Raw genomic sequence first — 72,089 nt, forward strand, 5'->3', positions numbered from 1 at the left:
CACCGCTGCGGCCAGATCACTTCGCCGCCACACCCATACAAGCAACGCCATATTCAAGTGGTGTTCCTCTTGACCATCAATTAATTTTGTATTTTAAAAAAGTTAATGTGTTAACAGTGTAAAAAAGTCTTAATGTAGGTCAACAAATAAATGAACAAGGGTACTCATTTCTTCCAAGAGCTGCATATATTAAGTTAATCATACTAATCGGTGCATGATTGGTCCTTTTTTGGGCCTGAAACCATTATGGCAAGAACTAAGTAAATTTTGTTTTGCTAAATAGGATTAAGGCTGCTTGTAGATTAACTCTTTAAAATATTTTAGACAAAATCTGCAGAGTTGATATTGGTCTATAATTGTTGACTTCAGTGAGATTGACACTTTAATGGACTAAGGTTACTCTTGCTTCTTTTTCCCTTAGAATATCAGGAAAGGTTTGGAGTTCAAATGATTTGTTGTAGAGCAGTGAAATGGCTGGAGCTAAATATCTAGAGGTTTCTTTGAAAATTAAGGTTGGTATGTGAACATATGGTATCTGTGCATGGGGTTCATTCATCCACTGCAAATTACCTGATGCTCATCACCACCCAATAAAAATCTATCAGAACAATAAAATTGTCTTCAAACAACACACAGCCTCTCTGTTTAAATCCATGAACATGCTAAATATACACTCGCTCTACACATTCTCTTGTGCTATTTACATGTACAAAACCTTGTTCCTAAATGCTAATCCTGATCTGAAACTCTCCATTGATAGATGTAATAGAACCCACGAGCACCACAACATAAATAAGTATCTGTTTGATATAAATTGAGTCATGCTAATATAATTGTCAGTAAGGTTTACGTAATTCACAATCATCTTAATATAATTGCCAGTTTGGATAATATAATTGACAGAGGATTATACGAATCAGGATAATAATATTGCTAATCAAGCTAATACAACTTTGAATCAGGCTTTTTCACCCACAGGGTTATTGATCGATGGAACTGACTACCCACCAACGCCATAACTGCCAAAATGTGCTGAATTTCAATATATACCTGGAAAAAATCAAGCAAAATGGGGGGGGGGAAGGGAATCTTCAACAAGTTGCCAGCTTCCCGTTTTTATCGAGGCCACTAGGGTTAGTGGCCCTCAGGTAAATCGGGTAAAATATTATTCCAAGACAATTACAGCATAACTGATAAAGTTAGGCTAGAGTAATATAAATTTCTGGTAAATTTAGAGTGATGTAAATTTCTAGAGTAATATATATTTAAATTTCATATCAACATGACTGACAGTTATAAATGCCAATCTGCCTTCAATAAACTCTTCGGTGAAATATTTATAATCAAGAGTATTATTCATAATTATGCCTAAACAAAAAATATAAAATAGACATCAGTTTGCATATGAATCTGATGAGAAAATTCCCTGATTAACCTACATTTCCCTATCAATCAAATGGTCTCATCTTAAGTACGTCTCAGACTGTCTTCTTCACCAGCACCCATGCTAAATAATATTACAACAATAATGTCCATAACTTAGCTACAGAGTATATTACATTTTAAATATATTTTCACAGAGAACAAAAACAGAAAGCACATTATTATTTACATAAATATGAAGAAAAACATTTACAGCTTTGATTTATCTTTGCTAAACTAAAGAGATATTTCTATACATATAAGCAATTTTGAATTTTCCTATAGTGAGAGCTTCTCTAGTTCTTGCTTGGTCATCTAACTTTCATAAAAGAACAATATAATAAAATATCTTGATCTTTACCTTTCATGGTGAAGTGTATTTCTCAAACAAAATAGAATTACCTTTGAAGAACATCCAACTGACATTGTGACAGCACACTGTTAGATTAAAGTTAATATACCTGTATGTGCCTCATTATCCTTCAACATTCTCTTAATTACCTTCCACACTCTTAAGTGTTTAGCCTATTACCTGCATGTATCATTTTGTGCCTCTTCATATCACCAAGACGACTGAATCTCTTCCCACACTCTGGACACTCGTGAGGCTTGTCACCTGAATGCACTAACATGTGAGTCTTCATACTTCCACGTTGACTGAATCTCTTCCCACACTCTGGACATTCATGAGGTTTGTCACCTGAATGCACTAACATGTGCCTTATTATTTTTCCACGTTCTCTAAATTTTTTGCCACACTCAGCACATTGAAAAGGTCTCTCATCCGCATGCACCATCCTGTGAATTTTCATATGTCCACGCTGACTGAATCTCTTCCCACACTCTGGACACTCATGAGGTTTGTCACCTGAATGCACTAACATATGAGTCGTCATACTTCCACGCTCACTGAATCTCTTCCTACACTCTGGACATTCATGAGGTATGTCACCTGAATGCACTAACAAGTGGCTTATTATACTAACATGTACTCTAAATTTTTTGCCACACTCAGCACATTGAAAAGGTCTCTCATCCGCATGCAGCATCCTGTGAATCTTCATATACAGTCATTTACAGTCTCCGTGGTGTAGTGGTAAGACACTCGCCTGGCGTTCCGCGAGCGCTATGTCATGGGTTCGTATCCTGGCCGGGGAGGATTTACTGGGCACAATTCCTTAACTGTAGCCTCTGTTTAACGCAACAGTAAAATGTGTACTTGGATGAAAAAACGATTCTTCGCGGCAGGGGATCGTATTCCAGGAACCATAGGATTAAGGACCTGCCCGAAACGCTACGCGTACTAGTGGCTGTACAAGAATGTAACAACTCTTGTATATATCTCAAAAAAAAAAAAAAAAAAAAAAAAAAATATGTTGAAGATGCCTGAATCTTTTCCCACACTCTGGACATTCATAAAGTTTGTCACCTGAATGCACTAACATGTGACGCTCCATATTTCCACGACGGGTGAATACCTTCGGACACTGTGGACACTGGTGAGGTTTCTCACCTGAATGCACTAACATGTGAGTCTTCACATGTGAAGGACTGGGGAATACCTTCGGACACTGTGGACACTGGTGAGTCTTCATCTTCTTTATGACAGGTGCAGTTTGTGTGGTTTTCTCCCCTGGATGGTGGGAGAAGCGTCAAGGCTTGAGTGTTGTTTCTTAGAGTTAGACTTGACGCGAGCACTTGGCGGTCAATGGTGGTGCTTTTTCTTTATGATAGATGCAGTTTGTGTCAAGGTTTTCCCTTAATGCTCGTGCTGAACATCACCGGCGGGTGCTGCTAAAATGGTGGTGGTTGTTTACCCTCTCATCACCTGAGCGTTCCAATGTTTTTGTCTGGTTCCACATATCATTTTTCCTACTTCTTATTTTTGTTTATAACTGGTCATTTATAATTAACACTTGTATTTATATTCATGTTTTTCAACCAAAGAATGTGCTTGAAATTGTTTCTTTAAACATAAATCCACACGATTATACTTTTTGAAGGAAATAGCTCTTCCACAGTGGATGCACTACATGCGCAGAGTTGAGAAAAGTGAATATAAAGAGTTTTTTTGTTTTTTTTTGAGATATATACAAGAGTTGTTACATTCTTGTACAGCCACTAGTACGCGTAGCGTTTCGGGCAAGTCCTTAATCCTATGGTCCCTGCAATACGATCCCAGCCGCGAAGAATCGTTTTTTCATCCAAGTACACATTTTATTTATTTATTTATTTATTTATTTATTTATTTATTTATTTATTTATTTATGCATATACAAGAATGTACATAAGGAATGTGAGGATACAATTATGGTAATTACAGTCTTGTAAAGCCACTAGCACTCGCAGCGTTTCGGGCAGGTCCTTAATCTAAGAAAATTTTAAGGAGGTAAATACTTGCAAAATTTATAGACAAAAAAATGATAACAGATTACATGGAATGAAAAAAAAAAAGATGAGAGAAAATTATAGGTACAGTATATTAAAGCACATAGGTAGCTATGATTGATTGCAATGACAGCTTAAAATGGTAGTTGACAACAAATTGGTAGGCACAATACAGCAGAAACAATATAAGATTGATTGCAATGACAGCTTGAATGGTAGTTGACAAAAATTGGTAGTCACAATACAGCATATGGCTAGCACATAAAAGAAGACAGCAATGAACACAATGATAAGGTTGTTTGATATTACATAAAAATTATGAGATTGGGTACCACTAGGTACAGAGCAAATTTAAAGCTCAGTGTAGGAAACTAAATAGATGAAGTTAGGTACTTTTTGGTTTTGCTTTTAAATAAGGCAAAAGTTTTACAGTTTTTCAATTCACTAGGGAGTGAGTTCCATAGACTAGGTCCCTTAATTTGCATAGAGTGTTTACACAGATTAAGTTTGACCCTGGGGATATCAAAGAGATATTTATTTCTGGTGTGGTGATAATGGGTCCTATTACATCTGTCCAGGGAGAGTTTCAGAGCATGGTTTGCATTTAAGAACAGGGTTTTGTAAATGTAGTTGACACAAGAGAATGTGTGGAGGGAGTTAATATTTAGCAAGTTTAGAGATTTAAACAAGGGAGCTGAGTGTTGTCTGAAAGCAGAGTTAGTTATTATTCTGATAGCAGATTTTTGCTGTGTGATGATGGGCTTAAGGTGGTTTGCAGTGGTAGACCCCCATGCACAGATACCATAATTAAGATAGGGGTAGATTAGTGCATAATATAGTGAGAGGAGAGCAGAGTTAGGAACATAATATCTGATTTTGGAGAGTATACCAACTGTCTTAGAGACTTTCTTAGTTATGTGTTGAATGTGGGTGCTGAAGTTGAGTCTCTTGTCTAGGAATAGGCCAAGAAACTTGCCATCATTTTTATTACTGATGTTAATGTTGTCTATCTGTAGCTGAATTGCATTTGATGATTTGCTTCCAAATAAGATGTAGTAAGTCTTTTCAATGTTTAATGTTAGTTTGTTCGTTGACATCCATAAGTGGACTTTTTTTAATTCATTATTCACAACATTATTTAGTGTATGTGGGTTGAGGTTTGAGTAGATAAGGGTAGTATCGTCAGCAAACAATATAGGTTTGAGAATATTAGAGACATTAGGCAGATCGTTTATATATATAAGAAATAGAAGAGGTCCTAAGATGCTGCCCTGTGGCACTCCAACGGTAATTGGTAGAGTGGAAGAAGTTGTATCATTGATGGTTACATATTGGTGTCTGTCACTAAGATAGGATCGGATGTAGTCAAGGGCAAGGCCTCGGATTCCATAATGCTGGAGTTTAAGTAGGAGGTAGTTGTGATTAACAGTATCAAAGGCTTTTCTTAGGTCAATGAAGAGTCCAATCGGAAACTCATTTTTGTCAAGGGCTGAGTAGATAATGTCAAGGAGACTAATGATTGCATCATTGGTACTCTTTTGGGACCGGAAGCCAAACTGGCAGGGGCTGAGTATGTCGAATTTTACGAGGTAGGAATAGAGCTGTTTGTAAATAATTTTTTCAAATATTTTTGATAGAATGGGTAGATTTGATATTGGTCTATAATTGTTTATGTCCGCCGGATTGCCTCCTTTATGGACTGGCGTTACTCTTGCTTTTTTGAGGATATCAGGGAAGGTGTGACACTCTATAGATTTGTTGAACAGTAGTGCTATGGGTGGGGCAAGGGCATGGGAGGCTCTCTTGTACACAATGGACGGAATTTCACTGGTGTTCCCTGCCTTGGTTTTTAGAGAGTGTATGATGGACACAACATCTGCCGGGCTGATTGGTGAAAGGAGAAGAGAGTTTGGATAGCTGCCTGAGAGATATGTGTTAATATGTGTCTGAGTCTGTGGGATTTTACTGGCAAGATTAGCACCAACCGATGAAAAGAAACTATTAAATTCATTTGCCATTTCTAAATCAGTTGACGGTATATCCCCATCCTTGTAGAGTTTTATTTGGTTATGTGAGTGTTGTTTAGTTCCTAGGATACTAGAGATAGTTTTCCAAGTGTTTTTCATGTTGCCTTTTGCTTCATTGAATCTATTCACATAATATGCAAGTTTTGCCTTTCTTATGATACTGGTAAGCATTGATGAGTACCTTTTAGCTACTTCCTTTGAAACTAGGCCAGTCCTAACTTTCTTTTCATATTCATGTTTCTTGTTGATTGAGTTGAGAATGCCACTTGTGAGCCATGGATTGTTTAATCTTTTGTCAGTTACTTGCTTTGTAAGAAGGGGACAATGAAGGTTGTAGAGGCTTAGAGTTTTGGAGAGGAAGAGGTTAGCTAATGAATTTATATCATGGGTATTATTGAATTCAGAATCCCAGTTAATATTGTGAAGTGCCTCTGTAAGATTGTCTAAAGCTGATTCACTGTGTAGCCTAAATGAAAGTTTCTTGCTTTTTGGTGGTGTTATGTCCATGTTCGCTATGAGAAAGGTAGGATAGTGGTCAGTTGTTCTGTCGTAGATTATACCAGATACAAGGGGAGCTGTTATGTTTGTCCATATGTGGTCCAAGGTAGTGGCTGATGTTTGAGTGACTCGGGTAGGTTTGGTGATTGTGGGGATTAGCATACAGGAGTTCATGCTGTTAAGGAAATAGTCAACTTGAGAGCAGTTTTGTTGACCCAGGTCAATATTAAAGTCTCCTCCCAGAATGAAGTGGTTTTTGTTGAGATTGTTGTTTATAATAAGATTCCTTAGGTTGTCTGAGAAAGAAGCTATGTTAGTATTAGGAAATCTATAGATGGCTCCAATAGTCAAAGAGGATTTAAGGGATTTAATTGTAAACTGAGCAAAAGTATATTCACAGTAGTCATCTCTGTCACTAATAACACTGTTGCAGATAAATGTATCTCGGTAATATATAGCTGTGCCACCACCTTTTTTATTAGGCCTACAGTTATGAATGGCTTTATAACCAGCTAAGTTGTAGAGTTGGGTATAGTCTTTATTTAGCCAAGTTTCTGTTAAAATAATGAACGATAGGTTAGTACCTAGTGCTGTGAGTAGTGCATTTAAATCGTCAAAATGTTTACCAAGTGATCTAACATTTTGGTTATAAACTGATAGACAGGTGCTATTTTGGAGTTTGTTTTTAGCCTGGTGTGCTGTGAAATACTTACAATAATGATGATCAATGTGCTGGTTGGTATAGATATGAGACAGAAGATTTTGATCAGGATCAATATCAGTGTGCATAGAGATGCAGAGGGATCACGATACAAGATACACGATAAAGCAAAACACAAGAATAAAAGCAGATACAATAAAATAGTAACAATTTAGAAGTAAAATAAAGATCCAATAGATAGCCAGGGAGGACACAGAAGTTACATAAAATAAAAACACAAAAAATCAGTAGAGACTGACAATATAAATGTAAAATAAAAAATAATCATAAAAAAATAATCATAAAAAAAAAAATGATCTTGAAGATAATTAGCTTAGTAATGGTTAATTAACAGGGTAATAAAAAGCCCCAGGTTTAGTGACAAGGGGATTAACTGAGAACAAATAATTAAGAGTATAAAACAGGCAAAGATGACAAACAAAAAATAAAGTAAAAATTAAAATAAAAATAAAAATAAACACCTTTGGAAAGGAAAGGCAGAGCTTAAGTATACTTTGGTTGTATGTGAGACTACAAATTATGTTCTGGTTATTCAGCTGATATCCCACAGTCAACCAGGAAAGAAGTGAGGTGTGCTTCAGTGGTTATGACATAAGTTTTTCCAGAGTCAGTCTTCCTAGCTATTATTTTACCATCGCGCACAAAACAATGTTTAATAGCAGTGGATCTATTGCGAATTCCACGTAGTTTAAATAAGAGATTTTGTCTGAATCTGGTAAGACATTCGTTCACATAAACATTGGATTTCCTAGCGACTGCAGCAGTGATAAGGTCTGACTTGCGGGAGCAGCTATCTAACTTCACACGTATCCTTCTGTTGTTTGCACCAGATGATTTGGTACCCACTCTATAAGCTGACTTAATGTCTCTTGCTTCGATTGAAACATTCAACTTAGTACGCAATTCCTGGATCACGATGGCAGTACAGTCTTCTCTGTCAGTTTCATGGGGAAAATCCTGTGATGAGATGATGACAGAATCAAGGAGCTTAAGTTGGTCTGATTCGTCTTGGGTTGCAGTGTGTTGCTGTTGTAGGGAGTTAAAGTGGTTCTCTAACTTTTGTAACATCTCTTCTTGCTTCTTAGAGGTTTCTGCTGGTTTAAAGTTAGTAACCGAGATCCGAAGAGAGCTTAATTCATGTTCGAGGTGGCCGACTCTGGCAGACAGATCTTGGTTAGCCTTGTGCATTGCCAAAGCATCACTCTGAAGCTTCATTATCAGGTCCGACTGCTCTCGGATTATAGACTTTTGGTCATCATGTATTTGAGTCAATAATCTGAGCCATGGATTATCAGCGGGACGCTTAAAGTCAGTACATGGGGAGGCAGCTCGTTTAAGTTGCTCCATATGGTTACATAACTGTTGTAAGGCTCGAGTCAGTGACGACGCTTCAATCAGCTGGGAAGGTTTGTTATTGTTGACGCGGGGAGGGTCGGTACTCCCCCCGGTAGCCCCTAAGGGGGAGACAGCCGCATTATTCCTGTTACTAGCTTGGCTGGTTGGGTTCATCCTGATAGGTGTGCTATCATTCTTTACGGCCTTGCCGAGCTTAGAATTGTTTAGCATGGTAGCAGCAGAGATGTATACAGCAGATGGGGTAGACTTGTTGATATGGCAGCAGCAAACGTCAGGTTAGCTTCCTCCAGGGAGCAACACTAATGAGGTCGAGATGAGGTAGTAGGTTAGGTTTTGTCGAATATTTCGGTCACATTTAGGTCACTGGGTACTTAGCTGCCTTCTGGGGTTGTTACATCATGTTAGGGATGTTGTGGGCTCAAGGAGCAGCTGATAAAGTTGGAGGGGAAGCAGGGTCGTCAGGAGCGGATGAGCGTTCAAGCGTTCTCCATTCGAGCGAGCGTTTTACTGTTGCGTTAAACAGAGGCTACAGTTAAGGAATTGAGCCCAGTAAATCCTCCCCGGCCAGGATACAAACCCATGACATAGCGCTCGCGGAACGCCAGGCGAGTGTCTTACCACTACACCACGGAGACTGCATTTCTATCTATCTATCTATCTATCTATCTATCTATATATATATCAAAGAATTACTTTGTAATTCAGAACATAAACATAATTGAACATGCCAGAACATAATTTGTAGTCTCACATACAACCAAAGTGTACTTAAGCTCTGCCTTTCCTTTCCAAAGGTGTTTATTTTTATTTTTATTTTTTTTTGTCATCTTTGCCTGTTTTATGCTCTTAATTATTTGTTCTTAGTTAATCCCCTTGTCACTAAACAAAGGGCTTTTTATTACCCTGTTAATTAACCATTACTAAGCTAATTATCTTCAAGATCATTTTTTTTTTTTATGATTATCATTTTTCTTATTATTTTTTATTTTACATTTATATTGTCAGTCTCTACTGATTTTTTGTTTTTTTTTATTTTATGTAACTTCTGTGTCCTCCCTGGCTAACTATTGGATCTTTATTTTACTTCTAAATTGTTACTATTTTATTGTATTTGCTTTTATTCTTGTGTTTTGCTTTATCGTGTATCTTGTATCGTGATCCCTCTGCATCCTATGCACACTGATATTGATCCTGATCAAAATCTTCTGTCTCATATCTACACCAACCAGCACATTGATCATCATTATTGCAAGTATTTCACAGCACACCAGGCTAAACACAAACTTCAAAATAGCACCTATCAGTTTATAACCAAAATGTTAGATCACTTGGTACACATTTTGACGATTTAAATGCATTACTCACAGCAATAGGTACTAACCTATCGTTCATTATTTTAACAGAAACTTGGCTAAATAAAGACTATACCCAACTCTACAACTTAGCTGGTTATAAAGCCATTCATAACTGTAGGCCTAATAAAAAAGGTGGTGGCACAGCTATATATTACCGAGATACATTTATCTGCAACAGTGTTATTAGTGACAGAGATGACTACTGTGAATATACTTTTGCTCAGTTTTCAATTAAATCCCTTAAATCTTCTTTGACTATTGGAGCCATCTATAGATTTCCCAATACTAACATAGCTTCTTTCTCAGACAACCTAAGGAATCTTATTATAAACAACAATCTCAACAAAAACCACTTCATTCTGGGAGGAGATTTTAATATTGACCTCGGTCAACAAAATTGCTCTCAAGTTGACTATTTCCTTAACAGCATGAACTCCTGTATGCTAATCCCCACAATCACCAAACCTACCCGAGTCACCCAAACATCAGCCACTACCTTGGACCACATATGGACAAACATAACAGCTCCCCTTGTATCTGGTATAATCTACGACAGAACAACTGACCACTATCCTACCTTTCTCATAGCGAACATGGACATAACACCACCAAAAAGCAAGAAACTTTCATTTAGGCTACACAGTGAATCAGCTTTAGACAATCTTACAGAGGCACTTTACAATATTAACTGGGATTCTGAATTCAATAATACCCATGATATAAATTCATTAGCTAACCTCTTCATCTCCAAAACTCTAAGCCTCTACAACATTCATTGTCCCCTCCTTACCAAGCAAGTAACTGACAAAAGATTAAACAATCCATGGCTCACAAGTGGCATTCTCAACTCAATCAACAAGAAACATGAATATGAAAAGAAAGTTAGGATTGGCCTAGTTTCAAAGGAAGTAGCTAAAAGGTACTCATCAATGCTTACCAGTATCATAAGAAAGGCAAAACTTGCATATTATGTGAATAGATTCAATGAAGCAAAAAGCAACATGAAAAGCACTTGGAAAACTATCTCTAGTATCCTAGGAACTAAACAACACTCACATAACCAAATAAAACTCTACAAGGATGGGGGTATACCGTCAACTGACTTAGAAATGGCAAATGAATTTAACAGTTTCTTTTCATCGGTTGGTGCTAATCTTGCCAGTAAAATCCCACAGACTCAGACACATATTAACACATATCTCTCAGGCAGCTATCCAAACTCTCTTCTCCTTTCACCAATCAGCCCGGCAGATGTTGTGTCCATCATACATTCTCTAAAAACCAAGGCAGGGAACACCAGTGAAATTCCGTCCATTGTGTACAAGAGAGCCTCCCATGCCCTTGCCCCACCCATAGCACTACTGTTCAACAAATCTATAGAGTATCACACCTTCCCTGATATCCTCAAAAAAGCAAGAGTAACGCCAGTCCATAAAGGAGGCAATCCGGCGGACATAAACAATTATAGACCAATATCAAATCAACCCATTCTATCAAAAATATTTGAAAAAATTATTTACAAACAGCTCTATTCCTACCTCGTAAAATTCGACATACTCAGCCCCTGCCAGTTTGGCTTCCGGTCCCAAAAGAGCACCAATGATGCAATCAGTAGTCTCCTTGACATTATCTACTCCCCAGCAAACACAGAACGTTTGTGGACGTTTTTAAATGGTGCCACAATGGTAATACTGTAACTTTTGACATAAATACGTATATCTGACGTTCTTAAAACCAAAGGATATAACTAAAAACATATATTCTTGAGACACAGTTTTTTAAGATTTATGTAAAAATTTAAAAATAATAGTAAATGCTATGGAATTATAATGTTTTCATGCTTTATATTTAAGAATAAATAATTTTCAGTCAACATTTAGTTTTTTTTGTTTACTTTCTGTAAAGCTATCCAGTTTACGTTCTTATAACTTAAATATAACATTTATATGACGTCAGAGTAACGTTATTTACACGACATCATTACGTTATTATGATGTTATATTAACGTATAATTCCTGTGTGAAAACCAGAATATATATTGAACTTTATGTTTTAAACCTTGTAAAGTTATCATAAAACTTAGAATAAGATGGTAAGCATGCTTTACTTATGAAAATATACAAACAAATCAACAAAAACATTTTAACATAAAAAACATGAACATAACATAAATTAACAGCATGCATGGGAGTTAATTGGAACTGTAATATTGCATACATGAACCTTAAGGTACAAACCCAGTGTATTTACCCATGCAGTTCTTTCCTAAATCTAAATTTTTCCAATTTTTACACTTTGTTTCGAGTTCTGTCTTGTGTTGCTACTTTTAATACCCCATTAATGTCCCCTTTGTTATGTCCATTCATCCCATTGTGCACCTCTACCATATGTCACTCCTAATTCTTTGCTTTTCTAGAGAATGTAATATAAGCTTTGACAATCTTTCTTCATATGACAGGTTAACAGGTAGAACAAAGATTACCATTTATATATGGATAACTATTATAAGTCGGTTTGAATGAGTGAATTGCTGCTTGAAGATAGGTATATACACGTGTGGTACTATCAGATTGCATCGTGGTGAGCCTAAAACCCTTCAGATCCAAGCAAAGGGTAAAATGCCAGCAGATACAATTGTGAACACATTGATACCAAAATGAAAGACATATGACGAGAATTGAGGTAACCAAAGTGAAAAGAGTGTTGACATTACATTGCACTAGAGTGCTCCCGGGTTACTTTCTCTCACTTTCTCTGTTTTGTGCGGATGGTCCGCCGTGCTTTCATCACGTCAGCGGGTGGAGCACGCTGCTGTTTTTGACATTTCATGCATATATTCCGGTTGGAAATTCTATTGCGAACACATTGATACCAAAATGAAAGACCTAGGATGACAATTGAGGTGACCAGAATGAAAAGTGTGTATACATTTTATCGCTCTTGTGCGCTCCCTGGTAACACGCTCTCGCTTTCTCTGTTTGTTGTGGATGGTAAGCCGGGCTTTTGGAGTTTATATGCCTTTAGTCCTGTAGAGAATTCTATTGCGAACACATTGATGCTAAATTGAAAAACCTAGGATGAGAATTGAGGTAACAAAGTTGAAAAGGGTATACACTTTTCAGTATTATCACGCTCTCTAATGTAATGAGAGTTGCCTGAGGGTGGCTCAGCTTTCTTTTTCTGGTACCCTTGGCCTACATTCATCTTGTCGGCGGGTGGAGCGCGCTGCTGTCTTTGACATTATATGCACATAGTTCTGTTGGGAATTCTATTGCGAACGCATTGATACCAAAATGAAAGACATAGGACGAGAATTAAGGTGACAAAGTTGAAAAGAGTATACACTTTTCAGTATTTCCGCACACTACCAGGGAATGTCCAAAAAAAAAATGGAGAGAGTGGAGGGGTAACTTGCCCAAAACGCGAAAGTGTTTGGGGAGATTAACTTTCGTTCAATACTATTATGCAAGAGGAGCGACACATCTATGGTTCATCCAATAAAATCAGCAGACTTCTAGATGTTACTACTGCTCGGCTTAGACTCGGTTACAAGTATTTCGGGTAAGTCCTTGGTCCAAGGGTGAGGATGCGAGTCTGGGGTTCCTCAGGATCCCGGTTCGATCCCCGTTCTGTTCCAAAGATTTCCCCACTTTTATAGCAGTCTCCGTGGTGTAGTGGTAAGACACTCGCCTGGCGTTCCGCGAGCGCTATGTCATGGGTTCGTATCCTGGCCTGGGAGGATTTACTGGGCGCAATTCCTTAACTGTAGCCTCTGTTTAACGCAACAGTAAAATGTGTACTTGGATGAAAAAACGATTCTTCGCGGCAGGGGATCGTATTCCAGGGACCATAGGATTAAGGACTTGCCCGAAACGCTACGCGTACTAGTGGCTGTACAAGAATGTAACAACTCTTGTATATATCTCAAAAAAAAAAAAAAAAAAAAAAAATTCTGGGAATTCTCATTATCTGCCGATGTAGACCTGACCAAATGTTAACTGTCAACAAAATTATTCGCACACCCTCCGTCACTATGTGATAGTGAATTCAGAGACAATTCTATAACCAATGTACCAACGATGTGTCAATATTTCATTCAAAATGATCTGGTACCAGAAATTTTAGCCAAATATCCCCAGTTTGCTAACTGTAAGTAGTAACAAAGTGATTGTAACCTATCCACCGCTGCCCACTGGATGGGGGGCGGTGTGCAGGACAAACATATCAATTGTGACACTAGCTCTCCACATATGTCAGTTGCTTAATTTAGAAACTGTACTTGTGATCGATCTCGAACCCATTGTTGATGTGACGACTTATACTGAATTTTGTAACTAGCTCATCAAGATTGTAACTTGCTTAGCTAAATGAATTGTGGGTCAGTCCCTGAGCCCATTATGTGCCTCTGTAACCCTTTCCACTACCGCCCACAAGATGGGTATGGGGTGCATAATAAATGAACTAAACTAACTTTAAGGCATCCTGAAAGAAAGCTTGGAGGGCTTGAAAAATTGCAGAACGAAGCCGTGAGGATAATCCTTGGGTCCCTTCGTACCACAAAGATACTTAATATGAGAAAGGAACTTAATATTCCGAGCGTTGTTTATCGTGTTACTGAAAATAACTGTCAAATTGGTATAAAAATGCTTAGGCTAGCTCATCCTAACCCTTGCACAGAAGCCCTCCAGAATTTCTTTATTGAATGTTGAAAACAACCCTCAAGTTGACTATTTCTGTAACAGCATGCACTCCTGTATGCTAATCCCCACAATCACCAAGCCCACCCTAGTCACTCAAACATCTGCCACTACCCTGGATCACCTTTGGACTAATATAACAGCTCCCCTTACATCTGGGGTAATTTATGACAGAACAACTGACCACTATCCTACTTTCCTCATAGCAAACATTGACACATCACCACCAGAAACCAAAAAACTTTCATTCAGGCTACATAGTAAATCAGCTATAGGCAATCTCTCTAATGCACTTCACACTATTAACTGGGAATCTGAATTTAATAATTCACAGGATATAAACTCATCAACTAACCTCTTTCTCTCCAAAACTCTAAGCATCTACAACACTCACTGACCCCTCCTTACCAAACAAGTAACTGATAAAAGAAAAAATAACCCGTGGCTCACAAGTGGCATAATTAAATCAATCAACAAAAAACATGAATACGAAAAGAAATTTAGGAGTGGCCTAATTTCAATGGAAGTAGTTAAAAGGTACTCATCAGTGCTTACCAGTATCATAAGAAAAGCAAAACTTTCATATAACTCTGCTTTCAGACAACACTCAGCTCCCTTGTTTAAATCTCTAAACTTGCTAAATATTAACTCCCTCCACACATTCTCTTGTGTCAACTACATTTACAAAACCCTGTTCTTAAATGCAAACCATGCTCTGAAACTCTGCCTGGACAGATGTAATAGGACCCATTATCACCACACCAGAAATAAATATCTCTTTGATATCCCCAGGGTCAAACTTAATCTGTGTAAACACTCTATGCAAATTAAGGGACCTAGTCTATGGAACTCACTCCCTAGTGAATTGAAAAACTGTAAAACTTTTGCCTTATTTAAAAGCAAAACCAAAAAGTACCTAACTTCATCTATTTAGTTTCCTACACTGAGCTTTAAATTTGCTCTGTACCTAGTGGTACCCAATCTCCTAATTTTTATGTAATATCAAACAACCTTATCATTGTGTTCATTGCTGTCTTCTTTTATGTGCTAGCCATATGCTGTATTGTGACTACCAATTTTTATCGACTACCATTCAAGCTGTCATTGCAATCAATCTTATATTGTTTCTGCTGTATTGTGCCTACCAATTTGTTGTCAACTACCATTTTAAGCTGTCATTGCAATCAATCATAGCTACCTATGTGCTTTAATATACTGTACCAATAATTTTCTCTCATCTTTTTTTTTTCATTCCATGTAATCTGTTATCATTTTTTTGTCTATAAATTCTGCAAGTATTTACCTCCTTAAAATTTTCTTAGATTAAGGACCTGCCCGAAACGCTGCGCGTGCTAGTGGCTTTACAAGACTGTAATTACCATAATTGTATCCTCACATTCCTTATGTACATTCTTGTATATGCATAAATAAATAAATAAATAAAATATTATGAGACTAGATTCAAAGAAGCAAAAGGCAACATGAAAAGCACATGGAATACCATCTCTAACATTCTGGGAACTAAACAACACTCCCACAACCAGATAACACTCTCTAAGGATGGCCTTACACTGTCATCTGACTTAGAAATGGCGAATGAATTTAATAGCTTCTTTTCATCGATTGGTGCTAACCTTGCAAGTAAAATCCCACAGACTCAGACACATATCAACACATATCTCTCAGGCAGCTATCCAAACTCTCTTCTCCTCTCACCAGTCAGCCCGTCAGATGTTGTGTCCATCATACACTCACTAAAAACCAAAGCTGGGAACATCAGTGAAATCCCATCCATTGTATACAAGAGCGCCTCCCATGCCGTTGCGCCACCTATAGCTCTGCTGTTCAACAAATCCCTTGAGTGTCATACCTTCCCTGATATCCTTAAAAACGCAAGAGTAACGCCAGTTCATAAAGGAGGTAATCCGTCAGACATAAACAACTACAGACCAATATCGAACCTACCCATACTATCAAAAATATTTGAAAAAATTATCTACAAACAGCTCTACTCCTATCTCGTAAAAATCGACATTCTTATCACCTGTCAGTTTGGCTTCGCCTCTCAAAAGAGTACCAACGATGCAATTATTAGTCTCCTTGATATAATTTACTCTGCCCTTGACAAAAATTAGTTTAGTCATATCTCAGCAGAGGAAACAAAGATACTAAACGGGTGTCCACCCAGGCAGGGAGGAGCTGTTCGCAAGATGCAACTGTATGATGGCTCCCAGCTTGACTATGTTAACAGATTCAAATACCTTGGTCTTGTATTGTCCTCTTGTATTCAGACTCTGTCGTCAGTATAATGAGAGGCTCCATAAGCCCTCTTGGAGATGTTGCAGGTTATCACTCAGGCTATGGTGCCAATGTCACAATTGTCAAAATGATGTACCTTGCATACATCAGATCTTTAGTGGATTATGCTGCACCTCTGCTTGCCTTGATGACTGAAAGAAAGCTTAAAGGGCTTGAAAACTTGCAGAACGAAGCCTTGAAGATAATCCTTGGATGTCCCTAGTACCACAAAGATACTTAACATGAGGAAGGAACTTAATATTAACTTAATAATAGAATATGAGTGCATATTCTACTGCATTACTATTTGTAATGATCCTCATATTGTGCTTCAGTAATCCAATGTATAACCCTGAGATGTTTTCCTAATTGTACTTAGGATTCCTTGTTCATTATTGTGTATTGTTCTGATCTGCTTTTGTGTCGAAAATTCTTGCATCGTACCTGTAAACAATTTTTTGACAATTTTACTGTAATTATCCTACTTAAAATCATCTGTACTTGTAAAGTAAAGCTGTAATGTACCTGTTAAACACTTTTTATCAATTTTACATTTAATTATTTCTCTAAAACTTTGTTTAAAAATTTGCTCAAAGATTAGTTTATGGACTTGCCCGAAACGCTATATGCAAGCTAGTGGTTTTACAAGATTATAATTCTAACTTAAGCTCTATGTTGTCTCTTAACCCCCAATGTACGTTCTTGTATATATATAAATAAATAAAATAAATAAATAACGAGGGATCGAGGCATTAATGCGCAGTACGTGCTTCCCTCATCTGTGACGTCACAGCGCCATCTGACGACAGCATAAACACAGGCGGCCATTTTATGTTCCACCAAGATTAAAAAAAAAAAAAAAAAAATAATTTTGCCCCGAGGGGCGAGTTTATTGGGCAGCGCCCAATTAATGTGTTTGCAATGTTAAATGGGATTCTTGTACTGTTATATGTCTATTTGTACTCACTGAATTTGTGCGCCCCTTGAGGGACTTGAAGTAGAGGGGGTAGAAATAGCCTAAGCTACTCTATCCCTTTGAGATGTATTTATTGCTTATCTCAATAAACATACTTGAACTTGAACTTGAGCCCAATGTGTTCGCAATAGAATGTTCTACAAGAACATGTATAAAATAAGTGACACAGAGATTATTGATGTGTGTATTTGTGTGGGTGATTATAAATATGTATGTGTATGTATATATGTATATGTATATATATATATATATATATATATATGTACATGTATGTATGAGAGTGTGTACATGTATATATAACATTAATAATTTTGTAACTAGGGTCAAAAATTGTTATTTGCTTAGCTAAACAAACTAGAGAGTTCAGTTCCTGAACCCATTATATGTGCCTCTGTAATCCTTTACACCACCGCCCACGGGATGGGTATGGGGTGCATAATAAAGAAAGAAATTGAAATAATAAGGGTATGAAATGTATCAACATAAAACATTAATGTTAGTGGCCATCAGGTAAAATCAGGTCATTATTTGTAAAGAATTTAAATGAGTTAAACTAAATACGAACTTAATATGTTTTGCTAACGCAAAAATATATTCCCGAGGTATTGTGATTGCAAATAAATATTTAATACAATTATTTGTATCATTTTTTTATTTTAGATTTCCGTATTGCTTGATAATATATAATAGCGTTTAGATAATACTAGCGCTGGACATTCTTTAGGCTCGTTGCATGTTGTGGTAGTCGCCGCCATTTTAAAACCGTGTCGAGAGGGACTGCTGCTGGCTTATCCACAAAATCCTGCTGCATCTTCAATAGTTAAGGTAACTGTTTTCTTTTATTTGCTCTTAGACATGTGTAGTATATATATAAGCTTGTGGTGGTAGGCTGGATGGTGTGTTGATGGTGGTGTTGTGTTGATGGCCCTGGCTGGAGGTGTGTTGATGGTGGTGTTGTGTTGATGCCCCTGGAGGCGTGTTGATGGCTCTGGAGGTGTGTTGGTGGCCCTGGAGGTGTGTTGGTGGCCCTGGAGGTGTGTTGGTGGCCCTGGAGGTGTGTTGGTGGCCCTGGAGGTGTGTTGGTGGCCCTGGAGGTGTGTTGGTGGCCCTGGCTGGAGGTGTGTTGGTGGCCCTGGCTGGAGGTGTGTTGATGGTGGTGTTGTGTTGATGCCCCTGGAGGCGTGTTGATGGCTCTGGAGGTGTGTTGGTGGCCCTGGAGGTGTGTTGGTGGCCCTGGAGGTGTGTTGGTGGCCCTGGAGGTGTGTTGGTGGCCCTGGAGGTGTGTTGGTGGCCCTGGAGGTGTGTTGGTGGCCCTGGCTGGAGGGGTGTTGATGGCCCTGGAGGTGTGTTGATGGCCCTGGAGGTGTGTTGGTGGCCCTGGAGGTGTGTTGATGGCCCTGGAGGTGTGTTGGTGGCCCTGGAGGTGTGTTGATGGCCCTGGAGGTGTGTTGGTGGCCCTGGAGGTGTGTTGGTGGCCCTGGAGGTGTGTTGATGGCCCTGGAGGTGTGTTCGTGGCCCTGGAGGTGTGTTGGTGGCCCTGGCTGGAGGTGTGTTGATGGTGGTGTTGTATTGATGGCCCTGGAGGCGTGTTGATGGCCCTGGAGGTGTGTTGGTGGCCCTGGAGGTGTGTTGATGGCCCTGGAGGTGTGTTGGTGGCCCTGGAGGCGTGTTGATGGCTCTGGAGGTGTGTTGGTGGCCCTGGAGGTGTGTTGATGGCCCTGGAGGTGTGTTGGTGGCCCTGGAGGTGTGTTGGTGGCCCTGGAGGTGTGTTGGTGGCCCTGGAGGTGTGTTGGTGGCCCTGGCTGGAGGTGTGTTGATGGTGGTGTTGTGTTGATGGCCCTGGAGGCGTGTTGATGGCCCTGGAGGTGTGTTGGTGGCCCTAGCTGGAGGTGTGTTGATGGCCCTATATATATATATATATATATATATATATATATATATATATATATATATATATATATATATATATATTATATATTATATATATATATATATATATATATATATATATATATATATATATATATATATATATATATATATATATATATAATGGATATCAGAGGTCCCAGGACATTGGACCCAGGACAATTATTGTGCATGTGTAGTATGTATATTTATGTAGTATATTTGGCATATTTAATGGCATTTAGTTAATGCCACTTAGTGGCATGTCTCTGCACCGTTTCCAGTTTGTTGATATGCTTTCTAAGATATGGGCACCATACAACTGCTGCATACTCCAACTTTGGTGTAACAAAAATTGTGAACAATTTCAAAATTTCTGTTGAAGAAATCCTGTTTCCTAGTTCTGCATCTGTTTTGGTATAACACCTCCTTTTTTACTAGGCCTGCAATTATGAATGCCTTTATAACCAGCTAAGTTGTAGAGTTGGGTATAGTCTTTACTTAGCCAAGTTTCTGTTAAAATGAGGGTCCGTCTAATTACCACAAGCTACCACAAGCTACATAAGCTTCACAAAGCTTCCTGGCAATACGTTAGTAATGAATAAATATAATATGTTAGGCTAGGTTGACCTAACTTAACCTAACCGACGCTTGGATCGTCGACTTGATTTGGCGTCACCAGCTCTTTATTTTCGTCTAATTTCTTTATAAAAAGATACTTTTTCAGATTAAAATTATGTTTTTTCGTGTTGTACATTCAGCACCAACATTATAATGAGTAAATATATCATATTTATTCATTACTAACGTATTGCCAGGAAGCAGAGTGGTTAGGTCTCGATAAATTTCCTGGTATAATATTATTGTTTGCTATTCTCCATCTTAGACTAGGCAAGTTGAAGTCACCTAGGAAGATAATATGAGGTATCGAGTTCTCCATTTTGTTTATCTGTTCTGTGAATTCCTCGGCCGTTGCATCTGGCGGTTTGTATATTAGAATAATCACTAAATTTATTTTCTCTATTTTTAATCCCAATACCTCTACCACCTCATTTGTAATGTTAAGGAGCTCCGAGCATACAAGGTCTTCCATAGTATACAGACCCACTCCTCCATGTGACCTAATTTTCCTATCACAGTTGTGTACTTTTCGAGACTACATTTCAAATATTCCCTAACATACATGGCTTCTCCCCCCTCTTTGTGTAAAATAGTTTAAATCCATTTATGGGACATTCAGCAAATAGTTCTCTATTTTTTACATTCATCAATGTTTCGGTACGTGCAATAGTATGTATTGTTTCATTGCAGATAACAGCATTTAAATTTTTTTTTGTTTCTTAGACTTAGACTCGTACTACCAAGCTGCTGTTGGCAATTGGATAATTTTTTTATGAAGTCATTTGTTATTTTTTCCCCTACTTTAGTAATTTATGCTTTTGATCTCAATTAGTTTTATATCCTAGCTTTTTAATTTTTTCCCCTTATATATTGCCATCTTATCTGTCTGCTTTACATGGCTTAAGCAGAGTCATGTCTGCTTAAGCCTTTGTTATTTTACTAATTTACCTGTTTTAATTATTATTTGTTTTCAAAGTTTAGTTTACCCCATTTTATTTGCTTTTTGCAGTACAATACTTTACTAATAATCTTGTAATAGTAATTGGTAATGTAGCACTTGGCCTTTCTCCTTCAGAATGTATGCACACATCATAGAAAGAAGAAGAGAATACCACACAAGATGGCAGCGTATGTCACGGGCCAAAAAGCGACGCCTAAAAGAACAGGTAAACCTCGAAGTCTTTCAGAGGTTGATAGATGGAAAGCGACTGAATACAGGCAACTCCTTCTCTACACCGGTAAGATTGTACTGAAGGGAATCTTACCCAAAGAATTGTATGACCATTTCCTGACTCTGAGTGTAGCCATTTCTATTCTTGTATCACCTAAATTGATTCAGTTAAATTACAGTTAATATGCACATGATCTTTTGCTGTACTTTGTGTTAAAGGCTCGTGAGCTGTATGGTAAGGATTTTTTAGTGTACAATGTACACTGCCTAACACACATATCCTCTGATGCCAAAGAGTTTGGTAGTTTGGACAGATGTTCAGCATTTCCATTTGAAAATTACCTGCAGCAGGTTAAGAATATGGTTCGATCAAGTAAAAACCCTCTTGTTCAAGGAGGATTTAAGGGATTTACTGGAGAACTTGGCAAAGGTATATTCACAATAGTCGTCTCTATTACTAATGACACTATTGCAGATGAAGGTATCTTTGTAAGATATTGCTATGCCACCTCCTTTTTTTATTAGGCCTGCAGTTGTGAATGGCTTTATTATCAGCCAAGTTGTAGCATACAACATAGCATATATATGTATATGGCATACATATATATATATATATATATATATATATATATATATATATATATATATATATATATATATATATATATATATATGTATATATATTTATATATATATATATATATATATATATATATATATATATATATATATATATATATATATATATATATATATATATATATATATATATTCAAAATTCGTCAGTGTACTACATTTTTGTTGTTGCTTTTAGGTGATGCTTTTAACCAGTGTACGTGGGTCTGATTGTGCAACCATGGTTCGAAGAATAATGAAGATATGAACAAACGGCCTGTGGTCACTATACAGTCTGGAAGGGCAAAAGAAGAAATTGGCATTTCTACAAAAACAAGAACTATATAATGTTATTTTAAGTAAGTAACCAAAAAATTAAATAATTTTTTTAAAGTTTAAAATTCACTTAAAAATTTAAATTTTAAATTAAAAAATTTTAACCAAAAAACTTAATATTTTTCATATTTGGAACCATTCCATAATATTTTCCCAAGCATAAATGATTATATTTCTATCACTTGCTCTTAAGATTGTTTCATTTAATAGAGGTTGGGCATAATTGTTCTCTGCTGCTAATAGAACTGACTGACTTAGCTATAGGAAAATGTAAACTTAATTGGTTTATCCATTACAGTATTGTGCAGTTTATTTCATGATCCTGTGCTTAATACTTGCATAAATAGTAGATTACAAAATGCATTTTTATATCATTAGTATTGAATAATAATAATGCAAATAATTGACTTATAAATGATGTACAATTAATTGGTAGGTGATATTATATTATTAATATTTTTTCATTCTTGCAAAGCCTTAACAAAGCCATTAACATGTTAATATAAACTTGATCACCTTCCACTTATTTTCTCATGTGCTACCTACATGTACAAAACCTTATTCCTAAATGCATATTTTGTTCTGAAGCTTGTCCTTTATATGTTGTGTATCACCATCTCTGGAGAGTTTTATCTGATTGATGTATAAATTACTTTTAATTTTACAGAATATTATTGTTATACTGAATTTATTATTATATAAATAACTTAATTTTACAGAATCATCTATCAATGCACATCCACAAGTTGAGGAGGAGGATGTGACCTTCCAGATTTCTGAAGTACTGAAACATGCACCAAACAGGCCTGGTGGATCTAGGTACAAGGTAAAATAATTTAAATTTTTTTTTTTTTTTTACTAATTGTCCGATATATATATATATATATATATATATATATATATATATATATATATATATATATATATATATATATATGTCGTACCTAGTAGCCAGAACGCACTTCTCAGCCTACTATGCAAGGCCAAATTTGCCTAATAAGCCAAGTTTTCCTGAATTAATATATTTTCAATAATTTTTTTCTTATGAAATGATAAAGCTACCCATTTCATTATGTATGAGGTCAATTTTTTTTTATTGGAGTTAGAATTAACGTAGATATATGACCGAACCTAACCAACCCTACCTAACCTAACCTAACCTAACCTATCTTTATAGGTTAGGTTAGGTTAGGTAGCCAAAAAAGTTAGGTTAGGTTAGGTTAGGTAGGTTAGGTAGTCGAAAAACAATTAATTCATGAAAACTTGGCTTATTAGGCAAATTGGGCCTTGCATAGTAGGCTGAAAAGTGTGTTCTGGCTACTAGGTACGACATATATATATATATATATATATATATATATATATATATATATATATATATATATATATATATATATATATATATATATATATATATATATATGTGTGTGTGTGTCGTACCTAGTAGCCAGAACGCACATCTCAGCCTACTATGCAAGGCCCGATTTGCCTAATAAGCCAAGTTTTCATGAATTAATGTTTTTTCGACTACCTAACCTAACATTTTCAGCTACCTAACCTAACCTATAAAGATAGGTTAGGTAGGGTTGGTTAGGTTCGGTCATATATCTATATTAATTTTAACTCCAATAAAAAAAGAATTGACCTCATACATAATGAAATGGATAGCTTTATCATTTCATAAGAAAAAAAAAGAAAATATATTAATTAATGAAAACTTGGCTTATTAGGCAAATCGGGCCTTGCATAGTAGGCTGAAAAGTGCATTCTGGCTACTAGATACGACATATATATATATATATATATATATATATATATATATATATATATATATATATATATATATATATATATATATATATATTTATATATGTGTATATAATATATATATATATATATATTATATATATATATATATATATTATATATATATATGTCGTACCTAGTAGCCAGAACTCACTTCTCAGCCTACTATGCATGGCCCGATTTGCCTGATAAGCCAAGTTTTCATGAATTAATGTTTTTTCGTCTACCTAACCTACCTAACCTAACCTAACCTAACTTTTTTTGGCTACCTAACCTAACCTTACCTATAAATATAGGTTAGGTTAGGTTAGGTAGGGTTGGTTAGGTTCGGTCATATATCTACGTTAATTTTAACTCCAATAAAAAAAAATTTACCTCATACATAGAGAAAAGGGTTGCTTTATCATTTCATAAGAAAAAAATTATAGTAAATATATTAATTCAGGAAAACTTGGCTTATTAGGCAAATCGGGCCTTGAATAGTAGGCTGAGAAGTGAGTTCTGGCTACTAGGTACGACATATATATATATATATATATATATATATATATATATATATTATATATATATATATATATTATATATATATATATATATATATATATATATATATATATATATATATATATATATATATATATATATATATATATATATATAGTGTGTGTGTAAATACCTAAGTGTAGTTACAGGATGAGACCGTCTTCCCAGCACTCTTTGTCATATAACGCTTTGAAACTACTGACAGTCTTGGCCACCACCACCTTCTCACCTAACTTGTTCCAACCGTCTACCACGCTATTTGCGAAAGTGAATTTTCTTATATTTCTTTAGCATCTGTGTTAAGCTAGTTTCAATCTATGACCTCCTGTTCTTGAAGTTCCAGGTCTCAGGAAATCTTCCCTGTCGATTTTATCAATTCCTGATACTATTTTGTATGTAGTGATCATATCACCTCTTTCTTCTGTCTTTTAGTTTTGGCATATTTAATGCCTCTAACCTCTCCTCGTAGCTCTTGCCCTTCAGTTCTGGGAGCCACTTAGTAGCATGTCTTTGCACCTTTTCCAGTTTGTTGATGTGCTTCTTAAGATATGGGCCAACTTCTGTTGTTGGGCACCACACAACAGCTGCATATTCTAGCTTTGGCGTAACAAAAGTCATGAACAATTTCTTTAGTATATCACCATCCATGTATTTAAACGCAATTCTAAAGTTAGAAAGCGTAGCATAGGCTCCTCGCACAATATTCTTTATGTGGTTCTCAGGTGATAGTTTTCTATCTAGAACCACCCCTAGATCTCTTTCTTTATCAGAATTCTTTAAAGATTTCTCACATAATGTATAGGTTGTGTGGGGTCTATGTTCTCCTGTTCCACATTCCATAACATGGCATTTATTAACATTAAATTCCATTTGCCAAGTGGTGCTCCATATACTTATTTTATCCAGGTTTTCTTGAAGGGCATGACAATCATCTAAATTTCTTATCCTTCCTATTATCTTAGCATCATCAGCAAACATGTTCATGTAATTCTGTATACCAACTGGTAGATCATTTATGTAGACAATAAACATCACTGGTGCAAGAACTGAACCCTGTGGTACTCCACTTGTGACATTTCTCCAGTCCGATACATTGCCTCTGATTACTGCCCTCATTTTTCTATCAGTCAGAAAATTTTTCATCCATGTTAGAAGCTTACCTGTCACCCCTCCAATATTTTCCAGTTTCCAGAACAACCTCTCTATGTGGAACTCTGTCGAATGCCTTTTTTAGGTCCAGATAGATGCAGTCAACCCAACCATCTCTTTCCTGTAATATATCTGTTGCTCGATCATAGAAACTGAGTAAATTCGATACACAGGATCTTCCAAATCGAAAACCATACTGTCTGTCTGAAATTATATCATTTCTCTCCAGGTATTCTACCCATTTAGTTTTAATTATTTTTTCCAATATTCCAATTCCAATTTTTTCCAATAATGTATGTGTGTGTATGTATATTTGTGTTGTTGAATATGACCGAAATTCATAGTCTTTCTGCCCCTCTCCTTACTGCTATTGTTGTTTCTCGCATCTTTGTATTCCTTGTATGTTTGGGCAATTTTTCCCTTTTTCCTAGTTCTGCATCTCTGCTTTAGTATAAATTTTGTTGTGCCATTATCATATATTTCACAAAACTTGACATACATCTCATTTACTTCATGTCCTAACAGCAAGTGTTTGTCAAATTCCTTAAGGAAATATCTGAGTTCCCCATAATGACCTCTCCACAAGTCAGGTTTTTCAACTGCTTCAAGCTCATTTTCTTCCAGATTATAATGCATTGCATACTTTATTCCCAAAAAGACATGGTCACTTTTACCCAAGTGACAATGTCACTTGGGTAAAAGGAGGGAGGTACTGAAAGGAGGAAAAGGGAGGTACCAAAGGAGGGAGGTACTGAATGATAAATATATCTTTCTCTTTCCTGGTAAATATAATATCCAGCATGGAGGGAACATCCCCTTCCCTCATCCTCGTAGCTTGTTTAACATGTAGAAACATGAATGTTTACAGGGTGAGGTTTACGAAATTATATATATATATATATATATATATATATATATATATATATATATATATATATATATATATATATATATATATATATATATATATATATATATATATGTCGTACCTAGTAGCCAGAACGCACTTCTCAGCCTACTATGCAAGGCCCAATTTGCCTAATAAGCCAAGTTTTCATGAATTAATTGTTTTTCGACTACCAAACCTACCTAACCTAACCTAACCTAACTTTTTCGGCTACCTAACCTAACCTAACCTATTAAGATAGGTTAGGTTAGGTTAGGTAGGGTTGGTTAGGTTCGGTCATATATCTACGTTATTTTTAACTCCAATAAAAAAAAATTGACCTCATACATAATGAAATAGGTAGCTTTATCATTTCATAAGAAAAAAATTCTAGAAAATGTATTAATTCAGGAAAACTTGGCTTATTAGGCAAATCGGGCCTTGCATAGTAGGCCGAGAAGTGCATTCTGGCTACTAGGTACGACATATATATATATATATATATATATATATATATATATATATATATATATATATATATATATATATATATATATACATATATATATATATATATATATATATATATATATATATATATATATATATATATACATATATATATTAGTATATTTTGGTAGCAGTCTTTCCTGTAGACATATTTTATTAAATATGACCGAAAAAGTAAGATTAATAATTCTAACACGAATTTTCTCAATCTTTCGTACATTATGCTTCACTGTTGGAGGTAAATCAAAAATCACTTCTCCAAAATTCATTTTTATTTCTAGTCTGACGCGACACGGGCGCGTTTCGTAAAACTTATTACATTTTCAAAGACTTCACAAATACACAACTGATTAGAACTTGCGTTTCCCTGATTTTATATCTACATTTGAGTGAGGTGGGAAGGGTGATGTGGCATTACATTTGAGTAAGGTGGGAAGGATGATGTGGCATTAGAGGATATTAATAGGGTATTAAAAGTATCAACACAAGACAGAACACGAAACAATGGATATTGAATAGAAGTGTTTGTAGAAAGCCTATTGGTCCATATTTCTTGATGCTTCTATATTGGAGCGGAGTCTTGAGGTGGGTAGAATATAGTTGTGCAATAATTGGCTGTTGATTGCTGGTGTTGACTTCTTGATGTGTAGTGCCTCGCAAACGTCTAGCCGCCTGCTATCGCTGTATCTATCGATGATTTCTGTGTTGTTTACTAGGATTTCTCTGGCGATGGTTTGGTTATGGGAAGAGATTATATGTTCCTTAATGGAGCCCTGTTGTTTATGCATCGTTAAACGCCTAGAAAGAGATGTTGTTGTCTTGCCTATATACTGGGTTTTTTGGAGCTTACAGTCCCCAAGTGGGCATTTGAAGGCATAGACGACGTTAGTCTCTTTTAAAGCGTTCTGTTTCGTGTCTGGAGAGTTTCTCATGAGTAGGCTGGCCTATATGACCCAGTATATAGGCAAGACAACAACATCTCTTTCTAGGCGTTTAACGATGCATAAACAACAGGGCTCCATTAAGGAACATATAATCTCTTCCCATAACCAAACCATCGCCAGAGAAATCCTAGTAAACAACACAGAAATCATCGATAGATACAGCGATAGCAGGCGGCTAGACGTTTGCGAGGCACTACACATCAAGAAGTCAACACCAGCAATCAACAGCCAATTATTGCACAACTATATTCTACCCACCTCAAGACTCCGCTCCAATATAGAAGCATCAAGAAATATGGACCAATAGGCTTTCTACAAACACTTCTATTCAATATCCATTGTTTCGTGTTCTGTCTTGTGTTGATACTTTTAATACCCTATTAATATCCTCTAATGCCACATCATCCTTCCCACCTTACTCAAATGTAATGCCACATCACCCTTCCCACCTCACTCAAATGTAGATATAAAATCAGGGAAACGCAAGTTCTAATCAGTTGTGTATTTGTGAAGTCTTTGAAAATGTAATAAGTTTTACGAAACGCGCCCGTGTCGCGTCAGACTAGAAATAAAAATGAATTTTGGAGAAGTGATTTTTTATTTACCTCCAACAGTGAAGCATAATGTACGAAAGATTGAGAAAATTCGTGTTAGAATTATTAATCTTACTTTTTCGGTCATATTTAATAAAACATATATATATATATATATATATATATATATATATATATATATATATATATATATATATATATATATATATATAATATATATATATATAATATATAAAGTTTGTGTGTGTACAATTTATATAAATAAATAATTAAATATTAATTTTGTTAATATCTTTTCAGGGAAAACTTGCAAGTACAATTCGTATACAAGAGGGGCAACAAGAGCCAGAGGATGTCTACTAAGAAAATATATAAGTCTTTATCCTCACACTCTTGATATATGGTCTTCTCTGGTCTCTTTATTTTCTCTCCTCACAAATGTCCCTTTTTTTTATTTCTTTTACGTTTCTCTCCTGTTTTTCTTGTCTTTTAATCTCTCCTTTCCTCCTCTCTTCTAACACCTCTCGTTTCCTGTCTCTTCTAGCTTCTCTCTTCCTTTACTTTTTATATTTGTGGTATTCATTTATGTCATTTTTATCTTGTATATTTTTCTTGTATCTTTTTCTTATCTTGTGTTTCTCTTCCCCTTCTCTTCAATGATTTCTCATTTCTCTCCTCTCTCTGTTGTTTCTGTTCTGTCTTCTCTCTCCTTGCCTTAATTTTGTTCTGTCTCCTCTTTTGTTGTGTGTGTGTGTCTTTCTGTCTCTGTCTGTCTGTCTCTCTCTTTCTCTCTCTCTCTTTCTCTCTCTCTCTCTCTCTCTCTCTCTCTCTCTCTCTCTCTCTCTCTCTCTCTCTCTCTCTCTCTCTCTCTCTCTCTCTCTCTCTCTCTCTCTCTCTCTCTCTTTCTTTCTTTCTCTTTCTTTTTCTTTCTCTTTCTCGCTCTCTCTCTGGCTCTGTTGCTCTCTCTCTCTCTCTGGCTCTCTTGCTCTCTCTCTCTCTGGCTCTCTCTCTCTCTGGCTCTCTTGCTCTCTCTCTGGCTCTCTTGCTCTCTCTCTGGCTCTCTGGCTCTGGCTCTCTTGCTCGCTCTCTTGCTCTCTCTCTGGCTCTCTTGCTCTCTCTCTCTCTCTCTGGCTCTCTCTCTCTCTCTCTCTCTCTCTCTCTCTCTCTCTGGCTCTCTCTCTCTCTGGCTCTCTCTCTCTCTCTGGCTCTGGCTCTCTCTCTCTCTTTGGCGCTCTCTCTCTCTGGCTCTCTCTCTCTCTGGCTCTCTCTTTCTCTCTCTTTCTCTCTGGCTCTCTCTCTCTCTCTCTGGCTCTGGCTCTCTCTCTCTGGCTCTGGCCCTCTCTCTCTCTCTCTCTCTCTCTCTCTCTCTCTCTCTCTCTCTCTCTCTCTCCCTCTCTTTCTCTCTTTCTCTGGCTCTCTCGCTCTCTCTGGCTCTCGCTCTCTCTGGCTCTTGCTCTCTGGCTCTCGCTCTCTGGCTCTCTCTCTCTCTGGCTCTCTCTCTCTCTGGCTCTCTCTCGCTCTCTGGCTCTGGCTCTCTCTCTGGCTCTGACTCTCTCTCTAGCTCTGACTCACTCTCTCTCTGGCTCTGGCTCACGCTCTCTCTCTCTGGCTCTGGCTCTCTCTCTCTCTGGCTCTGGCTCTCTCTCTCTCTGGCTCTCTCTCTCTCTCTCTCTCTGGCTCTCTCTCTCTGGCTCTCTCTTTCTCTCTGGCTCTCTCTCTCTCTCTCTGGCTCTGGCTCTCTCTGGCTCTGGCTCTCTCTCTCTCTCTCTGGCTCTGACTCTCTCTCTGGTTCTGGCTCACGCTCTCTCTCTGGCTCTCGCTCTCTCTCTCTCTGGCTCTCATATTTCATTTGATTTAAAAATGTCTGAGATTTTTACTTAATCTAAGTTATATTGCATGGTGCTAATATGAATATTATACATGACTGTTTTTTCTTTTCTTTCTCTCTCTTTCTCCCTTTCTTTCTTTCTCTTTCTTTCCTTCTCTCTCTCTTTTTCTTTCTCTTTCTACATGAATATAATACTTGACTGTTTACATTCACTTGTAGATTTTTATTTTTAGTTAATTAGTCCTAAACTTTTGATTAATAGATTTTTATTATTAGTCATAGAAAAACTATAGCGTTATATGTATACTCGGAAAATTTTACTTGTTTTAGTTTTAAGTAACAATAACTGCTTGTAACGTCAGACTGATCTCAGCATGACATGAATCATGACAGGCTGCTTGATCACAAAATCTATTGTGTTCACATATTGCATATATAGATTTTTAAATTTTTACTTTTATATTCTGTTATAGATATAGTCTATATATTTCGAGCTATTACATATATTTTGTTGTATTACTCATTCTTAATTAAATAAATATAATATTTTAATTCTCTTTTTGTACCCTATTTATTTGTAATTTGCACATACATATATAGGATGTCCATTTCTTTCTCAGATATGTCTTCTTTCTTTCTCTCCCTTTCTATTTCAGATATGAATTAAAAAATTATTATACCCTAATTTACCCTAAACGTTTTAATGTAGGTAATTAAAAGATTATAAAAAAGTTTTTAGAAATGTTAATTATTTACGTTCTAAGGTTGTATATAAAAGTTCTCAAAAAACCTTTTCTAAACGTAATTATAAACGTGCTGAAAACAATGAAATGTCGTTTTTAGGATGTTTTAAAAACATGAAAATGTTTGCTGGGTCAGCCCTTGACAAAAATGAGTTTCCGATTGGACTCTTCATTGACCTAAGAAAAGCCTTTGATACTATTAATCACAACTACCTCTTACTTAAACTCCAGCATTATGGAATCCGAGGCCTTGCCCTTGACTACATCCGATCCTATCTTAGTGACAGACACCAATATGTAACCATCAATGATACAACTTCTTCCACTCTACCAATTACCGTTGGAGTGCCACAGGGCAGCATCTTAGGACCTCTTCTATTTCTTATATATATAAACGATCTGCCTAATGTCTCTAATATTCTCAAACCTATATTGTTTGCTGACGATACTACCCTAATCTACTCAAACCTCAACCCACATACACTAAATAATGTTGTGAATAATGAATTAAAAAAAGTCCACTTATGGATGTCAACGAACAAACTAACATTAAACATCGAAAAGACTTACTACATCTTATTTGGAAGCAAATCATCAAATGCAATTCAGCTACAGATAGACAACATTAACATCAGTAATAAAAATGATGGCAAGTTTCTTGGCCTATTCCTAGACAAGAGACTCAACTTCAGCACCCACATTCAACACATAACTAAGAAAGTCTCTAAGACAGTTGGTATACTCTCCAAAATCAGATATTATGTTCCTAACTCTGCTCTCCTCTCACTATATTATGCACTAATCTACCCCTATCTTAATTATGGTATCTGTGCATGGGGGTCTATCACTGCAAACCACCTTAAGCCCATCATCACACAGCAAAAATCTGCTATCAGAATAATAACTAACTCTGCTTTCAGACAACACTCAGCTCCCTTGTTTAAATCCCTAAACTTGCTAAATATTAACTCCCTCCACACATTCTCTTGTGTCAACTACATTTACAAAACCCTGTTCTTAAATGCAAACCATGCTCTGAAACTCTCCCTGGACAGATGTAATAGGACCCATTATCACCACACCAGAAATAAATATCTCTTTGATATCCCCAGGGTCAAACTTAATCTGTGTAAACACTCTATGCAAATTAAGGGACCTAGTCTATGGAACTCACTCCCTAGTGAATTGAAAAACTGTAAAACTTTTGCCTTATTTAAAAGCAAAACCAAAAAGTACCTAACTTCATCTATTTAGTTTCCTACACTGAGCTTTAAATTTGCTCTGTACCTAGTGTTACCCAATCTCCTAATTTTTATGTAATATCAAACAACCTTATCATTGTGTTCATTGCTGTCTTCTTTTATGTGCTAGCCATATGCTGTATTGTGACTACCAATTTTTGTCAACTACCATTCAAGCTGTCATTGCAATCAATCATATATTGTTTCTGCTGTATTGTGCCTACCAATTTGTTGTCAACTACCATTTTAAGCTGTCATTGCAATCAATCATGGCTACCTATGTGCTTTAATATACTGTACCTATAATTTTCTCTCATCTTCTTTTTTTTCATTCCATGTAATCTGTTTTCATTTTTTTTGTCTATAAACTTTGCAAGTATTTACCTCCTTAAAATTTTCTTAGATTAAGGACCTGCCCGAAACGCTGCGCGTGCTAGTGGCTTTACAAGACTGTAATTACCATATTTGTATCCTCACATTCCTTATGTACATTCTTGTATATGCATAAATAAAAAAATAAATAAATAAATATATATATATATATATATATATATATATATATATATATATATATATATATACATACATATATATATATATATATATATATATATATATATATATATATATATATATATATATATATATATGTATACATATATATATATATATATATATATATATATATATATATATATATATATATATATACATATATATATATATATATATATATATATATATATATATTATTAAATATGACCGAAAAAGTAAGATTAATACTTTGATTAATATTGCACAACTATATTCTACCCACCTCAAGACTCCGCTCCAATATAGAAGCATCAAGAAATATGGACCAATAGGCTTTCTACAAACACTTCTATTCAATACCCATTGTTTCTGTTCTGTCTTGTGTTGATACTTTTAATACCCTATTAATATCCCCTAGTGTTCTGTCTTGTGTTAATGCCACATCACCCTTCCCACCTCACTCAAATGTAATGCCACATCACCCTTCCCACCTCACTCAAATGTAGATATAAAATCAGGGAAACGCAAGTTCTAATCAGTTGTGTATTTGTGAAGTCTTTGAAAATGTAATAAGTTTTACGAAACGCGCCCGTGTCGCGTCAGACTAGAAATAAAAATGAATTTTGGAGAAGTGATTTTTGATTTACCTCCAACAGTGAAGCGTAATGTACGAAAGATGAGAAAATTCGTGTTAGAATTATTAATCTTACTTTTTCGGTCATATTTAATAATATATGTCTACAGGAAAGACTGCTACCAAAATATACTAATATATATATATATATATATATATATATATATATATATATATATATATATATATATATATATATATATATATATATATGTATACATATATATACCCGCCAAACACACACCGAAACTACGACGTTGGTACAACGTTCGAACAAGTTTTAACACCTCCTAACCAGTTATAACAACCAATATAGCAAGTTGTAACAACGTTCTAATACGTCATAAACACGTTAAGCCAAGATGTAACAACTTTATTACAAGTTGTAACAAGCGGAAAATAGAGACAGTTTCGGTTTGTGTTTCCTGGGTATATATATATATATATATATATATATATATATATATATATATATATATATATATATATATATATATATATATATATATATATATATATATATATATATATTTATATGTATATATATATATATATATATATATATATATATATATATATATATATATATATATATATATATATATATATATATATATATATGTCGTACCTAGTAGCCAGAACTCACTTCTCAGCCTACTATGCACGGCCTGATTTGCCTAATAAGCCAAGTTTTCATGAATTAATTGTTTTTCGACGACCTAACCAAACCTAACCTAACTTTTTCGGCTACCTAACCTAACCTAACCTATAAAGATAGGTTAGGTTAGGTTAGGTAGGGTTGGTTAGGTTCGGTCATATATCTACTTTAATTTTATCTCCAATAAAAAACAATTGACCTCATACATAATGAAATGGGTAGCTTTATCATTTCATAAGAAAAAAATTAGAGAAAATATATTAATTCAGGAAAACTTGGCTTATTAGGCAAATCGGGCCTTGCATAGTAGGCTGAGAAGTGAGTTCTGGCTACTAGGTACGACACATATATATATATATATATATATATATATATATATATATATATATATATATATATATATATATATATATATATGTCGTACCTAATAGCCAGAACGCACTTCTCAGCCTACTATTCAAGGCCCGATTTGCCTAATAAGCCAAGTTTTCATGAATTAATGTTTTTTCGTCTACCTAACCTACCTAACCTAACCTAACCTAGCTTTTTTTGGCTACCTAACCTAACCTTACCTATAAATATAGGTTAGGTTAGGTTAGGTAGGGTTGGTTAGGTTCGGTCATATATCTACATTAATTTTAACTCCAATAAAAAAAAATTGACCTCATACATAGAGAAAAGGGTTGCTTTATCATTTCATGAGAAAAAAATTATAGTAAATATATTAATTCAGGAAAACTTGGCTTATTAGGCAAATCGGGCCTTGAATAGTAGGCTGAGAAGTGAGTTCTGGCTACTAGGTACGACATATATATATATATATATATATATATATATATATATATATATATATATATATATATATATGTCGTACCTAGTAGCCAGAACGCACTTCTCGGCCTACTATGCAAGGCCCGATTTGCCTAATAAGCCAAGTTTTCCTGAATTAATATATTTTCTCTAATTTTTTTCTTATGAAATGATAAAGCTTCCCATTTCATTATGTATGAGGTCGATTTTTTTTATTGGAGTTAAAATTAACGTAGATATATGACCGAACCTAACCAACCCTACCTAACCTAACCTAACCTATCTTTATAGGTTAGGTTAGGTTAGGTAGCCGAAAAAGTTAGGTTAGGTTAGGTTAGGTCGTCGAAAAACAATTAATTCATGAAAACTTGGCTTATTAGGCAAATCAGGCCGTGCATAGTAGGCTGAGAAGTGAGTTCTGGCTACTAGGTACGACATATATATATATATGTATATATATATATATATATATATATATATATATATATATATATATATATATATATATATATATATATATATATAGGACTATCTTACAGGTAACTATCCACAGTCTCTGTACCTAAAGCCTACTAATTCCACTGATGTCAATGAGATAATCCTTTCCCTTAAAACCAAGTCTAGTGCCCTCGAGGAGATACCAACTTTAATTTACAAAAAAAAGCCTCCAGATCTTTAGCCCCTGCTATTGCATTGCTCTTCAACAAGTCAATTGAACTTCAAACCTTTCCAGACATTCTAAAAAAAAGCAAGAGTAACCCCTGTCCACAAATGTGGTGATCTCACAGATGTTAACAACTACAGACCTATATCAATCCTGCCTAACTTGTCAAAAATATTTGAAAAACTATTCTACAAGCAGCTTTACTCTTTTCTAGCCAAACACAATATACTTAGCTCATGTCAATATGGCTTCAGACCCAAAAAAAGCACTAACGATGCACTTATTAGCATGATTAACTTGATTCATGCAGCTCTTGATAAAAAGGAGTTCCCTGTTGGGTTATTTGTGGACCTGCGTAAGCCTTTTGACACTGTCAACCACCAAAACCTTCTTCTTAAATTACATCATTATGGAGTCAGAGGACACTCCCTGCAATACCTCAAATAAATAAATAAATAAATAAATATAAATATGTTTATTCAGGTAAGGTACATACATACAAGTGATGTTACATTAATGGATCGATATATAGATAGAGCTAGTACATACAATGCCTAAAGCCACTATTACGCAATGCGTTTCGGACAGGAAAAACATTAATATCTAGAACTTAATACTAATTGAGCATAAAAAATAAAATGTGTTGAGAACAAATACAAATAAAGATAAAAAAGGGGGAACATGACTGAAAAAGCAGCACAAATACAATAGGTTGACAAACAGTGTTGATTAAAAAAAATAACAGATGGGTTGACAATAGAGGGGTAAGGTAGGTTGTTATAAATATTTGTGTGATGTGGGCTTCTATGGGGGAACTGGTACTATTAAGGGGTAAGGGTAGTTAGAAGACAGAGTATCAAATATGGGAGAGCTAAAAGGCCCGGCCCCCAAAATAAACTATCCACAGTAATATTAATTGGCTACTAGACCATATATGTCAGTCTAAGGGTTGATCAATGCACTCCCACACAGGAAGAAGGGATACTCTGTAATTCATGTACTTATTTATTAACCCCTTAACAACCCCCCATATACACTCACACCAATAACAATAATAATAATAACTTTACCACACTACCTTACGTTAAAAAGCCTTGGTCCACTTAGGCAGGATACAAGGTTTACACTAAGAACAAGCTAGGGTAAAGTACTACTGGATAAGCACTGAAGCTGGATGCAGCTTAGGGTAATGAAACCACGTGGTACCCTAATACAAAACACCACACTTAGGGGTACCCAAAACACTGGCAAATACTACCCCCAGGTCTCACCAATCGTTACTACCAGAGTAGGCACACTTAAAACACCATACAGTACTTAACTTAATGGTACAGGAACTTAAGGTAAGGGAAATAAGTAAGAGGAGAAGGGAGGAGAGTAGGGGTGCAGCCACAGAGTAGGTCTCGTCCCCACGAACGCCAGCCAGAGAAGAACGCTCCTAGTGACCAGCTAGGCCTCCCGCATGTCGTGGTGCCGGAAGGAGCCTAATTGATCGTGCAGGTAAGCACATTAAAGATCTTCCCCTATGCAACGTATTGTTACTTTACAAATGATTAGAAAGTATTAGTAAGCAAAGTTGGTGCCTATGTTATTATTTAATAATCAACCCCCCAGCTCAGTCTTTAAATGCTCTTTGAGAAACAAGAATAGTCTTACGTCTGGCAGGGAAGATACAAACAATTGCCGCTCGTGATGCACTCAACTGTACTACCAGAAAGTTTAATAGCTCAATTTTGACCTCTGGTTTCCACTGGAGAACCCAGGGTCGTAACATAGGTTACAGGGAATTTATAAGGTAGTGTTTAGTTTTTATCTTAAACTGGTTGAGAGAGGTACAGTCTTTAACATGGTTGGGAAGGTCATTCCACATTCTGGGTCCCTTGATTTGTAGAACATTTCTAGTTTGATTAAGTCGTACTCCTGGAATATCAAAACTGTATTTATTTCTGGTGTGGTGCTCATGGGTCCTGTTACAACCTTCAATAAAGCTTTTGAGGTCAGGATTGGTATTACAGTTCAGCGTTTTATATATGTATAATACACAAGAGAGAATGTGAAGTGACTTAATATCTAACATATTCAGAGATTTGAGTAAGGGCACCGAGTGATGTCTGGGGCCAGAGTAGGATATTGTCCTAATAGCAGCTTTGTGTTGGGTAATTAGAGGACGTAAATGATTTTGGGTAGTAGAACCCCAAGCACAAATACAATAGTTGAGGTATGGATAGATGAGGGAGTAATAGAGAGTAACCAGGGCAGGGCGGGGTACATAATATCTGATCTTAGAAAGAATGTCAACAGCAACAGTTTTTGAAACTTTTTTTTATATATTTAGAATGTGTCCCTGGAAATTCAGCTTGTGGTCAATGAGAATGCCAAGGAATTTTCCATCTAATTTGTTACAAATTTGGGTATTGTTTATTTTGAGATTTATTTGATTAGAGGATTTATTGCCAAACAGAATATAGAAAGTTTTGTCAATGTTAAGGGTGAGTTTGTTGGCAATTAGCCAAAGATGGACTTTATATAGCTCAGTATTTACTGTGGCATTTAGAGCAAGGGGGTCAGGACTGGAGTAAATGAAGGTTGTGTCGTCAGCAAATAGAATAGGTTTGAGGTGTTGGGAGGCATTTGGAAGGTCATTAATGAAGATGAGAAAGAGGAGAGGGCCAAGTATGCCTTACCTTACTTAAGGCATACCTTACTTAAATCTTACCTTACTGACAGGCTCCAGTATGTTTCTGTGAATAATACAATTTCTCCCACCGTACCCATCAACATTGGTGTTCCTCAGGGCAGCATATTTGGCCCTCTCCTCTTTCTCATCTACATTATTGACCTTCCAAATGCCTCCCAACACCTCAAACCTATTCTATTTGCTGACGACACAACCTTCATTTACTCCAGTCCTGACCCCCTTGCTCTAAATGCCACAGTAAATACTGAGCAAAAGAAAGTCCATCTTTGGCTAACTGCCAACAAACTCACCCTTAACATTGACAAAACGTTCTATATTCTGTTTGGCAATAAATCCCCTAATCAAATAAATCTCAAAATAAACAATACCCAAATTTGTAACAAATTAGATGGCAAATTCCTTGGCGTTCTCATCGACCACAAGCTGAATTTCCAGGGACACATTCTAAATATATCAAAAAAAGTTTCAAAAACTGTTGGCATTCTTTCTAAGATCAGATATTTTGTACCCCGCCCTGCCCTGGTGACTCTCTATTACTCCCTCATCTATCCATACCTCAACTATGGTATTTGTGCTTGGGGTTCTACTACCCAAAATCATTTACGTCTTCTAATTACTCAACACAAAGCTGCTATTAGGACAATATCCAACTCTAGCCCCAGACATCTCTCGGCCCCCTACTCAAATCTCTGAATATGTTAGATATTAAGTCACTGCACATTCTCTCATGTGTATTATACATATATAAAACGCTGAACAGTAATGCCAATCTTGACCTCAAAACATTCATTGAAGGTTGTAACAGAACCCATGAGCACCATACCAGAAATAAATACAGTTTTAATATTCCTAGAGTACGACTTAATCAAACTAAAAATGCTCTTCAAATCAAGGGACCCAGAATGTGGAACGACCTTCCCAACTATGTTAAAGACTGTACCTCTCTCAACCAGTTTAAGATAAAAACGAAGCACTGCCTAATAAATTCCCTGTAACCTACCTTACCCCTCTGTTGTCAACCTATGTCTGTTTTTTTTCAAAACAATGCTGTTTGAATGTAATTGTCTGTAATAATTTGTAATTGTATTTGTGCTGCTTTTTCAGCCATGTTCCCCCCTCTTTTACCTCTATTTTTATTTGTTTTAAACAAATTTTTTTCTTTATACCCATTAGTATTAAGCTTTAGTCATTAATGTTTTTCCTGCCCGAAAAGCTTTGCGTAATAGTGGCTTTAGGCATTGTATGTACTAGCTCTACCTATTAATCCAGCAAACTTTCTAAAATCTCTTGTATGTATGTACCTTACCTAAAAAAAAATTTATTTATTTATATATATATATATATATATATATATATATATATATATATATATATATATATATATATGTCGTACCTAGTAGCCAGAACGCACTTCTCAGCCTACTATGCAAGGGCCGATTTGCCTAATAAGCCAAGTTTTCATGAATTAATGTTTTTTCGACTACCTAACCTACCTAACCTAACCTAACCTAACTTTTTCAGCTACCTAACCTAACCTAACCTATACAGATAGGTTAGGTTAGGTTAGGTAGGGTTGGTTAGGTTCGGTCATATATCTATGTTAATTTTAACTCCAATAAATTTTTTTTTACCTCATACATAATGAAATGGGTAGCTTTATCATTTCATAAGGAAAAAAATAGAGAAAATATATAATTCAGGAAAACTTGGCTTATTAGGCAAATCGGGCCTTGCATAGTAGGCTGAGAAGTGCGTTCTAACTACTAGGTACGACATATATATATATATATATATATATATATATATATATATGTCGTACCTAGTAGCCAGAACTCACTTCTCAGCCTACTATTCAAGGCCCGATTTGCCTAATAAGCCAAGTTTTCCTGAATTAATATATTTACTATAATTTTTTTCTTATGAAATGATAAAGCAACCCTTTTCTCTATGTATGAGGTCAATTTTTTTTTATTGGAGTTAAAATTAACGTAGATATGTGCCCGAACCTAACCAACCCTACCTAACCTAACCTAACCTATATTTATAGGTAAGGTTAGGTTAGGTAGCCAAAAAAAGCTAGGTTAGGTTAGGTTAGGTAGGTTAGGTAGACGAAAAAACATTAATTCATGAAAACTTGGCTTATTAGGCAAATCGGGCCTTGAATAGTAGGCTGAGAAGTGCGTTCTGGCTATTAGGTACGACATATATATATATATATATATATATATATATATATATATATATATATATTTATATATATATATATATATATGTATATATATATATATATATATTTATATATATTTATATATATATATATATATATATATATATATATATATATATATATATATATATATATATATATATATATATATATGTCGTACCTAGTAGCCAGAACTCACTTTTCAGCCTACAATGCAAGGCCCGATTTGCCTAATAAGCCAAGTTTTCATGAAATAATATATTTTCTCTATTTTTTTTCTTATGAAATGATAAAGCAACCCATTTCATTATGTAAGAGGTCAATTTTTTTTTATTGGAGTTAAAATTAACGTAGATATATGACCGAACCTAACCAACCCTACCTAACCTAACCTAACCTATCTCTATAGGTTAGGTTAGGTTAGGTAGTCGAAAAGCAATTAATTCATAAAAACTTGGCTTATTAGGCAAATCGGGCCTTGCATAGTAGGCTCAGAAGTGAGTTCTGGCTACTAGGTACGACATATATATATATATATATATATATATATATATATATATATGTCGTACCTAGTAGCCAGAACGCACTTCTCTGCCTACTATGCAAGGCCCGATTTGCCTAATAAGCCAAGTTTTCCTGAATAATTATATTTTCTCTAATTTTTTTCTTATGAAATGATAAAGCTATCTATTTCAATATGTCGGAGGTCAATCTTTTTTTATTGGAGTTAAAATTAACGTAGATATATGACCGAACCTAACCAACCCTACCTAACCTAACCTAACCTATCTTTATAGGTTAGGTTAGGTTAGGTAGCAGAAAAAGATAGGTTAGGTTAGGTTAGGTAGGTTAGGTAGTCGAAAAACAATTAATTCATGAAAACTTGGCTTATTAGGCAAATCGGGCCTTGCATAGTAGGCTGAGCAGTGCGTTCTGGCTACTAGGTACGACATATATATATATATATATATATATATATATATATATATATATATATATATATATATATATATACTAATAATAATAATTTTTATTTAGGTAAAGGTACATACATAAAGAGATTTTACAAAGTTTGTTGGCTTTATAGATAGAGCTAGTACATACAATGCCTAAAGCCACTATTACGCAAAGCGTTTCGGGCAGGAAAAAACACTAATGACTAAAGCTTAAAACTAATGGGTAAAAAGAATAAAATGTGTTGAGTACAAATAAAAATAGAGGTAAAAGAGGGGGGGAACATTGTTGAAAAAGCAGCAAAAATACAATTACAAATTATTACAGAAAATTACATTCAAACAGCGTTGATATGAAAAACAAAAAAAAACAAAAAACATACATGGGTTGACAACAGAGAGGTAAGGTAGGTTACAGGGAATTTATTAGGTATAGCTTCGTTTTTAACTTAAACTGGTTGAGAAAGGTACAGTCTTTAAAATGGTTGGGAAGGTCATTCCACATTCTGGGCCCCTTGATTTGTAGAGCATTTCTGGTTTGATTAAGTCGTACTCTAGGAATATCAAAACTGTATTTATTTCTGGTGTGGTGCTCATGGGTTCTGTTACAACCTTCTATGAAACTTTTGAGATCAGGATTGGCATTATAGTTTAGCGTTTTATATATGTATAATACACATGAGAGAATGTGCAGTGACTTATTGTCTAACATATTCAGAGATTTGAGTAGGGGTACAGAGTGATGTCTAGGGCCAGAAATGGATATTGTCCTAATAGCAGCTTTGTGTTGAGTAATTAGAGGACGTAAGTGATTTTGGGTAGTAGAGCCCGAAGCACAAATACCATTGTTGAGATATGGATAGATAAGGGAGTAATAGAGAGTCACCAGGGCAGGGCGTGGTACATAATATCTGATCTTAGAAAGAATGCCCACAGTTTTTGAAACTTTTTTTGATATGTTTAGAATGTGTCCCTGGAAATTCAGCTTGTGGTCAATGAGAATGCCAAGGAATTTGCCATCTAATTTGTTACAAATTTGGGTATTGTTTATTTTGAGATTTATTTGATTAGAGGATTTATTGCCAAACAGAATATAGAAAGTTTTGTCAATGTTAAGGGTGAGTTTGTTGGCAGTTAGCCACAGATGGACTTTATTTACCTCAGTATATTTAGCTATATATATTGTGACGGTAACGCGTTGGTGTTCGGCTGTTTAAGGCTAGGGGTATGGCCTCGTCACATAGTTATAAAAAAAAATAGAAAAACTGGAACTTCGTCTGTGGTAAGGTAAGGAGAAGACACACAAAACACAAGTAAACTTTAACAATGAAATTTTAATTACGTTAAATAAATCAAAACATGAAAATAATGCACAAACAAATATGTATAATAAAATCAATGAATCAAAATAATAAGAATACTTAAATGACACAAGGAAAGTTACGTTAAGGCAAAATAACAAGAAGTGCAACACAAAAGTTAAGTGGGAGGTGCTGGAATATTGGCTTAAAGCCACCACCTCTCTCAGTACACGCTAACGTCTAGCTGGGAGGAGTGCTGGCTACGAAAGCACGGAACATTCTGAGGACTGATGTTGGGGCGACCCCAGACATCAGGTAGTATTGGGGGCGAGTGCAGGTGCAGCCAGACCGGCGACCAATCAGCGGAGCCGTAGCGATCAACGGGTAGTTTGGTGGTTGGAGTTCGAACAGGTGGCTGGTTGCATACGTTTCTGCTCACCCTGGCAAGCCTTGTTGGTGTTGTTGGACATTTCTTCCATAGTCTTTTTATATAATTGTGAAGACGTAATTTTGGAGGGAAGAGCAGGCTCAATCTCTTGAAGGAGATTATCGTCACAACTCTCCCCCGAAGCCTGCGGTTCTGGAAGAAGTACGTCGTTATGTGGTGGAGTAATGGATAGAGTTGCTTCTACTTCATAAACTCTGGAGAGATCATGGGCTAAGATGTTGTCAGACTCTTGGTATAGCGTGTCTCCAGGTTGAATTTCTGCAGGTAGCAAGCCCATAGTAGAAGACGTTGAGATGAGAAGTGGGCGTGCTGCAGGAGGTGTAGGGTGGTGTGGTCCGTATTGATGGTGGACCGAGCACTTTTCAGGTGTGGAGTGAAGTGCTGAAGCTTCAGGATGAGGAAGAGCAGCTCCTTGCCAATTGTTCCGTAGATCCTTGTAGCAGTAGTCGCTGACAGGTGTATTCTTCTCGCCTCGTTGCTGCATCACGACACCACCCACGTCGGTACCATTGGCGTCGACATGGAGGATGAAGGGCTTATCTGACGAGGTGAGAGTGGAATTAGAAGAGGGCATAGGAGCACGATTATTATCCTGAAAGCATTTGGGAAGATCATTAAGGATTTTGGAATTAGAAAGCGCCGACTCCTTGTCAGTGCTTTCGGGAGAAGAAGCCGGGATGGTCTCACTGTGGATGTAGGGTTCTGTGAAGGTAGAACAATTAATCAAGACAGTGGGAGGAGTACCATTATATTGCTTCAGGAGGTTGACGTGGCACAGCTGGGTCTTCCGCCGCCTATCTGGAGTCTCTATGACGTATGTGTTGTTGCTTCTGCACTCTTTGACGCAGTAGGGTCCTGAAAATCTGTTTTGTAAAGGTGAACCTGGGATAGGGAAATAAGCAAGGACGAAGTCTCCAGGCTTGAATTTTCTTACTTTGCTGGTCTGGTCGTAATGAGTCTTCATTCTCACCTGGGCTTTCAATAGATTATCATGAGCAAAGCGGTGGACTCTCTCTAGAATGTGTTGAAGGTTTTGAAGAAACTGGGGCACATTCTGATGCTCACTGAAGGTGGCATCTCTGAGAGAGTCTTTGAAAGCCTTAAGGGGAGTACGGCACTTACGGCCGTAGAGCATCTCATAAGGAGATACTCCTAGGGACTCATTGGGGAGACTTCTGAAAATACACATTATTAGGTCAATCTGCTTATCCCAATCCTTCGAGGTTTCACTACAAAACTTTTTCAAGAGTGCTTTGATGGTCTGATGACTACGTTCAAGAGAACCCTGTGAAGCAGGATGATAGGGGCTGGACAATACCTGTTTGATGTTGAACTCCTCCAGTGTCCTTTTGAAGAGATCACTGGTGAAGTTGGTGCCACAGTCACTTTGAATCTCCCTGGGAAATCCGTATTGAGTGAAGATCTTCAGTAGATGTTTGATAACCGTAGCAGCCGTGATGTTCTTCACTGGAACTGCTATGGGAAATCTGGTGGTAGGACACAGGATGGTTAGGATGTAGGCGTTACCTGAACTGGTCCGAGGTAAAGGACCAACACAGTCTATTATGAGTCTGTGGAAAGGTTCCGCAGGCACCTGTATGGGAATCAGTGGTGCTCTGGGAATGGAGACGTTCGGTTTGCCTGCCATCTGACATGTATGACACTGTTTTACGTACTGTTTGACGTTGTTTACCATACCTGGCCAGTAGTAGTCTTGACGAATCCCATGGTAAGTCTTGTTGAAGCCGTAGTGGGAGAATGCTCCATGGGCCAGGTGTAGAATAGTGGGCCGCAGGCTGGTGGGAATCACAAGTTGTTCGATGTTGGCCCAATCGTCGTCCTCCTTCAGTTTACTGGGTCTATATCTGCGGTAGAGCAAGTCGTTCTCTAGGAAGAACCCAGGAATACTGTCGGGTTGAGTCTCAGCCTGGAAAAACAATGGTGTTAAAGTAAGATCTTCCCTCTGCAACTTACGGAACTCCAACTTGGTCAGATGCGGGGGTAGTTTCTGAGGGTCTTGAGGGACAGCGGTAGCAGTAGAGTCAGCTGGCTGTGGACGTGCGGCTTGTGCACGGGTGGTCACGAGAACCGGAGGAGAAACATCATCACTCTCTTGAACCTCTGCTGGAACATACTCAAGAATAGGGTTACTTGGCACAGAGTTACACACCTGGGGTTTGTCCATGACGATCAGGTTGGTTGGTTGCAGGTCTTCTGCCAAGTCGTTGCCTAGGAGAAGTTGCACTCCAGGCATGGGAAAAGGCTTTTCCCTGACGGCGACTTGGACTTCCCCGTTCACGTAGGGACAATCCAGGTGGACTCTGGCGAGAGGGTATGGAGTGGTAGCAGTGAGGTCAGTGATGAAGACTGTTTCCCCGGTGTAGACTATGTTGGGCACAGCCGACTTCAAGATGATCGATTGTAGAGCCGCTGTGTCCCTCAAGATCTTCAATTTGAAACGTCCCTCCGGATTTGAACCGTTGGCAGAGACAGTTCCAGTATACAGGTGGTTACTGAAAAGAGAAAGATCATTAACATCAACACCAACATTCATCACAGGCTTACCGGACTTAGGAGGAGTTGGTTTGGGTCGTTGTTGGTCAGTGGTTCCCTTGTATTGAGACTTACCACACTTGTCTATGGTATGTCCATAGAGTCTACAATACTTGCAGTACAGTTGTGAACCAGCTTGATCGGGGCTCACCTTCTCGTAACTGTACCACGACTTCTTACTGGAGGATGGTTCAGGTGTCAGCCGGTGGATGAGGCTGTAAGTGTCAGCCGACTTAGCACACTTCAGGTAGTCGGTTTCTTCTTTATCTGCTAAGTAGAGGCGGACAGGAGGCGGCACACGTCTCAAGAATTCTTCAACAAGCATCAGGTTGACGAGTTCTGTAAAAGTAGAGACATGTGCTGCTTCCAGCCATTTCATGAAATACCTCCGTTTCGTGTTAGCAAACTCGAGGAAGGTAGTGGTACTTGCCTTCAGGTGGTCACGGAATTTCCTTCTATAACTTTCGGTGGAAAGTAGGTAGGCGTCTAACACTGCTTGTTTCAGAGTGTAGTAGTCATTCTCAGACGCCAAAGTACTGAGTGTGACTGCAGCTCTACCTGTAAGATGGACTCTGAGAAGTGTGGCCCATTGGTCGACAGGCCAACTGAGTTGATTAGCAAGGGTTTCAAAGGTGGTAAAGAACACATCAACTTCTGCTTCTACAAAGGATGGCATTAACTTACTTGCATGTGATATATTAAAACTGACGGGAAGATTGGCAGTAGCTTGCTGGCGTTGAGTGAAGTGTGAAGTTTCCAAGGCGATTTCACGTTGACGACACTCTAGAGCCAGAGTTGCTTGTTGCTTGTCATGTTCGCGTTGCATCTCCAACTCGCGTTGTTTGGTTTCAAGCTGTACTCGTTCACGTTCACGGAGTAATGCGACCTCACGTTCGTGTTCTTCTCTCCTCAAAGCCGCTTCACGTTCTCTGAGGGTGATTTCTCGTTCTTGTTCGTCTCTCCTCAAAGCGGCTTCGCGTTCGTGTTCTTCCCTTCGTATGGCAGCTGCTCGTTCTTGTTGTTCGAGGGCTTCCCTTTGCTGTTCGCGGGCTTCCTTTTGCTGCTCACGTTCAATCTTAGCCAGCTCTAGTTTAAGTTTCATCGTTGCCAAGTCAGTTTTATCTGCAATATAGTAAGTTTCATGAGTTTCAGAGTCTATCTTACCTTGCTCTAAATAGTAATCCAGCAACAGGTTGTGTAGGTCATTTTTGTTGGCTTGATAGGGAACTTCTAGTTGATACTCATGTGCAAGAGTTTGTAGTTCAGTCCTCTTGGCACGACTTAAAGTCCCTATTTCACCTGCTGGATTTGCACGGAAAGTTTGGAGACGAAACATGGTGAAATTAGCAAATAAAGGTACACGAATGTTCAATAATGAAATGTCAGAAACAGGACAACGTGGCAACTGGTACCTATCCTGTGTGATCTTTAACAATTAACGTTAAGTGAAAGATATTAAATGATTAAATGAAATCAAGGGCGCAGGAAATCTTGTACCCGGTACTCATGTAAGAGAATAAGGGCAAGAAAATCCTACTAACAAATGAAACAAAGTTTCGAAAACAAATGAAACAGTTAAATGCTTCAAAAGTAAAATTGGTAGTCCAAGGATGTAGGCATACCTTGCCAAGTCTCTAAAGGACATAAAGCAAGTTTTTCCTACTGAATTTAATATGATACTTACAGAATTAGCGAACTTTTGTGCTCTGAAAAAATAAGCTAATTCCCTACCGTTGTATGTATCATCATCTCTGACTGACGTGTAGGGGTGCGAGGTGTCAACTGGTGACGAGAACTGCTGCTGAGGTCCCAATTCAGCAACTAAAGTTCGAGCTAGAGGAACTATGGCCCTCTTTGTCCTCCTACAGTCAGATTGCAGAAGATTGGGTACTCTTGACCCGGGGCAGACCACAGTACCAGGGTACCAATATGATGATCTGTCAGAATGAGAAATATTCAAGGGACATAGATGGTAAATACGAGTAATAACAAGGAGGGAGAGATGACCAATTAAGAGTATGACTGAGGCCTACAGTCACCACGTAATCCAAAGTTGTCTCACCTTCACTATATGTTACTCTCGTAATGCACAATACACCGCACCTTATAAAAAATGAAATTGAATGAAAAATAGTAAAGCTACGTTAACAAAGTTAAATACGCTTACCATAAATTACCACTTAGCACCAGTACCTGAGTGAAGCTCCCGGACAGGCCCCCATATAACTTGTGACGGTAACGCGTTGGTGTTCGGCTGTTTAAGGCTAGGGGTATGGCCTCGTCACATAGTTATAAAAAAAAATAGAAAAACTGGAACTTCGTCTGTGGTAAGGTAAGGAGAAGACACACAAAACACAAGTAAACTTTAACAATGAAATTTTAATTACGTTAAATAAATCAAAACATGAAAATAATGCACAAACAAATATGTATAATAAAATCAATGAATCAAAATAATAAGAATACTTAAATGACACAAGGAAAGTTACGTTAAGGCAAAATAACAAGAAGTGCAACACAAAAGTTAAGTGGGAGGTGCTGGAATATTGGCTTAAAGCCACCACCTCTCTCAGTACACGCTAACGTCTAGCTGGGAGGAGTGCTGGCTACGAAAGCACGGAACATTCTGAGGACTGATGTTGGGGCGACCCCAGACATCAGGTAGTATTGGGGGCGAGTGCAGGTGCAGCCAGACCGGCGACCAATCAGCGGAGCCGTAGCGATCAACGGGTAGTTTGGTGGTTGGAGTTCGAACAGGTGGCTGGTTGCATACGTTTCTGCTCACCCTGGCAAGCCTTGTTGGTGTTGTTGGACATTTCTTCCATAGTCTTTTTATATAATTGTGAAGACGTAATTTTGGAGGGAAGAGCAGGCTCAATCTCTTGAAGGAGATTATCGTCACAATATATATATATATATATATATATATATATATATATATATATATATATATATATATATATATATATATATATATATATATATATATATATATATATATATATATATATATATATATATATATATTATTATTAAATATGACCGAAAAAGTAAGATTAATAATTCTATCACGAATTTTCTCAATCTTTCGTATATTTCTTTTCACTGTTGGAGGTAATTCAAAAATCAATTCTCCAAAATTTATTTTTATTTCTAGTCTGACGCGACACAAGCGCGTTTCGTAAAACTTATTACATTTTCAAAGTCTTTAGTTTACAAATACACAACTGAATAAAACTTACATATCTCCGATTTTGTTTATATCTACATTTGAGTGAGGTGGATGGGGTGAGGTGGCATTAATAGGGTATTAATTTTATCAACACAAGACAGAACAAGAGGTGGCATTAATAGGGTATTAATTTCATCAACACAAGACAGAACACGAAACAATGGGTATTGAAATGGAAGTGATTGTAGAAAGCCTATTGGTCCATATTTCTTGATGCTTCTATACTGGAGCGGAGTCTTGAGGTGGGTAGAATTAATCTTGAGGTGTTGTGCATTAATTGGCTGTTGATTGCTGGTGTTGACTTTTTAATGTGCAGTGCCTCGCAAACGTCAAGCCGCCTGCTATCGCTGTATCTATCGATGATTTCTGTGTTGTTTACTAGGATTTCTCTGGCGATGGTTTGGTTGTGGGAAGAGATTATATGTTCCTTAATGGAGCCCTGTTGTTTATGCATCGTTAAACGCCTAGAAAGAGATGTTGTTGTCTTGCCTATATACTGGGTTTTTTGGAGCTTACAGTCCCCAAGTGGGCATTTGAAGGCATAGACGACGTTAGACTCTTTTAAAGCGTTCTGCTTTGTGTCTGGAGAGTTTCTCATGAGTAGGCTGGCCGTTTTTCTGGTTTTATAGTAAATCGTCAGTTGTATCCTCTGATTTTTGTCTGTAGGGATAATGTTGCTATTAACAATATCTTTCAGGACCCTTTCCTCTGTTTTATGAGCTGTGGAAAGGAAGTTCCTGTAAAATAGTCTAATAGGGGGTATAGGTGTTGTGTTAGTTGTCTCTTCAGAGATTGCATGGCGTTTCACTTTCCTTCTTATGATGTCTTCGACGAAACCATTGGAGAAGCCGTTGTTGACTAGGACCTGCCTTACCCTACAGAGTTCTTCGTCGACTTGCTTCCATTCTGAGCTGTGGCTTAGAGCACGGTCGACATATGCGTTAACAACACTCCTCTTGTACCTGTCTGGGCAGTCGCTGTTGGCATTTAGGCACATTCCTATGTTCGTTTCCTTAGTGTAGACTGCAGTGTGGAAACCTCCGCTCTTTTCCATGACTGTTACATCTAGAAAGGGCAGCTTCCTATCCTTTTCCATCTCGTAAGTGAAACGCAGCACGGAACTCTGCTCAAATGCCTCCTTCAGCTCCTGCAGATGTCTGACATCAGGTACCTGTGTAAAAATGTCGTCAACATACCTGCAGTATATGGCCGGTTTCAAGTTCATGTCGACTAAGACTTTTTGCTCGATGGTACCCATGTAGAAGTTTGCAAACAGGACACCTAGGGGAGAACCCATGGCGACCCCATCTACTTGCTTATACATGTACCCATCCGGGCTCAAGAAGGGTGCCTCTTTAGTACAAACTTGGAGTAGTTTCCTTAGGATATTTTCGGGTATGTCAAGAGGAGTACAGGCTGGATCACGATACACTCTGTCGGCTATCATCCCGATTGTCTCGTCCACAGGTACGTTGGTAAACAGTGATTCTACGTCCAACAAGGCTCTTATCCCTGTGGCCCGTGTGCCCCGCAGTAAGTCAACAAATTCCTTTGGAGACTTCAGGCTGAAGGCGCAAGGAACATAAGGAGTCAGCAGGCCGTTGAGTCGCTTCGCCAGTCTGTACGTGGGTGTGGGTATCTGGCTAATGATTGGCCGAAGTGGGTTTCCAGGCTTGTGTGTCTTGACATTTCCATACTACCAAAGATACCTTACAAGCAGAACTTATTGCAGAAGGAGGAAAGAATCGAGGCAATTACAGAAGCACCATACTGTCCCCCGAGCTCAAAGCGGCAGCTAAAAGCCTTCGTGAGAACAAGGAGATAGTTGTCAGGAGAGGTGACAAGTCGCCAATATATGTCGTTCTTAAAAAAGACGAATATCTGGCGAAAATGAACCTCATACTCTCTGACCAAACTAAGTTCCAAAGGGTAACGAAGGACACTACAGCCGAATTGAAAGCAAAGGTCAACAAATTGATCGAAACTGTGAACGCCAAGAAATCCGGACTCCACCTGCCAAAGATCATTGGGGAATATAAACCTGGATATGCGTATGGAAATGTCAAGACACATAAGCCTGGAAACCCACTTCGGCCAATCATTAGCCAGATACCCACACCCACGTACAGACTGGCGAAGCGACTCAACGGCCTGCTGACTCCTTATGTTCCTTGCGCTTTCAGCCTGAAGTCTCCATAGGAATTTGTTGACTTACTGCGGGGCACACGGGCCACAGGGATAAGAGCCTCGTTGGAGGTAGAATCGCTGTTTACCAACGTACCTGTGGACGAGACAATCGGGATGATAGCCGAAAGAGTGTATCGTGATCCAGCCTGTACTCCTCTTGACATACCCGAAAATATCCTAAGGAAACTACTCCAAGCTTGTACTAAAGAGGCACCCTTCTTGAGCCCGGATGGGCACATGTATAAGCAAGTAGATGGGGTCGCCATGGGTTCTCCCCTAGGTGTCCTGTTTGCAAACTTCTACATGGGTACCATCGAGCAAAATGTCTTAGTCGACATGAACTTGAAACCGGCCATATACTGCAGGTATGTTGACGACATTTTTACACAGGTAACTGATGTCAGACATCTGCAGGAGCTGAAGGAGGCATTTGAGCAAAGTTCCGTGCTGCGTTTATCTTACGAGATGGAAAAGGATGGGAAGCTGCCCTTTCTAGATGTAACAGTCATGGAAAAGAGCGGAGGTTTCCACACGGCAGTCTACACTAAGGAAACGAACATAGGAATGTGCCTAAATGCCAACAGCGACTGCCCAGACAGGTACAAGAGGAGTGTTGTTAACGCATATGTCGACCGTGCTCTAAGCCACAGCTCAGAATGGAAGCAAGTCAACGAAGAACTCTGTAGGGTAAGGCAGGTCCTAGTCAACAACGGCTTCTCCAATGGTTTCGTCGAAGACATCATAAGAAGGAAAGTGAAACGCCATGCAACCTCTGAAGAGACAACTAAAACAACACCTATATCCCCTATTAGACTTTTTTACAGGAACTTCTTTTCCACAGCTCATAAAACAGAGGAAAGGGTCCTGAAAGATATTGTTAATAGAAACGTTATCCCTACAGACAAAAATCAGAAGATACAACTGACGATTTACTATAAAACCAGAAAAACGGCCAGCCTACTCATGAGAAACTCTCCAGACACAAAGCAGAACGCTTTAAAAGAGACCAACGTCGTCTATGCCTTCAAATGCCCACTTGGAGACTGTAAGCTCCAAAAAACCCAGTATATAGGCAAGACAACAACATCTCTTTCTAGGCGTTTAACGATGCATAAACAACAGGGCTCCATTAAGGAACATATAATCTCTTCCCACAACCAAACCATCGTCAGAGAAATCCTAGTAAACAACACAGAAATCATCGATAGATACAGCGATAGCAGGCGGCTTGACGTTTGCGAGGCACTACACATTAAGAAGTCAACACCAGCAATCAACAGCCAATTAATGCACAACTATATTCTATCCACCTCAAGACTCCGCTCCAATATAGAAGCATCAAGAAATATGGACCAATAGGCTTTCTACAATCACTTCCATTTCAATACCCATTGTTTCATGTTCTGTCTTGTGCTGATGAAATTAATACCCTATTAATGCCACCTCTTGTTCTGTCTTGTGTTGATAAAATTAATACCCTATTAATGCCACCTCACCCCATCCACCTCACTCAAATGTAGATATAAACAAAATTGGAGATGTGTAAGTTCTATTCAGTTGTGTATTTGTAAACTAAAGTCTTTGAAAATGTAATAAGTTTTACGAAACGCGCTTGTGTCGCGTCAGACTAGAAATAAAAATGAATTTTGGAGAATTGATTTTTGAATTACCTCCAACAGTAAAAAGAAATATACGAAAGATTGAGAAAATTCGTGTTAGAATTATTAATCTTACTTTTTCGGTCATGTATTCATCCCAATTGTCTCGTCCACAGGTACGTTGGTAAACAGCGATTCTACGTCCAACGAGGCTCTTATCCCTGTGGCCCGTGTGCCCCGTAGTAAGTCAACAAATTCCTTTGGAGACTTCAGGCTGAAGGCGTAAGGAACATAAGGAGTCAGCAGGCCGTTGAGTCGCTTCGCCAGTCTGTACGTGGGTGTGGGTATCTGGTTAATGATTGGCCGAAGTGGGTTTCCAGGCTTCCAGACTTCGGCCAATCATCAGCAAGATACCCACACCCACGTACAGACTGGCGAAACGAATCAAAGGCTTGCTGATTCCTTATGTTCCTTGCGCCTTCAGCCTGAAGTCTCCAAAGGAATTTGTTGACTTACTGCGGGGAACACGGGCCACAGGGATAAGAGCCTCGTTGGACGTAGAATCACTGTTTACCAACGTACCTGTGGATGAAACAATCGAGATGATAGCGGACAGAGTGTATCGTGATCCGGCCTGTACTCCTCTTGATATACCAGGAAACATTCTAAGGAAACTACTCCTAGCTTGTACTAAAGAGGCACCCTTCTTGAGCCCGGATGGGCACATGTATAAGCAAGTAGATGGGGTCGCCATGGGTTCTCCCCTAGGTGTCCTGTTTGCGAACTTCTACATGGGTACCATCGAGCAAAAAGCCTTAGTCGACATGAACTTGAAACCGGCCATATACTGCAGGTATGTTGACGACATTTTTACACAGGTACCTGATGTCAGACATCTGCAGGAGCTGAAGGAGGCATTTGAGCAGAATTCTGTGTTGCGTTTCACTTACGAGATGGAGAAGGATGGGAAGCTGCCCTTTCTAGATGTAACAGTCATGGAAAGGAGCGGAGGTTTCCACACCGCAGTCTACACTAAGGAAACAAACCTAGGAATGTGCCTGAATGCCAACAGTAACTGCCCAGACAGGTACAAGAGGAGTGTTGTTAACGCTTATGTCGACCGTGCTCTCAGCCACAGCTCAGAATGGAAGCAAGTCGACGAAGAACGGTAGGGTAAGGCAGGTCCTAGTCAACAACGGCAACGTATAAAAACGGTAAAGTATAAAATTAGTATATATAAGTATAAAGTTCTGTTTATGAAGAACTGAATTGTAACACACATTTAATTTAAGCTGTTAGCTTACCTTGCTTCGATATGAAGGGAAAATTCCACATAACTCTTTAGTATGTTCGGTTAAAATCTCTCTCTTCTTCTTGTAATATGTGAGATAATGCAGCATTTCTTGAATGGTATGTTGTTGCTCCTCTCTGGATCTCTTCTGAAGCTCCACATCTTCTACTGCCTTCTTTTTTTTGAGCCAGGGACACTAATAAAAGAAGAAAATTTATTTACTGTAAGTAAACTACAACTCAATTTAATGTAATTACAGTTTAGGTACGTGCATAATACATTTATTTATATATATATATATATACAAGAAAGTACATTGGGATTGAGGATACATAGCATAGTAATTACAATCTTGTAAAGCCACTAGTACGCGCTGCATTTCGGGCAGGTCCTTAATCTAAGAAAATTTTAAGTAGGTAAAAACTTGCAAAATTTATAAAAAACGATAACAGTTACAAAGCAAGAAAAAAAAATAAAAGATGAGAGAAAAATGTAGGTATATTAAAGCACATAGGTGCTGGGACAACAAGAGGTCACCTGTACCGACCGGGGACCAGCTTCGCTACCCTACGCTAAGTACCTGTTATAAAGTTTGAATAAAATAACATACATAATATTACAAATATACGGTATACATATAATATTATAAATATTAAACATATAAATATATACATATAATTTTATAAAGAGTTAAAAGGACTGACATCAACAAGTGATCCATACAGTGAACCTCAAATACAATACAATACATCAGACAATGGAGAGGTGTGGCGAGTGCTCGGGAGTACTGGGAAAACGTAATGTAGGCGTAACGTGTTGCATCTGTTACATAAGATTTCACCTGGGCTGTACAGAATTAGCTCCAGGATGCACAAAAAGGCAAGGAATTTACTGGGTTTGCAAAGATGACAGATTAAAGTTAGAGAACATAACTAAACTGATGAAAAACATTCCCGAGTCACAGAGATTATCATTCACAGACAGGCTACCAGTGATATATGCGGACTGGGAAAAGTCAACATTGGATAACGACCAAAACTCAGGAACAGATAGTTTAGAGAACCACAGCAGTAGTGTGGAGGAAGAGGCTATTGTGGTACAAAATAACAGCAATATTGCAGAGCCAGGTAATATAAACGATGAGAGCAACAGTGAAACAGAGTGCATAGATGAAGGAATTGGGACGAAAAACGGAGATGGCTCCAATAAAGAGGTAGACAAGACAGTCACAGATATAAATACCTTGAAAAACGCAAAACCGGAACACATTTGCAAATTCTACGCTAAAGGAATATGCAAATATGGAAAATTAGGAGCAAAATGCCATTTTCTGCATCCTCGAAAATGCAAGAACATGTCGGAGAGGGGTACATGCCGTTTTGGAACAGGGTGTAGATACTTCCACCCTAAATTATGTCAATTTTCAATTAGGGACAAAAAATGCTACAATCTTCAGTGTTCGGAATTCCACGTGAGCGGTACACAGCGTTATAGACGGGAAGATCAATATGACACTACTGGAAAATTTTTAGAGGAAGGCAGAAATAGAGTAGTAAATATAAGAGAGAGGAACAGTCAGATGGAACCACTACAGGATTACAGAGGGGAAGGGAGATACCCACAAAACTGGAATACAAATTATCAAGTCATCTGACTTAGTAATGGCGAATGAATTTAATAGCTTCTTTTCATCGATTGGTGCTAACCTTGCAAGTAAAATCCCACAGACTCAGACACATATCAACACATATCTCTCAGGCAGCTATCCAAACTCTCTTCTCCTCTCACCAGTCAGCCCGACAGATGTTGTGTCCATCATACACACACTAAAAACCAAAGCTGGGAACATCAGTGAAATCCCATCCATTGTATACAAGAGCGCCTCCCATGCCCTTGCGCCACCTATAGCTCTGCTGTTCAACAAATCCCTTGAGTGTCATACCTTCCCTGATATCCTTAAAAAAGCAAGAGTAACGCCAGTTCATAAAGGAGGTAATCCGGCAGACATAAACAACTATAGACCAATATCGAACCTACCCATACTATCAAAAATATTTGAAAAAATTATCTACAAACAGCTCTACTCCTATCTCGTAAAATTCGACATTCTTAGCCCCTGTCAGTTTGGCTTCCGCTCTCAAAAGAGTACCAACGATGCAATTATTAGTCTCCTTGATATAATTTACTCAGCCCTTGACAAAAATGAGCTTCCAATTGGACTCTTCATTGACCTGAGAAAGGCCTTTGATACTGTTAATCACGATTACCTCTTATGTAAACTCCATCATTATGGAATCCGAGGCCATGCACTGGACTATATCCAATCCTATCTTAGTGACAGACACCAATGTGTAGCCATCAATAATATAATCTCTCCCATTCTACCAATAACCGTTGGAGTGCCACAGGGCAGCATCTTGGGACCTCTTCTATTTCTTATATACATCAATGAACTGCCTAATGTCTCTAACATTCTGAAACCTCTTTTGTTTGCTGATGATACTACCCTCATCTACTCCAACCCCAACCCACATACACTAATGATGTTAATAATGAACTAAAAAAAGTCCACTTATGGATGTCAACCAACAAACTAACACTTAACATAGAAAAGACCTACTACATCCTATTTGGAAGCAAATCTACAAATGCAATTCAGCTTCAGATAGACAATGTAAACATTAGCAATAAAAATGATGGAACGTTTCTTGGCATATTCCTAGACAAGAGACTCAACTTCAGTACCCACATACAACACATAATCAAGAAAGTCTCTAAAACAGTTGGTATACTCTCCAAAATCAGATATTATGTACCTAACTCTGCTCTCATCTCTCTATATTATGCATTAATCTATCCCTATCTCAACTATGGTATCTTTGCATGGGGTTCAACCACTGCAAACCACCTCAAGTCCATCATCACCCAGCAAAAATCTGCTATCAGAATAATATCAAATTCTGCTTTCAGACAACACACAGCCCCCTTGTTTAACTCCCTAAACTTGCTAAACATAATCTCACTCTACAAATTCTCTTGTGTGAACTACATTTACAAAACCCTGTTCTTAAATGCAAATCCTTGTCTGAAACTCTTCCTGGACAGATGTAATAGGACCCATTATCACCACACCAGAAATAAATATCTCTTTGATATCCCCAGAGTTAAACTTAATCTGTGTAAAAACTCTATGCAAATAAAGGGACCCAGTTTATGGAACTCACTCCCTACTGAATTGAAAAGCTGTCCAACTTTTACATCATTCAAAATCAATACTAAAAAGTACCTAATTTCATCTTTATAGTTTTTCACTTTTTGCCTTAAAATTGCACTGTATCTATTGCTACCCAATCTCCCAACCTTTATGTTCCCAATTTGAACATCTTTACCATTGTGATCATTGCTGTCTTCTTATATGTGCTGCCAATCTGCTGTATGTTGTTTATAAATCTTGTTTATCTGTATCTTTTGCTACCCAGTCTCCCAATCTTTATGTACCCAATCTGAACATCTTTACCATTGTGATCATTGCTGTCTTATATGTGCTGTCAATCTGCTGTATGGTGTCTATTAATCTTGTTTAAATTACTAATCAAGCTGTCAATGTAATCAATCAGAGCTTTAATACAACAATGTGCTTTAACATACTTACTAAGCTCTCTCATCTCATTTTTCTCTTGCAATGTATCTTTATCATTTATCAATTCTGATAGAAATTACCTACTTAAAATTATCTGCTAGATTAAGGACCTGCCCAAAACGCTGCGCATACTAGTGGCTTTACAAGAATGTAATTACTGTACTATCCAATGTATTCTCACAAATAAACCGAAGGTATATTCACAATGTACCTTCTTGTATATATATAAATAAATAAATAAATAAATAAATAAATAAATAAATAAATAAATAAATAAATAAATAAATAAATAAATAAATAAATAAATCAACAAGCACACAGGTACTACACCAGACAACACCCGTCCTACTACCAAAACTGGACGAATCACTTCCAAAACAACACACCCTGGACGCAAACACAGTGGCCTCCTTACCAGAGCCCCAGATATTAACACCAAGTAAGGCATCCAGTACTTCCACTAACACGATAACATCATTTATATTTGCCAACATCCAGGGTATAAAAACACGCAAATCCAACAAAGTTCACTTTATTGATGGTCTCCTTCATGAGGCAAATGCAGTGTTTGCAGCCCTAACAGAAACCCACACAAAGGACTACCATGATGGTGAAATATGGATCTCAGAGTACAATCTTTTCAGATGTGATAGGAAACACCGGCTTCAGGGTGGGATCAGCCTCTACATCAAAGACACACTCATCTGTACTGAGCTGCTAAACACCTCAAATGATATGGTGGAAGTGCTGATAATCAAAATAGAGATTCTAAATGTAGTTATTGTCCTTGTATATAAGTCACCGGAGGCAAACCCTCAGCAGTTTAAAGACGAACTAATGAAAATAGAACACTGCTTGGAAAACCTCACAAATCCAGCTCCGAACATCATCCTGCTTGGGGACTTCAACCTACGGCACCTGAAATGGAAGCACCTGGCTAATACAGTAATATCAGAAAGAATACCAGGAAGTAGCCTAAATGAACAGGCACATGCAAATGACCTGCTACGGATGTGCGACAGGTTTGCCTTACACCAGCAAATAGTAGAACCAACTAGGAAGGAGAACACGCTGGACCTCATTTTCACTAATAATGATGAATTGATCAGGAACATAATGATTACAAATACCTGTTACTCAGATCACAACTTAATTGAAGTTATGACAACTATGGGGAGTAGACCTTCAAAACCAGTCCAGATTCCCGGTGGAGGAAATTTCAGCAAATTCAACTTCAATAATAAACAGATAAACTGGGAGCAAATAAACCAGGACTTCACAGAAATAAACTGGGAAGAACAGCTAGAAAATGCAAACCTGAACCAGTGCCTGGAAAAAATAAGCTCAGTAGCACTAGAAATATGTTCAAACCGCATATCTCTAAGAAAAAAGAGGAAGAGATGCAGATTGGAACGGGAACGTCGTTCCCTATATAGGCGAAGAAAACGAATCGCGGAACAACTTGAGAGTCGCACCCTATCTCAAGAACGGCGAAGAAGGTTAGTTAGAGAAATAGAAACAATTGAACGGAAGCTACAAGAATCATACAAAACCCAGGAGAGGCAAAGAGAGCAAAAGGCCATCAGTGAAATTGAGAGAAATCCGAAATATTTTTTCTCCTATGCAAAATCAAGATCAAAAACCACATCTAGTATCGGGCCCCTGCGAAAGGGAGATGGAACTTTCACCGATGACAACAAAGAAATGAGCGAGCTACTGAGGAAGCAGTACGACTCTGTTTTCAGCGAGCCATTAAACACTCTAAAGATTGATAACCCAAATGAATTTTTCATGGATACGATACCAACATCAAATCATATATCAGACGTCACCCTATCCCCACTGGATTTTGAAGAAGCCATAAACAGTATGCCTATGCACTCTGCACCAGGCCCGAATTCTTGGAACTTCATATTCATAAAGAACTGTAAAAAAACACTATCGCAGGCCCTCCACATTCTGTGGAGACAAAGCCTAGATACTGGCGTTATTCCTGATATACTAAAAACAGCAGAGATAGCACCACTTCATAAAAGAAGAAATAAGGCAGAGGCAAATAATTACAAACCGATAGCACTAATATCGTACATCATAAAATTTTTTGAGAAATTGCTAAGAAGTAAGATCACAAAATGCATGGAATCACAGCAACTCCATAACCCCGGACAACATGGTTTCAGAACAGGGCGCTCTTGCCTGTAGCAGTTGCTCGACCACTATGATATGGCATTAGATGCTATGGAAGACAAACAAAACGCTGATGTAATTTACACAGATTTCGCAAAAGCTTATGATAAATGTGACCATGGTGTTATTGCACATAAAATGCGTTCAAAAGGAATTACCGGAAAAATAGGCAGATGGATCTACAATTTCCTGACCAACAGAACCCAATGTGTAATAGTCAACAAAATAAAATCCAGCCCATCAACCGTGAAGAGCTCAATCCCCCAGGGTACTGTGCTAGCTTGCTCCAGTACTTTTTCTCATCCTCATATCGGACATAGACAAGAACACAACCTATAGCACGGAATCATCCTTTGCAGATGACACTAGGATCTTCATGAGAGTAGGCAACATAGAGGACATGGGAAAACCTCCAGTCAGATGTAGATCAGGTCTTTCTGTGGGCTACAGAAAATAATATGGTGTTTAACGAAGATAAGTTCCAGCTCATGCGCTATGGAAAAAATGAAAATATAAAAACGGAAACCACATACAAAACTCAGGAAAATCATAACATAGAACGAAAAGGCAATGTAAAGGATCTGGGTGTACTCATGTCGGAAGACCTTACCTTTAAAGAACACAATAAAGTAGCCGTCACAACTGCAAGAAAACTGACAGGTTGGATAACAAGAACTTTTCACACTAGAGATGCTATACCGATGATGATACTTTTCAAAACGCTTGTGCTCTCTAGAGTGGAGTACTGCTGCACAATGACAGCCCCTTTCAAAGCTGGAGAAATTGCTGACCTTGAGAGCGTGCAGAGATCCTTTACTGCTAGAATCCAATCAGTAAAACATCTAAACTATTGGGACCGACTAAAGAGCTTAAAACTGTACTCCCTTGAGCGCAGGCGGGAGAGATACATAATAATTTACACGTGGAAAATATTAGAGGGGCTGGTCCCAAACCTGCACACAGAAATAACATCACATGAGACCAGAAGACATGGCAGGATGTGCAGAATAACCCCGTTGAAAAGCAGAGGTGCTACAGGAACTCTGAGAGAGAACTCTATCAACATCAGAGGCCCGAGACTGTTCAACACGCATCAACTACACATAAGGGGCATAACTGGCCGACCCCTCACAGTGTTCAAGAGAGAACTGGATAAGCACCTCCAAAGATCAACCAGGCTGTGACTCATACGTCAGGCTGCGAGCAGCCGCGTCCAACAGCCTGGTTGATCAGTCCGGCAACCAGGAGGCCTGGTCGACGACCGGGCCGCGGGGACGCTAAGCCCCGGAAGCACCTCAAGGTAAGGTGGACCCCATACCCATCCTGTGGGTGGTGATGGACCCCATACCCATCCTGTTGGTGGTAGTGGACCCCATACCCATCCTGTGGGTGGTAGTGGGCACCATACCCATCCTGTGGGTGGTAGTGACCCTAATACTCATCCTGAGGGTGGTAGTGACCCTAATACCCATCCTGTGGGTGGTAGTGACCCCCATACCCATCCTGTGGGTGGTAGTGGACCCCACACCCATCCTGTGGGTGGTAATGGACCCCATACCCATCATGTGGGTGGTAGTGAACCCCATACCCATCCTGTGGGTGGTAGTGACCCTAATACCCATCCTGTGGGTGGTAGTGAACCCCATACCCATCCTGTGGGTGGTAGTGGACCCTATACCCATCCTGTGGGTGGTAGTGGACCCCATACCCATCCTGTGGGTGGTAGTGGACCCTATACCCATCCTGTGGGTGGTAGTAGACCCCATACCCATCCGGTGGGCAGTATTGGACCCCATACCCATCCTATGGGTGGTATTGGACCCCATACCCATCCTGTGGGTGGTAGTGGACCCCATACCCATCCTGTGGGTGGTTTTGGACCGCATACCCATCCTGTGGGTGGTTTTGGACCCCATACCCATCCTGTGAGTGGTATTGGACCCCATACCCATCATGTGGGTGGTATTGGACCCCATACCCATCCTGTGGGTGGTATTGGACCCCATACCCATCCTGTGGGTGGTATTGGACCCCATACCCATCCTGTGGGTGGTATTGGACCCCATACCCATCCTGTGGGTGGTATTGGACCCCATACCCATCCTGTGAGTGGTATATTGGACCCCATACCCATCCTGTGGGTGGTATTGGACCACATACCCGTCCTGTGGGTGGTGGTGGTGGTCCCCATACCCATCCTATGGGTGGAAGGGACCCCATACCCTTCCTGTGGACGGTAGTGGACCCCATACCCATCCTGTATATGTATGTGTATAAAGTACATATGGAAGCTGATCAGAATTACATTTCACCTTTGTAAATGCACATTAATGACACTATGTAAAAGACACATCGAACACTTTATGTAGGGCATACGTAAATCTTTGTATCTATGTATTTACGTATGTAGGTTAGCTTAGCATTTTAAAAGCACCGAATCACGTTCTGTGGTTGATTGTTCAATAACCCTTGAACTATATGTTTAACACATCTCTAACCCTGTCCATGGAGGACAGAAGAAAATGTATATATGCTGGTTAGCATTGTAAATGTGTGGCCACGTCTGTGGTAGAAAATAATAATAATAAAACTTTCCCTTAAAACCAAGTCTAGTGCCCTTGAGGAGATACCAACTTTAATTTACAAAAAAAACTCCAGATCTTTAGCCCCTGCTATTGCTTTGCTCTTCAACAAGTCACTTGAACTCCAAACCTTTCCAGATATTCTAAAAAAAGCGAGAGTAACGCCTGTCCACAAATGTGGTAATCTCACAGATGTTAACAACTACAGACCTATATCAATCCTGCCAAACTTGTCAAAAATGTTTGAAAAACTAATCTATAAGCAGCTTTACTCTTATCTAGCCAAACACAATATACTTAGCCCTTGCCAATATGGCTTCAGACCCAAAAAAAGCACTATCGATGCACTTATTAGTATGCTTAACTCGATTCATGCAGCTCTTGATAAAAATGAGTTCCCTGTTGGGTTATTTGTGGACCTGCGTAAGGCTTTTTGTGAGGGAATCTAGATTCCCTCAGCTAGTTTTCCTAGATTCAATATTAGGCTAGTCGCTCTAGGGACTCTTGAAACTGAAGCTTTCAAACTAACATATACTTGTGGGGTGTTGAATGAAAGCTTATGTTAAGGACTATCATTTGTGAGTAGTCAAAAGTCTGTGATTGCTCTGTAGAGAGAATTGCAGAGATTTTCCTGTTTCTGTGCAATAGGATGGGAGTGGAAAGTGAGCGGTGCCAGAGGATACTTGACTAAAACCGTTAGTGGTGGGGGGAGAGTGGGGTGAACGTTGCCCCCCCCCCCACCATGTGAGACAGTGCGCCCCTTGTCTTTAGGCCTCCCCTCCTTGTGACGTCACGGGACGCCTGAGGGTGAGTGATTCCTGTGATTGGGGTAGGCATGTCTGCTCCGAGCTGTGTTTTGGCGCGAACGGCTGTGATTGGTAGCGGCACGAGGGAACAGTGCTGGCTTCGTGCTGATTGGTCAAGACAAAGTAGGGGAGGAGGTATGGGCATTTTGAGTTTCCTTAGCCCGTGAAATCGTCAGTTTGAGCCGGGCAGCAGGTGGACGAGCATGTAGCTGGGTGGAGGGGGGAGTCTCCCCCCTATCCACCCCCGTTAATCGTGGACGTTACCGTGTTGTCCAGCAGGGATGGCACTCCTGCCATCCCGGGTTTTGTCTAGGCCCAATTTTCGTGAAATTTGGGGCCAATGAGGTACGGAAGGACCAGTAAAATAGCCTCAGAGACAGTGGGCACCCATGAGGCAGCTGGCAGAGCCTCATGGTGTAACAGGTGCTTCAAATAACCTGTCTAGTGTTGATGGACAATCGGCGGAATACGGGCAGGGCCTCCTAATGTAATTGTGGTGAGATTACAGGCCCATGTTGGACTTTTAATTCCGCCAGGCGGCGTCAGTGTGGGGATGCCGCCGGCCATTGTCACCCCAGTGTAGAGCAAGGCAGGCTCTGGTTTGCTGGAGTTGTTGGTGGTTCCCCATCCACGTGTGTATGCCCGGGGGCCACCCCCAGGCCACCCCGGCCACCCGCCGCCTGGCCTGGCCACTCCGCCTGCCCGCGCGCCGGCTACCACCCCCCTCTCAGCTCGGGAGGGGCGCTGTGGGTCACGCTGTGGCCACATGTCTTGGCCACCCCCTTGGGCCAATTGGCCACATTCCCGGGACAGCCTAGGGCCACATCTTGTCGACGCACGAGGAGTATGCTAAGTGTTGACAGCCCGAGAGGTAGTGGCCTGGGAAATGAGTGAAATGTGAGGAAAACGTGAGTACAATAGCCAGTGTAACAGTGTCTCAGTATTAGGGGAAATTCACGGTAAAGCTGTGTTGTCCCATAGCCCTGCCAGGCTAGGGAAGCAGCTGAGAGACAGCTGTCAGTGGCACGTCCAGGTGACTGGTAGGGTGGTACCTGGAGATAGATGTTGTACATGACCACACTGTAGTTATATATATATATATGTCGTACCTAGTAGCCAGAACGCACTTCTCAGCCTACTATGCAAGGCCCGATTTGCCTAATAAACCAAGTTTTCATGAATTAATTGTTTTTCGACTACCTAACCTACCTAACCTAACCTAACCTAACTTTTTCGGCTACCTAACCTAACCTAACCTATAAAGATAGGTTAGGTTAGGTAGGGTTGGTTAGGTTCGGTCATATATCTACGTTAATTTTAACTCCAATAAAAAAAATTGACCTTATAAATAATGAAATGGGTAGCTTTATCATTTCATAAGAAAAAAATTAAAGAAAATATATTAATTCAGGAAAACTTGGCTTATTAGGCAAATCGGGCCTTGCATAGTAGGCCGAGAAGTGCATTCTGGCTACTAGGTACGACATATATATATATATATATATATATATATATATATATATATATATATATATATATACATATATATATATATATATATATATATATATATTTATATATATATATATATATATATATATATATATATATATATATCTATATATATATATATATATATATATATATATATATATATATATATATATATATATATATATATATATATATATATATATATATATATATATATATATATATATATATATATATGTGTGTGTGTGTGTGTGTAGACTGGCTCGAGTATGTAACCGGTCAGTGTAGAGATTTACCATATAAATGATCCAGTTGTCAATTCTATATAATCGGTCAGACGGGATTAGTGCGATGGAGTACCAGCATGAATAATAATAATCATTATGTTGCAGGGATGTCAGTGGATACCCTGAGGTCTGTGTAGTTAGAGTTACATTTACCTGATGATATAATTTTCATTGATTATGTGAATGCCATTTCTATTTGTTCATTTGCATGCTTTATGTACTGTGTTGTGTGGTGAGTCAGTAGATGTGATTGCTGACTGATTGCCTAATGATGTCATTAGCATGTGGGGTATGCTGACGGCATCATTGTGTTGCAGGTTTGTGCAGTGTTGTTATCAGTTTATACGATATTATTACCCTGGGAGCTGTGTTGAGGGTTTAAGAGACCTCTAGGATTATTCAGGGGAATTCACAGTACTTAATGAGAGCAGGCAGTTGATTGGTTAATTGCCTTGCTGAGGTAAGTGTGTGTTCACAGTAGTCCTTTGTTACGGTTGCAAGATAAGGGGGGCAGTAATATTGGATGATTAATTATCGGTCCTGGTGACAATTAATTGCTCAGAGTTAATTAGGGTAATTAACACTCACTAGTAATTTTTTGACACAGACTGTTGAGAAGCTACCAAGTTAAGGTAGGCTTAGTTAACGTAACTCAATGGGGATGTAATTAGTGGTCCGTTTGACCTTAATTGAGTATTACTCACTGAATACTTGCTACGAGTCAAGTGTGATGTAATATAAGTTTGAGTTATTGTTAACAAGAGAGACAAGTGTTAATGATTAACGTGGAGTATCATCATGTTGTTGTCTAGTGTGAGACAATTGTTTGTGATTACCGTAGTACTTTGTTGCTGATTGCTGCGATCAGTCAGTTAATGTCGGAAAATCCGACAGCATTTAATATCATACAGACAGATAATAATTGCTGCTGTATTACCAACAAGTTACCCATAGAAAACGTAACTTGTAGTGGAATTACCGTCTATAGAAAACGGGATATCATCACCACATACTATTATAAATCACCACCTATTATGGTGGGAATTATTCTTAAATACATTAGTCTTTGGACTTTACCATCATAAAAACATCTCATATAAATTAACTTAATTATCAGTATTAAAGTAGAGTAAATGTGACCCTTCTATCACTTATTGACATCTGGACAATGTAAGCTAGGCATCAGGGTGAGGGAGGGGCAGCCATTGTTGTTGTCACCTCCGAGACGCGTGGAGCAAATTCGGCTCCTATTATATCTGGACAATGTCGGCCAGTAGCGTCAGTAATATGGAGTGTTAGACATTGCCATTGTTTATACTAGACGAGAGGCTCACGGGAGCAAATTCGGCTCCTGTTAATTTTACTTGGACGTATTGTTATGGAAACCAAAGGTGTACCATTATCAACACGCTGTCATCAAATCAAGTTAAGTGTTCTTTCCGAAACCCATTATCTATCATTAATGGCCATTAATGTCATTGGGTAGGGTTTTCCGGTTAGAGCACGATATAGCCTCAAACTAAAGGTAATTAAGCCAGGTCTTCATTGTTCCATGTACAGTGTTTTCTCTGAAATACTTGTCATATATAGGATTCTGGCTTTACAGCTAGCGCCCTTTTGACAGGTCAAGACGAGGAAGCAAGACTTTGTGCACCAGTTACTGGGTGATGGAAGCTACCTCAAAGAGGATAATTTGGTGTCTACATCCTAGTTATACCTGTTTGGACTAAGGCCTGCTGTACAAATAAGATAAGGAACCTCTTCAATGTTTAATAATGTATGTAGTCTAATACTGTAGTTTGATTGGCTGTATATATATATATATATATATAACTGAAAACTCACACCCCAGAAGTGACACGAACCCATACTCCCAGAAGCAACGCATCTGGTATGTACAAGACGCCTTAATCCACTTGACCATCACGACCGGACAAAATGAGGTGATAGCCGAGGCTATATGAACCACCCCACCGCCGGCACTCGGATAGTTATCTTGGGCATAGCATTTTACCAAATCACCTCATTCTTTGGGGCACACGTGAGGAACACAAATGCGAACAAGCCTGAATGGTCCCCAGGACATATGCAACTGAAAACTCACACCCCAGAAGTGACTCGAACCCATACTCCCAGAAGCAACGCATCTGGTATGTACAAGACGCCTTAATCCACTTGACCATCACGACCGGACAAAATGAGGTGATAGCCGAGGCTATATGAACCACCCCACCGCCGGCACTTGGATAGTTATCTTGGGCATAGCATTTTACCAAATCACCTCATTCTTTGGGGCACACGTGAGGAACACAAATGCGAACAAGCCTGAATGGTCCCCAGGACATATGCAACTGAAAACTCACACCCCAGAAGTGACTCGAACCCATACTCCCAGAAGCAACGCATCTGGTATGTACAAGACGCCTTAATCCACTTGACCATCACGACCGGACAAAATGAGGTGATAGCCGAGGCTATATGAACCACCCCACCGCCGGCACTCGGATAGTTATCTTGGGCATAGCATTTTACCAAATCACCTCATTCTTTGGGGCACACGTGAGGAACACAAATGCGAACAAGCCTGAATGGTCCCCAGGACATATGCAACTGAAAACTCACACCCCAGAAGTGACTCGAACCCATACTCCCAGAAGCAACGCATCTGGTATGTACAAGACGCCTTAATCCACTTGACCATCACGACCGGACAAAATGAGGTGATAGCCGAGGCTATATGAACCACCCCACCGCCGGCACTCGGATAGTTATCTTGGGCATAGCATTTTACCAAATCACCTCATTCTTTGGGGCACACGTGAGGAACACAAATGCGAACAAGCCTGAATGGTCCCCAGGACATATGCAACTGAAAACTCACACCCCAGAAGTGACTCGAACCCATACTCCCAGAAGCAACGCATCTGGTATGTACAAGACGCCTTAATCCACTTGACCATCACGACCGGACAAAATGAGGTGATAGCCGAGGCTATATGAACCACCCCACCGCCGGCACTCGGATAGTTATCTTGGGCATAGCATTTTACCAAATCACCTCATTCTTTGGGGCACACGTGAGGAACACAAATGCGAACAAGCCTGAATGGTCCCCAGGACATATGCAACTGAAAACTCACACCCCAGAAGTGACTCGAACCCATACTCCCAGAAGCAACGCATCTGGTATGTACAAGACGCCTTAATCCACTTGACCATCACGACCGGACAAAATGAGGTGATAGCCGAGGCTATATGAACCACCCCACCGCCGGCACTCGGATAGTTATCTTGGGCATAGCATTTTACCAAATCACCTCATTCTTTGGGGCACACGTGAGGAACACAAATGCGAACAAGCCTGAATGGTCCCCAGGACATATGCAACTGAAAACTCACACCCCAGAAGTGACTCGAACCCATACTCCCAGAAGCAACGCATCTGGTATGTACAAGACGCCTTAATCCACTTGACCATCACGACCGGGCAAAATGAGGTGATAGCCGAGGCTATATGAACCACCCCACCGCCGGCACTCGGATAGTTATCTTGGGCATAGCATTTTACCAAATCACCTCATTCTTTGGGGCACACGTGAGGAACACAAATGCGAACAAGCCTGAATGGTCCCCAGGACATATGCAACTGAAAACTCACACCCCAGAAGTGACTCGAACCCATACTCCCAGAAGCAACGCATCTGGTATGTACAAGACGCCTTAATCCACTTGACCATCACGACCGGACAAAATGAGGTGATAGCCGAGGCTATATGAACCACCCCACCGCCGGCACTCGGATAGTTATCTTGGGCATAGCATTTTACCAAATCACCTCATTCTTTGGGGCACACGTGAGGAACACAAATGCGAACAAGCCTGAATGGTCCCCAGGACATATGCAACTGAAAACTCACACCCCAGAAGTGACTCGAACCCATACTCCCAGAAGCAACGCATCTGGTATGTACAAGACGCCTTAATCCACTTGACCATCACGACCGGACAAAATGAGGTGATAGCCGAGGCTATATGAACCACCCCACCGCCGGCACTCGGATAGTTATCTTGGGCATAGCATTTTACCAAATCACCTCATTCTTTGGGGCACACGTGAGGAACACAAATGCGAACAAGCCTGAATGGTCCCCAGGACATATGCAACTGAAAACTCACACCCCAGAAGTGACTCGAACCCATACTCCCAGAAGCAACGCATCTGGTATGTACAAGACGCCTTAATCCACTTGACCATCACGACCGGACAAAATGAGGTGATAGTCGAGGCTATATGAACCACCCCACCGCCGGCACTCGGATAGTTATCTTGGGCATAGCATTTTACCAAATCACCTCATTCTTTGGGGCACACGTGAGGAACACAAATGCGAACAAGCCTGAATGGTCCCCAGGACATATGCAACTGAAAACTCACACCCCAGAAGTGACTCGAACCCATACTCCCAGAAGCAACGCATCTGGTATGTACAAGACGCCTTAATACCAGATGCGTTGCTTCTGGGAGTATGGGTTCGAGTCACTTCTGGGGTGTGAGTTTTCAGTTGCATATGTCCTGGGGACCATTCAGGCTTGTTCGCATTTGTGTTCCTCACGTGTGCCCCAAAGAATGAGGTGATTTGGTAAAATGCTATGCCCAAGATAACTATCCGAGTGCCGGCGGTGGGGTGGTTCATATAGCCTCGGCTATCACCTCATTTTGTCCGGTCGTGATGGTCAAGTGGATTAAGGCGTCTTGTACATACCAGATGCGTTGCTTCTGGGAGTATGGGTTCGAGTCACTTCTGGGGTGTGAGTTTTCAGTTGCATATGTCCTGGGGACCATTCAGGCTTGTTCGCATTTGTGTTCCTCACGTGTGCCCCAAAGAATGAGGTGATTTGGTAAAATGCTATGCCCAAGATAACTATCCGAGTGCCGGCGGTGGGGTGGTTCATATAGCCTCGGCTATCACCTCATTTTGTCCGGTCGTGATGGTCAAGTGGATTAAGGCGTCTTGTACATACCAGATGCGTTGCTTCTGGGAGTATGGGTTCGAGTCACTTCTGGGGTGTGAGTTTTCAGTTGCATATGTCCTGGGGACCATTCAGGCTTGTTCGCATTTGTGTTCCTCACGTGTGCCCCAAAGAATGAGGTGATTTGGTAAAATGCTATGCCCAAGATAACTATCCGAGTGCCGGCGGTGGGGTGGTTCATATAGCCTCGGCTATCACCTCATTTTGTCCGGTCGTGATGGTCAAGTGGATTAAGGCGTCTTGTACATACCAGATGCGTTGCTTCTGGGAGTATGGGTTCGAGTCACTTCTGGGGTGTGAGTTTTCAGTTGCATATGTCCTGGGGACCATTCAGGCTTGTTCGCATTTGTGTTCCTCACGTGTGCCCCAAAGAATGAGGTGATTTGGTAAAATGCTATGCCCAAGATAACTATCCGAGTGCCGGCGGTGGGGTGGTTCATATAGCCTCGGCTATCACCTCATTTTGTCCGGTCGTGATGGTCAAGTGGATTAAGGCGTCTTGTACATACCAGATGCGTTGCTTCTGGGAGTATGGGTTCGAGTCACTTCTGGGGTGTGAGTTTTCAGTTGCATATGTCCTGGGGACCATTCAGGCTTGTTCGCATTTGTGTTCCTCACGTGTGCCCCAAAGAATGAGGTGATTTGGTAAAATGCTATGCCCAAGATAACTATCCGAGTGCCGGCGGTGGGGTGGTTCATATAGCCTCGGCTATCACCTCATTTTGTCCGGTCGTGATGGTCAAGTGGATTAAGGCGTCTTGTACATACCAGATGCGTTGCTTCTGGGAGTATGGGTTCGAGTCACTTCTGGGGTGTGAGTTTTCAGTTGCATATGTCCTGGGGACCATTCAGGCTTGTTCGCATTTGTGTTCCTCACGTGTGCCCCAAAGAATGAGGTGATTTGGTAAAATGCTATGCCCAAGATAACTATCCGAGTGCCGGCGGTGGGGTGGTTCATATAGCCTCGGCTATCACCTCATTTTGTCCGGTCGTGATGGTCAAGTGGATTAAGGCGTCTTGTACATACCAGATGCGTTGCTTCTGGGAGTATGGGTTCGAGTCACTTCTGGGGTGTGAGTTTTCAGTTGCATATGTCCTGGGGACCATTCAGGCTTGTTCGCATTTGTGTTCCTCACGTGTGCCCCAAAGAATGAGGTGATTTGGTAAAATGCTATGCCCAAGATAACTATCCGAGTGCCGGCGGTGGGGTGGTTCATATAGCCTCGGCTATCACCTCATTTTGTCCGGTCGTGATGGTCAAGTGGATTAAGGCGTCTTGTACATACCAGATGCGTTGCTTCTGGGAGTATGGGTTCGAGTCACTTCTGGGGTGTGAGTTTTCAGTTGCATATGTCCTGGGGACCATTCAGGCTTGTTCGCATTTGTGTTCCTCACGTGTGCCCCAAAGAATGAGGTGATTTGGTAAAATGCTATGCCCAAGATAACTATCCGAGTGCCGGCGGTGGGGTGGTTCATATAGCCTCGGCTATCACCTCATTTTGTCCGGTCGTGATGGTCAAGTGGATTAAGGCGTCTTGTACATACCAGATGCGTTGCTTCTGGGAGTATGGGTTCGAGTCACTTCTGGGGTGTGAGTTTTCAGTTGCATATGTCCTGGGGACCATTCAGGCTTGTTCGCATTTGTGTTCCTCACGTGTGCCCCAAAGAATGAGGTGATTTGGTAAAATGCTATGCCCAAGAT

The 72,089-nt window shown here is 38.9% G+C and overlaps 1 long non-coding RNA gene across 1 annotated transcript; it reads left to right on the plus strand.

The window, feature by feature from the left end:
- Window positions 1–22,298: 22,298 nt before the first annotated feature.
- On the plus strand, window positions 22,299–29,573 carry LOC138372248 (uncharacterized). Its single transcript, XR_011230772.1, has 3 exons — window positions 22,299–22,412; window positions 23,109–23,215; window positions 29,082–29,573. It is a non-coding gene; the product is annotated as an uncharacterized lncRNA (long non-coding RNA).
- Window positions 29,574–72,089: the final 42,516 nt, after the last annotated feature.

Source organism: Procambarus clarkii, chromosome 38 (assembly GCF_040958095.1).
Source record: "Procambarus clarkii isolate CNS0578487 chromosome 38, FALCON_Pclarkii_2.0, whole genome shotgun sequence".
NCBI lineage: Eukaryota > Metazoa > Arthropoda > Malacostraca > Decapoda > Cambaridae > Procambarus > Procambarus clarkii.